General features: G+C 34.4%; 4 protein-coding genes and 1 long non-coding RNA gene across 5 annotated transcripts in view; 4 read left to right on the top strand and 1 right to left on the bottom strand.

Moving 5' to 3' along the window:
• The window catches only part of LOC107809132 (UDP-glycosyltransferase 91D1-like), a 1,999-nt gene extending 1,945 nt beyond the window's left edge, over positions 1-54 (top strand). Inside the window, 1 exon segment of the mRNA XM_016633731.2 lies at positions 1-54. This exon segment is cut by the window's left edge and continues 879 nt beyond it. The gene's annotated coding sequence lies outside the window, so the exon portion shown is untranslated.
• Positions 55-29,440: 29,386 nt separating this feature from the next.
• LOC107768188 (uncharacterized) lies at positions 29,441-29,968 on the top strand. The gene has a single exon (XM_016587293.1). It carries the CDS (start codon positions 29,441-29,443, stop codon positions 29,966-29,968), a length of 528 nt encoding a protein of 175 aa, XP_016442779.1.
• An 11,123-nt stretch (positions 29,969-41,091) lies between these two features.
• Positions 41,092-47,576, top strand: LOC107768185 (receptor-like cytosolic serine/threonine-protein kinase RBK1). The gene is made up of 8 exons (XM_016587290.2): positions 41,092-41,366; positions 41,673-42,260; positions 45,204-45,461; positions 45,995-46,149; positions 46,239-46,318; positions 46,409-46,544; positions 46,774-46,923; positions 47,287-47,576. The coding sequence occupies exons 1-8, from the start codon at positions 41,360-41,362 to the stop codon at positions 47,443-47,445; spliced, it is 1,533 nt and encodes a 510-aa protein (XP_016442776.1). The 5' UTR covers positions 41,092-41,359; the 3' UTR covers positions 47,446-47,576.
• On the bottom strand, positions 46,266-49,252 carry LOC107768186 (uncharacterized). The gene is made up of 4 exons (XR_001644110.2): positions 48,636-49,252; positions 47,256-47,686; positions 46,680-46,944; positions 46,266-46,581 (listed from the first exon to the last, which is right to left on the bottom strand). It is a non-coding gene; the product is annotated as an uncharacterized LOC107768186 (long non-coding RNA).
• Positions 49,253-63,592: 14,340 nt separating this feature from the next.
• LOC107768190 (uncharacterized) lies at positions 63,593-64,650 on the top strand. The gene is made up of 3 exons (XM_016587295.1): positions 63,593-63,716; positions 63,807-63,925; positions 64,048-64,650. The coding sequence occupies exons 1-3, from the start codon at positions 63,593-63,595 to the stop codon at positions 64,648-64,650; spliced, it is 846 nt and encodes a 281-aa protein (XP_016442781.1).
• The last annotated feature ends 7,439 nt before the right edge of the window (positions 64,651-72,089 follow it).

Here is a 72,089-nt window from a genome sequence, read left to right as displayed (position 1 = left end):
TTTCGCCTTCTTAAAGGGAGAGGTAAGGTATGCGTACGCTCTACTTTCCCCAGACTTAACTTGTGTATTATACTAGATTGTCGTTGTTGTTATTGTTATTGTAATTGTTTTTCATTGCCTTTGGTTCACGTCGCTATAACCTTTTCATTTTGACAACAAATTTACGAAGTATTTTTTAAATTTTTTTATATTATTATATTATGGAAAGCGAGAGGGAAAAGATGCTATGTTAAAGATGAAATTTATAATTTTTAAATACAGTCAAACTTCTCTATAACATTATTTTTATATAATAGTCATTCATTATAAATGCTAACTTTTTTTTGGAATCGATTTTTATGTTATGTTACAATGTACGTCCTCTATAATAACACTTCACTAAATCAACAAAAACAAATATCGAAACAAACGAGATTGTTATATAGAGGTTTGATTGTACTAAAACTTCAATCCTTTTTCAAGTAAAATATACGTTCAAACACAATTTTAATTTTCAAAAATTATTTTTTATTTTATCTTTTAAAGTTTCAACTAAATTTATGTCCATTCGCTAGGGTTGTACATAGCACGTGCCTAAATCTATGTCCATTAGCTGGCGTTCAGATTTTAAAAATTATGAGTTTAAATTTGGCATACTATTAATAGATCATTTAATTTATTGAATTTGAAATAATATGTAGATTCACCACTGACTCTACAGTACTCTTTACTTTTCTATTGTGCGCGCAGAGCAAGTGGCCACATCGATATAGGTCAGAATCTCTTTATTATTTATTTTAGTTTTCTAATAATACAAAGAAGCTTATAAATTCCATTTTGAAGAGAGTACTTTAAATAGAAAGAGAAATCTCCATATGTGGAAATTATTTCATATTTGTTCATTTATTTTTTTGTTTCAAGAATTTCTTTGAAAGAAGATTTTGTAATTTCCCATTATTTCATGTCTCCTAAAAACAAATTGTTTATGTTAGCAATAGCCGCAAGAGTTTAGCCGAGTGTTCAATGAAAATAATTTGAGAAAATGACCCTCTATGACCTCAAAATTTTAATAGCCCATATTTTTTTTCGTTGACACGAAATGTTCCTCCGACCCAAACATATTACATCTAATAGCCTGAATTTGTATATTTTTTGTATAGTATCAGTCTATTTTGTATATTTTTTGTATAGTGATAGTCTATTTTGTATATGTTTTGCATAGTGACAGTCTATATAGTATATGTTTTGTATAGTGACAGTATATTGTATATATAAATTATACAGTGACTGTATATTTTTTGTATAGCAACAGTCTTTTTTGTATATATTTTGTATAGTGACATCTATTTTGTATATTGAATGACTACGATGTGTAAACAATATATATACATTTTGTACTAGTGTGCACATGAACTGTAGTATAGTAAAATATTTGAAAGATTCTAGCTTTGTTGTATCAAAATTGTATATTTTTTGTATAAATAATATTATATGTTGTATATCTTTTGTATAGTGAGATTTGTAGTTGTATATTCTTTTTTGCATAGTGATCGTATATAGTTTGGATATAATTTAAATCACTTTAGTTTCGGAAAAGCGGAGAAGTAATGATTATACAAGTGCTCCCAATTGTAGTGTTCTCTAAAATTTTAATTATTCATTAATCACTGCACATCTTGGACTCCTATAGGAAAAGGCACAAATCAATTTATTGCCATTATCTTTTTCAAAGTTTGAATTTAAATGCTATACCAATGTGTATAAAAAGAATGTTATGTCTCAAATATGTATAACTATTGTGTACACGACACCTGTCCCTTTTGTCCCTTCTTTGAGTTGACAAAAATAAATATTTATAATAATTTTTTTTTAATATCTCTCATAAATATGTATAAAATATCAATATCTAAATAGCATAAAAGCCAAAAAAGAATCAAATGATGAATGATTCCCTCTGAAGAAATTAAAAGTCAATCTCAATAGTTTACCTTGCAATTCTCCTGCCTTCATCTCCCGTTATTTTTTCATGCCAGTTGGGTTTGTTAATTTTAGTGGCTAGTCATTAGAATTGGTTCTGGGCTATAAAGTGCATATTATAATTTATGGCCAGCGGATGATATTAGTTTCTAGTGAATGGCTAGTAATGAATTTTGCTCAAATAATTTTAAGTTATAACTTATAAGGCTGCTATATTTTAATAATTCAGGTCCATATATGTTTACACTTAATCTACTGGCACTAGGATCTTTGTCAACCTCCACTATGGTAAAAATCGACAAGGAGTATACGAATTAGTCTCCGAGTAGGGCAAATACTTATTCACATTGGTAGGGTGTTTACATCAAATTAAATAATTTAATCATAATAATTAAAATTAAAATAAGAATACATCATATCTAGTATAGTTTTTGGTGTTGCATCCTCTAGAATCTGACGGGTATTTTCTGGCGTTTCTAGTTAAAATTTTCCTTTCTTCTTAAATCTGAAAGTCAGGTGTTGTTAAATAGATGACTAGACCAAAAATGCATACTTTTATCAAACTAAAAGGACCAACAGTGCTACAAAAATATTCAAAGGGACAATTTTATATTTACCTTAAACATAAGGGACCATTTTGGTCATTTCCTCCATTTGGTTTAAACATTGAATTGAGGACCTAATCAGATTTTGGCAAAAAGTCTGGATCATATTTGTGATTTACTCTGGAAAAGTTGCCCGACGAATGAGCTTTGATTTGATTGGATTGAAACTTCAGCCCATAAAAGATAAATTGGACTGACTCATATATATATTACCGTGGGCTTATTTGGGCCAGTCTCAGTTGAGATCTCCTGAAGACTGTAAAAATAGTACGGGCTGCCAGTTTTCGGACTGGTATATGAAAAATAGCCAGCATTTACAAAATCATTGAAAAATAATCACTATTTTGCTACAACAAAGAAAGTTCCAGCATAATATACTGGAGATTGGTGCACCTGTGTATGAACTTCCAACATATTATGCTGAAACTCCATCACACAGAAAGTTTCAGCATAATATACTGGAGATTGGAGCACATATGTATGAACTTCCAGCATATTATATTGGGACCAGTATATTATACTAGAATTTTAGTATATTATGATGGAAGTTCACATGTAAAAAATTCAAACTCCAATATATTATACTGGAATATTTTTCGAATTTTGAATAGTGTTTTCGTCCAGATTTATCTTTACATGAAAAATGCCTAAATTTCCATTACTTTTGAAATTGTGACTATTTTTCAATTACCACTTGTAAATCTGGCTATTTTTGAATTACACAGTCTTCTCGGGCCCATAGACCACTAAATTGTAAAAATTAGCCCCGAAGGACAGTTTATGGACCGCTTGTGTTAGTATTTAGCAACCGTTTAAAATACCATTTATAAATAGCCACTTTTAAAGGCAAAAATAACATTTAGACAAAGAAAACCCCTAACTATGCCCTGTCTCATCTCATTGGGGAAAGTGCACAGATAGTTATTCTTAGGGATGCTATTTAAAAATTAGCCAGTAGTTATATTTTAAATTAAAAATCTTAACTTCAGGACAATTCATGACATTTTTGTCCTGAAAAACTAAAATTCAGGACGCACTGGCTCTAAATATCATCCCCTTAGAGTGGCTAGCTGGTATAATTTCTACCATCTCGTCTTGCCCTGCCTAGGGGTGTTCATAAAAACCAGAAACACCGAACCAAACCGACCAAAAAAACCGATACTTTTTAGGTTTGGTTTGGTTTTGATTTTGAATTTTAAAAACCGATCAAATTTGATTTGGTTTTGGTTTTAATAAAAAAATAACCGAAAAAAATCAAACCAAACCAACTATAGAAGTAGGTATTTAAATTTATTATATACCATATATATATATATATATATATATATATATATATATATATATATATATATATATATATATATATATATTTATATATATATATATATATATTATAGTACATATTAGTCATTTGTATTTTTTTGTCTAATTCTTTGCTATTATAATAATCTAATTCTTTGCCTTTACATTCTAGTTTGATTGGTAGTTTTATTTTACTAAGTACAAGAATTTATTTCATGTTAAAAATAATCGATTTTTAATTGAGTACTTAAAGTATTCATCACTATTTAATTCAATTATCATCAATATATTTTGTTAAATGAAAGATTTCTCAAAGAGCAATTGATTTGATAGTATTACGTTGAAAATGTAGTCGCCGGAATATGTGTTTGGTAGTGTATGTCTCATATTTAAGAAAAAATCCGATAAATAACCGGAAAAACCGAAAACCCGACAAAAATCGAATCGAAAAAAAACCGACTTAATTGGTTTGGTTTGATTCCAATATTTGAAAAATCGACTTACTTGTAGTTTGATTTTTTTTTAGAAAAAAAAATCGATCCAAACCGAACCATAAACAACCCTAGCCCTGCCTCGTTTAGCATTCAGGCTCTACTTCTCAGCACCTTTCACTATCTTGATGCTTCTTTTGCTTCTTTTTTCTAATTTAATTGAAAAAGTTTCATTGAATCTACAAGCTTGTTTCAACCTTTTTCTCGAATGACTTTACTTCTTAATTTATTAATATTTAAATTTTCGCAATGAAGAAGAAAAATATCCTTGCTTATTTCAAGAATCTTATAACACGTGAGAAGTTCAAGTTGTCAAGAATCAACTCCTTCACACATAAAGAAAGTTTGTCTGTCTATTTTTGAAAACATAACTTCATAAAAGTCAAACTCAATACAAATTTGTGTTCAAACTTCAAACATGTTATTGTCCCTTTGAACAGATGATAATATTGTAAATTAATTCACAGTTTAAAATTTTGTTCCACTTGTATAAAATGTTTTTGCTTGTTACTTATCTCTGCCAAAAGCATTTATACCCAAAACTGAAAAACAAAAAACTTCGCAAACCATATAATTTTACGATATTTTTTCAGCTACTACACTAAAAAAGCGTGCAACATAACATTGGTTTTGTTTAGTACTTACACTACTAGAAATTCGCTAAAAATCAACCAAAAAAATCAACCAAAGTTGATCGGTTATGGCCAATTACCGACCAAAATGCGACCATTACAGTGTGGACGGTGTTTGATGGTCGAAATGGCTTACCGACCAACTTTGATCGGTAGCTTAAAACGACCATCTAACAAGTTTAATTACTTACCGACCAACTCTGGTCTGAAATATATTTTATTAATTTAATTTTACCGACCAAAGTTGGTCGGTTTAACTAAATTATATTTTTTTATTAATTATTAAAATTAAAAAAAACCGACCAACTTTGGTCGGTAATTGAAAATATATATTTTTTTTAAATAATTAAAATTAAACATTACCGACCAACTATGGTCGTTAATCTCAACAGTGCAGGTAAAATACCGACCAAAGTTGGTCGGTAATGTTGAATTTAGGGAATTCAATGTTCATTAACCGACCAACTTTGGTCGGTATTTTGGAATAATTTATTTATTTTATTAAAAACCGACCAACTTTGATCGATTTTTCTGAGTTTAATTTTGGCATAAAATGCCTGTTTTGGCAGCTACACCACCTGCCAGCATACCAATACACCTAATAACAACAACAACATAACAACAACAACAACAACAACAACAACAACAACAACAACAACAACAACAACAACAATAACAACAACACAACAACAACAACAACAACAACAACAACAACAACAACAACAACAACAACAACAACACAACAACAACAACAACAACAACACAACAACAACCAAAACATTCAATAAATACTTTAAAACTAACAAATTAAAGTTCAATTGAACATAAAAATTCAAAACCAAGTTAAAACTAATTATAACTAGTTCAAAACTGGTTCTATTTGTCTAGTTCAAAGTATATAAAAGTCAAGGGGTATTTTCTACAACATCATCATCAACGTCTGATGAACTTTCATTTACAAGACGATATAGAGAACGGTCTTGTGGAGGACGGGAAGTACGATCACGAGCAGGACGGGAGGAACGATCACGTGGAGGTCGACCCTCTGGAGATGACTCACGAGATCGGGGCAACAGAAAAGCTTCACTAGATAGGAGAGTTCTGATCTGAGCTTGCATGCCAAGGAATTGAGCATCTCTAAGCCTTTCTCTTTCCTTGGCCGCTTCTAGCTCTGATGTGAGTTTTGTCATTGTCTCCCGCATAGCGGAGAGGCTCTCCCTATTAAGTTGCTCGCCTTGCGAGGAAGTCCCTATTCCTCGCATTCCACACTTATAGCGATGAAAGTTTTTAGTAGGAAGCCCGTATACCTTCTCCCATTTTGGACCGCCAACAGACTCCAACCATATTCTTTCAGCATCCTCGTCTGAAGGTTGGGTTGGCTCACCCGATTCACCAGCTGGATGACTATGGATGAATTCCTCCACATTACTTTGGTAGCGACCCTATATTATTTTAAATTAAATCAGTATTTCAAAATTTTTATAAAACTAAATTATAATACTTAAAGAAAATTGACAGCTTACATATGCAGTCGAGGCCCGGTCCTCGACCTACCTATCTTGATCCCCCTCTTTCTTCTTCTTCACAATATGTGTCTCCTTGAATAGCTCATCATGACTCATTGGACGCCCATACTTCTTTTCCTGAAAATAAATTAATTTAGTTAATAAACAGAATAGATATACTTAGAAAAGTAAAATAATTTAAGTAATTACGTACCAATCTTCTTTTTATTATCCCTAGGCTGATCGCACCTCCAGTGTGCAAGGAGCATCCCTTCTCGGATGCGCGAGCTTTCTTTCCTTTTTCGCTTCTCTCTAAAAACTCTGATGTAAGCCATTGCCTTTGTAAATCATTCCACAAATTCTCAAGTAACCAGCCAGGCCTCTTGTTCTTCTTTCTAGCATCTGAGAAAGCATCCGCCAATCTCTTGCGAGCTTTATGATAAAAATTTATAGCCACTTCCGCGCTATAACGGTCTTCCCATACACACTTGCTCTGTATTTCAAAAGTTAAATATTAGATGGAAACATCATAAATATAAATTATTAAACTGTTTAAAAGAACATTTTATACCTTAAATTGATTGAAAATTTGCTCCTTCAATGAGAATGGACAATCAGTCCAAGTCACATAAGGGCTATCATAAAGCTTTCTGATGGCATTGGTGATTATCCTCGTAGTCTTATTACCCGGCCTGAACCTATAATTTAACAATAAAAATACATTAATATCTTAGTAAAAATGTTACAAATTAATAGACGCAAAAATAATGAATAACACTTATCCATCACCCTCAGGGACTATGATGATCCTTCCATATCGATCATAATGCACTATCTCGTCATCACCATCCGAAGCATATGTTTTAGAGGCATGTGAAGACGGTGTAGGCGGGTCAGAGCTACTGCCTCGCAGGCGAAGGCCTGCAATAGATGGAGTCGATGATGAAGATGGTTGCAATCCCTGTGACTGCGACATAGCTGGATGCGACCCAAGTGGATGTGATACCGATGGCTGTGACCCGAGTGGCTGTGACCCGAGTAGCTGTGACATGGATGGATGCGATCCATGTGGCTGTGATATATAGGAGTGAGATCCATGTGGATGTGATGCAGATGGCTGTGAGGCAGCTGGACTGTATATCGGACGTATAGTCCTATGGCCCTGTGATGGAAGACTTGGTGTCTGAATGAAGGTGTACGGCTCGTGATGCTGTGGCAGCTCAGTATAGCCGTGTGGTGGAGGATAAGACATAGGCATCTCTGAAAAGGGTGGACAAGAGGGAGTATTATTTTCTACCCTCCTCTTTCCCTTCCTACCCTTTTCTCGACCCCGAGAACTAGTAGGGTCATTGTTACCTTGACCCTTGCCTGCCATCTGCATAATATAATACACATTTAGATTGAAACATATAAGAAACTAGCTATAAAACGAGAGTGCTTTAAAAAACCAACTTTTTAATCCTCATCGACGTATTGTTCCTCGTCCGAGAATTCTTCGTCCTCACTTGTTTGAGCTTCATCAGTTTATTTTTCGTCCTCATTTTCTATAATTGTTACTTCATTTATATCAACTTCTTCCAATATGCGTTCAGGATGTTCCAAATCATTTTCTAACTGATCGTCCACTATTTGGTGAACATTGGAGATATCGTTTTGATATGCAATATCTAACACATTCTCGACTTCCACCCTACCTACATGCTTAGTTTTTATTACAACCCACCAATCGGACTTATTCCACCGCAATGGATAAGGAGCATAATACACTTGTCTAACGTTATGTGCAATTATGAAAGGATCATAGCGATCATACTCCCTCGTATGATTAACCTCAATTATGTTATATTGGTTGTGTACTCTTGTACCTCTTGTTGGATTTGGGTCAAACCACTTGCATCTAAAGAGTATCAATTTCTTATATGGCCAACCTGTATATTCTAGTTATAATATTTTTTTGACCACACCATAATAATCAATATCTCCAACTTGGTTGCTATCACCATCTTGAACCCACATCCCGCTGTTGTTGCTATTTTTATTTTTAGAGCAATCTTCTGTATGAAACTTATAACCATTCACTACGTACTTAGACATTGTTGTGACCTGAAGCCCAGGTCCCCAAGATATATCTTTCAAAAATTGATTTACACAATTATTTGGATTATTTACCTACATAGAGTTTAAAAAAATTCATAAGTTAGCACAACTTATTACACCATTATTTGGATTATTTACCTACATAGAGTTAAAAAATTCATAAGTTAGCACAACTTATGAATCAATTTTTATACATTCACTACATATATATATACACACTTACAAACTGTTTGAACCACGTATCAAATCTCGTATATACAGCATCATGGCCAAATTGACCCACGAAGTGACTGTGACATATCAAATATTTTTAGTAGTTGCATCAATATGTAGTCACAGTAAATTTTACATTTTGATAACTAATAAATCAATACTTACTTGAGAAATGGTACAACTTCGGGACAATTTAGTAACACATGAAGTGTAGCTGACTTGTACTCCATATCACTCAAACTTCTCTTTCTAACATCCTTAGAACATCGGCCTGGTTGATTGAATATGGACATTGGTGGATATAATGGATTATTCACACATTCGACTGTGTGCCTATTGGGCATATTCCTAGAACATGGCACGTTACTCTCAAAATAATAAGAACAAAAATGTGCAGTTTCCTTTGCAAGATAGGCTTCGCATATAGATCCTTCAATCTTATTACTCTGCTTAACAAATTGTTTGCATTTGCCAATTGTCCTACATAATCTCATGTTAGCCAAGAACATTCAAATAAAATAGAATATTACATCAAACTTATAATATTACCTCTCAAAGGGATACATCCATCTGTATTGAACAGGCCCTCCAAGTCGTGCCTTATGTACAAGGTGTATTGGAAGGTGTTCCATCACATCAAAGAAATCACATGGGAATATTTTTTCCATATTACTAGAAATTACAGGGGTTTTTTGGTCCATCCGAAGTAGGTTTTCTTCCCTTAATGTGGTAGAACACAAGTCTTTGAAAAACAAACTAATCTCTGTGATGGGTTTCCAGATTCTTTCAAGCAAACCATAAAATGCAATAGGCACTAAGGTCTCCATGAAAACATGGCAGTCATGACTTTTCAAATGGCTCAACTTCCCTACCTCCATATCTACTTTTTTTCCAAGATTCGACGCATAACCCTCAGGCATCTTCAATTTCGTAACCCAATCACAAATTTGTCGTCTTTCCTCCAAAGTGAATGTGTAACTTGCTTTGGGCTTGAATACCTTACCATTATTTTCTGTCTGCAAGTATAATTCAGGCCGCCTGCAATATTCTTGTAAGTCCATTCTAGCCTTCGGGTTATCTTTTGTCTTACCTTTAACATCCATCATTGTGTTGAACAAATTATCAAAATAATTTTTCTCAATATGCATGACATCAAGGTTGTGTCGGAGAAGATTATCCTTCCAATAAGGCAACTCCCAAAATATACTTTGTTTCGTCCAATTATGATTAACACCATATCCGGGGAATCTATAAGGTGGAGCCTCAGTAACTTTACTGAAGTTCTGGACCCTCTCCCAAATTTCCTCACCTGAAAGTATCGGAGGTGGAGAATCATATTCCACTTTATTCTTTTTGAATGCATTTTTCATCCTTCTAAACTCATGATCATCATGCAAGAATTGATGGTGACAATCAAACCATGATTGCTTTCGGCCATATTTTAAAGTGAACGCTTTACTATTTTCCATGCAGTAAGGACAAGCTAGATTCCCAACAGTCATCCACCCAGACAACATTCCATACGCAGAAAAATCATTAATAGTCCACATTAAATTAGCATGCAAATTAAAATTCTGCTTGGTTGATATGTCATATGTTTCAACACCATCATACCACAATTGTTTTAGCTCATCAATCAAAGGTTGCAAATATACATCAATCAAACTTTTCGGATTACGTGGACCGGGGATAATATAATTTAAGAATATATATGGACTAGTCATACACAACTCAGGTGGTAGATTATAAGGTGTAAGAAAGACAGGCCAACATGAATATGGTGTCGCAGATATAGAAAAAGGCGTGAAGCCATCCGCACACAGACCTAACCGAATGTTCCTTGGTTCACTAGCAAAATCTGGATATGTCCTATCAAAGTGCTTCCAAGCTTCTCCATCTGAAGGATGACACATAACACCAGGTGGTCTTCTATTTTCAAAGTGCCATCTCATATGAGGAGCAGAACTCATCGACGCATATAACCTCTTTAACCTAGGTATAAGAGGTAAATAATGCATCGCCTTGACAGCGACCATATTCCCGCTGGAAAGCCTCTTGAAACGAGGCTTTTCGCAAAATTTACAACTGTCTAAAGTTGCATCATCTTTATAATATAACATGCAACCATCTTCACAACAATCAATTCTCATTGACGAAAGTCCTAACTTAGAAACCAATCTCTTTGCCTTATAGAAATCACCAGGTAAGTTGATATTAGGGTCAACTAGTTCACTCATAAGGTCAATGAAAGAGTCCATGGGTGCTTGAGAAATATTCCAATTAGATTTGATACTTAGTAATCTAACTGCAACAGACAACTCAGAGTGCGGACTTCCTTCACGTAGTGGACGACTAGCTTCCTCTAACTGTTCATAAAAATATTTTGCGTCATCATTAGGAGTTTGTTCAACATTTTCATTGGGCTCACCCCCGAAGTGCATCCCAAAAGCATCCGCAACCATATCCTGAATTCTAGAATCAAGATTTGTATTCTCCACCGACCTACTACTTTCACCAACAACCATGTTATGAAATATCCCACGGCTACCATCGATCTCTCCATGATTAGTCCATACAAGGTAATTCTCTATAAACCCCTTCCTATAAAGATGAAGCTTAACTTCCTCCGATTTTTTAAACTTCATACAATCGCACCTGACACAAGGGCACCTAATTACTCCTTCACTTTGGTATGGTGAAAGTGACATTGCATGTCTAATAAAGTCATCAACCCCTTCTACAAAATTCTCCCGCAATCCCCGCTGATTAGGATAATTTCTATTGTACATCCAAGTACGATGTTCCATCTATACAAATAAAACAAGAACAAATTAATTTATTCTACAATTATAAATTAATTATATCTTTTTTTAGTTAATTCAAGATAATAATTGGCTCCTAATTACACTAATTTATATCCTAAAAGTTCAATTCATATCCAAAAGGTCCAATTCATATCTTAAAAGTTCAATTCATATCCTAAAAGTTCAATTCACAAGAACAAATCCTAAAAATTAAAATTTCAATTCATATCCTACGAGTTTAAATATAAACTAACTAAAATAAAGAAATTTAACCCATACCCTAAAAGTTCGATTCACAAGAATAAATTAATTTATTCTACAATTATAAATTAATTATATCTTTTTTAGTTAATTCAAGATAATTATTTTTTCCTAATTACACCAATTTATATCCTAAAAGTTCAATTCATATCCAAAAGGTCCAATTCATATCTTAAAAGTTCAATTCATATCCTAAAAGTTCAATTCACAAGAACAAATCCTAAAAACTAAAATTTCAATTCATATCCTACGAGTTTAAACATAAACTAACTAAACTAAAGAAATTCAACCCATACCCTAAAAGTTCGATTCACAAGAATAAATTAATTTATTCTACAATTATAAATTAATTATATCTTTTTTAGTTAATTCAAGATAATTATTTTTTCCTAATTACACCAATTTATATCCTAAAAGTTCAATTCATATCCAAAAGGTCAAATTCATATCTTAAAAGTTCAATTGATATCCTAAAAGTTTAATTCACAAGAACAAATCCTAAAAACTAAAATTTCAATTCATATCCTACGAGTTTAAACATAAACTAACTAAACTAAAGAAATTCAACCCATACCCTAAAAGTTCGATTCACAAGAACAAATCGTAAACCCTAGATTCTAACTAAACTATTCATGACAATACAAAGTTAATAATTCAATTCTAACTAAACTATTCAAGATAATACAAACTCAAAATTGAAAAACTCATCAATTAAAACTAATTCATAACTAATTGACTAATTAACAAAACTAATTAGTTAATAAAACTAATTAACAAAACTAATTAAAATAAGACCTAAACCCTAATCCTCAATAAAATACAATGTTCAAATAATTGAAACACTAATCAATTGAAACTAATTCATAACTAATTAACAAAACCTAAAAATAATAAATAAATGGGTTGTAATTCAAACCTAGAATTTTTAGGAGATGGAGAAGGAGAGGGGCGGCAGTGGCAGTGGCAGCGGCGACGGCGAGGGCTGGGCGGTGGCGACGCGGGGTGGGGAATGGGATTTATGTGAGGAAAATAGAGAAGGAGAGGGGAAGGTTTTGAGTGAGGGAAATAGAGAAGAGAGGGGAAAATAAGAGAGAAATGAGGGTTTTTCCCGTTTTTCAATTCTCTGATTTCAGAATTACCGACCAAAGTTAGTCGGTAATTTTGGTCGGTACATTAGTGTTGACCGTTTGACCAAAAACCGAACAACTTTGGTCGGTTTTTTTTTAAAAAAAAATTAAATTCTTTTTTTTGTGTGTGTATTTTTTTTCTTAAAATATTATAAACTATAAAAAAATATTATAAACTACAAGCATTTATTTTATTTAACTATGTAATTATTATAAATAATTATAAACTATAAGCATAATCTTTATAAATAATTATATTAACTATTTAATTTTAATAAATTATAATAGCATCTATCTAAGTAAATTTTCTAAGTTATAATTAAGTATGTGAGTAATTTCTCTCACACACACATACACTATATTGTAATTGATGCTAATAACTTCTTTTTTCATTCGTTCATCACTAATAATGCATGACATAGATTAATCGATATATAGGTCGAGACGTTTTGATGAATCATCGATTAATATTCATCGATACATCTAAGTAAGTTATAAGTCGATGAATCAATTTACAAATAGATATATTTGATGATAAAGTATATATACTAATTAGTATCTTCCCAAGTCTATCCCTAAAAGAACCCGACCTTGTGGTCCTAGCGCTTCGTGTTCTTATATATATATACGACTATTGTCACTTTCCCTAACAATTCACAATATATATATATATATATATATATATATATATATATATATATATATATATATATATATATATATACACACACACACACACACACACACACAAACACACTTCACTGTAATACTTTAACTATATATATAGCTTGTTATAGTATATGTTAGTGTGTATATATATAGCTTGTTAAAGTTTGACCATGTTTGACCTATTAATTTAACTCGTTTACTTAATACTAATAGCTTCTTTCGTTTATTTAACTCGTTTACTTAATACTAATATATATATATATATATATGTCAAAGATGTTTAGTATTAATTCTTTTATTTTTCATTCATTCATCACTAATAATGCATGGCATAGCTAGATTAATCGATATAGGTCGAGACGTTTTGTTTTTACTATTAGTCGATATAGGTCAAACGTTTTGTTTTTAATATTCATCGATGCATCTAAGTAAGTTATAAGTCGATGAATCAATTTACAAATAGCATGTTATATATAGTATATGTTAGTGTATTCATTATTTGTATTACAAAAGTCTCTAAGACTAGGTAAGCCTATCAATGCGGAATAATAATAAATATCTGAAATAAATAAACTACAATTCAAACAATTTCAACTCCCAAAACCCGGTAGAAATAAGTCACAAGCTTCTAAGAATTTATTCTTAATGTCTCTATATGTCAAGGTCTAGATAAAATATAAGGAAGCAACATAAAATGATAGAAGGAGACTCCGGAGTCTGCGGACGCTGGCAGATATACCTCGAAGTCTCCGTGCGCAGGTAACTCAATGACGTCTAGGCTGGTAAAATGTACCTGGATCTGCACAAAAAGATGTGCAGAAGCGTAGTATGAGTACACCACAGCGGTACCCAGTAAGTACCAAGCCTAACCTCGGTAGAGTAGTGACGAGGTCAGGTGAGACCCTACTGAAATATAATAATGTCATGGTAAAATATTTATCAATGTAGTAAAATAAAATGACATCGAAAATGAATCAAATAGTATGTCATATTTAATGACACCAAATAATTGCAAATAATATCTCGTGGAAATCAAAACAGAATTTCCTTCAACTTTATAAAAATCACAATAATAATCAAAGGCAACTACGGCCATAAATCAATATCAACAAGGGCACTCCCGAGGTACCGCCTCGTAGTCCCAAATCATAAATAAATTCACAATATCTCATTTTCTTATATCACCGCGGGAGACTTCATAATTTATTTAAAGAAAACATTTTTTCCCGAAATAGCATCCCGCGTTTTAGCCACCCTTATCACACCGCATGACTTCTAGTAGTTCCTCTACTAGCCACGCGTATCAAGCCACCCTTATCTCACCGCATGCGTTTCAACACCCAGACCTTATACCACCGCATGCGTATCAATATCACAATATATCACAATTTGCACCTCAAGTGCTCAAATAATTTAACTTGCCAAAATAATTCAACAACAATATTTTTTCACAATAAAGAGCTCACGGCTCATGCCAAAATAAATCATCAATAATAGTTTTCCACAATAAAGAGCTCACAGCTCATGTCAAAATAATTCATCAATAATATTCTTCCACAATAAAGAGCTCACGGCTCATGTCAAAATAATTCATCAATAATATTCTTCCACAATAAAGAGCTCACGACTCCCTCACAATGAGTATAAAAATATTCAGGAGTAAATAATATAGGAAAATAATATTTCAAAATCTTTACTACGTTGCTTCAATATCAAGTTTAAAAATGTCAAATACTTCATATTAATAATATTTAATTTAAATAAAATCAACCTTCAAATAATGCACAGAATAAAAGAAACCAAGTTTCAACTAAACAGGTAAAACAATTAGTAAGAAAAGATCAAACAAATTTGAAGTATATATCTCACATCAATGATGAAGAATATAACAAGATAAAAATAATTTAATAAATGCGCAACAATGATCTACACAATTTAAAAATATAATCTTTCGCAAATTAACCCGTATACACACTCGTCACCTCGTGCACATGACTTTCAACACATTTCAATAATCACATCAATACCAATCCTAGGGAAAATTTCCCCCACACAAGGTTAGACAAGTCACTTACCTCGACTTGCTCCAATTTAACCAAGTATTATGCTTTTTTCTCGAATTTCCGACTCCGATCGACTCGTATCTAGTCATAATTAATTAGATACAGTCAACAAAAAATATAGTAATCACTTTCATAAGAAAATATTACATTTTTATTAAAATCCGAAATTAGCTCAAAATTTGCCCGTGGGGTCCACATCTCGAAATCCGGCGAAACTTATAAAATCCGATAACACATTCAATTACGAGTCCACCCATACCAATTTTACCAAAATCCGATAACAACTCGACCTCCAAATCTTAAATTTTCATTTTTGGAAGATTTTGCAAAAATCTTGATTTTTCTTCCATAAATTCACGGATTCATGATGTAAATGAGTATGGAATCATGAAATATAATCAATATAGGATAAGGAACACTTACCCCAATGTTTTCCCGTGAAAATCGCCCAAAAATCGCCTAAGAACCGTGCTCCAAAAATCCAAAACGAAATGAATGAAATGAGCATTTTTGGTCCTTAAGTTTCTGCCAATCCGTCACTAAAAGTCCATTTTTCGTTACTAAAAGTCTACCAGAAATAGCTCTACCAGTCTTACTTCAATTGATCATAACTTTATGTACAAATGTCCAAATGATAAATGGTTTAACTTTCTGGAAACTAGAATCCACCGACTACAATTTTTATGTTTTGTAATTATTCCGATTCCTTGTGCATTGCGAGATATAAGCTCCCAAAGTCGGCTGTATGCATCAGAATTTCTGGCGAAATTTCTGGCGAAACTACTCTACCAGCCTTCATTCAATCCGTCATAACTTTCTGTACAAATGTCCAAATAATGCATAGTTTAACTTTCTGGAACCTATAATCATGCGACTACAACTTTCATGTTTTGCATATTTTCTGATTCCTTATAAATTGCGAGATATAAGCTTCCAAAGTTGGCTCCACGCACGGAATTTCTGCAACAGAAATTTCCAGCACTCTTTGTCCGAAATCCATTCCGTTTACCTTCCGAAATCCACCCGAGACCCTCGGGACCTTAACCAATTATTCCAACATGTCCCAAAATACCATACGAACTTAGTCGAGCCTTCAAACTACATCAAACAACATCAAAACGACGAATCGCACCTCAAATCAAAATCAATGAATTTTGAACTTTTAAATTCTATATCTTGTGTCGAAACACATCAAATCAATTCGGAATGACTTCAAATTTTGCACACAAGTCATAAATGACATAACTGAGTTATAAAAATTTTCAGAATCGGATTTCGACCCCGATATCAAAAAGTCAACCCCTCAGTCAAACTTCCCAAAAATTCAACTTTCGGCATTTCAAGCCTAATTCTACTACGGACTTCCAAATAAAATTTCGATCACGCTCCTAAGTCCAAAATCACCATACGGAACTGTTGGAATTATCAAAATTCTATTCCAGGATCGTTTGCACATAATTTGACATCCGATCACTATTTAAACTTAAACTTTTAATTTTTCATCAAAATTCCATATCTCGGGCTAGGGACCTCGGAATTTGATTCCGGGCATACGCCTAAGTCCCAAATCACGATACAGACCTACCAAAATTGTCAAAACACTGATCCGGGTCTGTTTGCTAAAAATGATGACCAAAGTCAACTCAATTGAGTTTTAAAGCTCTAATTCACATTTTAATTCATTTTTCACCTGAAAACTTTTCGAAAAATTTTTACGGACTGAACACTCAAGTCGAGTAATGGTAAATAGTGCTTAGATCACATAATTAATCATTAAATTTAAAGATGACATTTTGGGTCATCACATTCTCCACCTCTAAAACAAACGTTCGTCCTCGAACGGAGTTAGAAAAAGTACCTAAGTTGGTGAATAAGTGTGGATAACATATGCGCATATCATGCTCGGTCTCCCAAGTCGCCTCCTCGACCGGATGACCCCTCCACAGAACCTTCCCGGAAGCAATGTTCTTTGACCTCAGCTTTCGAACATACCTATCCAAAATAGCCATTGGTTCCTCAACATAAGATAGATTCTTGTCCAACTGAACCGAATTGAAGTCTAGCACATGAGACGGATCCTCGTGATATTTTCAAAGTATAGAAACATGGAATACCGGATGACCGGTAAAGAGACTAGGTGGTAGTGTAAGTTTGTAAGCCACCTCTCCAACTCTCTCAAGAATCTCAAAAGGCCCAATATACCTAGGGCTCAAATTGTCCTTCTTCCCAAACCTTATCACACCCTTCATAGACGAAACCCGGAGCAATACCCGCTCACCAACCATGAATGCAACATCATGAACCTTCCGATTCGCATAACTTTTCTGTCTAGATTGGGCTGTACGAAGTCAATCCTGAATCAACTTAACCTTTTCCAAGGCATCCTGAACCAAGTCTGTACCCAAAAGTCTAGCCTCGCCTGGTTCGAACCAACCCACTGGAGACCGGCATCGCCTACCATACAAGGCCTCATACGGAGCCATCTGGATGCTTCACTGGTAACTGTTGTTGTAAGCAAAGTCCGCAAGTGGTAAGAACTGATCCCAAGCACCCCCAAAATCTATCACACACGCACGAAGCATATCCTCCAGTATCTGAATAGTGCGTTCGTACTGCCCGTCCATCTGAGGGTGAAATGCTGTACTCAACTCTACCCGGGTACCCAACTCATGCTGTACTGCCCTCCAAAACCGTGAGGTAAACTGTGTACCCCGGTCAGAGATGATAGATACTGGTACACCGTGAAGTCTGACAATCTCGCGAATATATACCTGAGCCAGCTGCTCTGAAGAGTAAGTAGTAATCACAGGAATGAAATGAGCTGATTTGGTCAGCCTATCCACAATCACCCAAACTGCGTCCAACTTCCGCTGAGTCCGTGGGAGCCCAACAACGAAATCCATAGTGATCCTCTCCCATTTCCATTCTGGAATCACTAACTTCTGAAGGAATCCACTAGGTCGTTGATGCTCATATCTCACTTGTTGATAATTTAGACACCGAGCTACATACTCCACTATGTCTTTCTTCATCTTCCTCCATCAATAATATTGCCTCAAGTCCTGCTACATCTTCGTAGCACCCGGATGTATGGAGTACCGCGAATTATCAGCCTCCTAGAGAATCAATTCACGAAAACCATCTACATTAGGCACACATAGCCCACCCTGCATCTGTAATACATCTTCATCTCCAATAGTGACTTCCTTGGTATCGCCGTGCTGAACTGTGTAATTAAGGACAAGCAGATGGGGGTCATCATACTGACGTTCCCTGATACAATCATAAAGTGAAGACTGAAAAACCACGCAAGCCAAAATCCGACTCGGCTCGGAAACATCCAATCTAACAAACTGGTTGGCCAAGGCCTGAACATCCATGGCTAAAGGCCTCTCTACTACCGGTAAATATGTTAAGCTACCCAAACTCTCCGCCTTACGACTCAAGGCATCGGCCACCACATTGGCCTTCCCCGGATGATAGAGAATGGTGATATCATAATCCTTAAGCAACTATGACCATCTCCGCTGCCGCAAATTAAGATTCTTCTGTTTAAACAGATGTTGTAGACTCCGGTGATCGGTGTAGATTTCACAATGGACACCATACAAATAATGCCGCCAAATTTTTAAGGCATGAACAATAGCTGCTAACTCCAGGTCATGTACAGGATAATTCTTTTCATGCACCTTTAACTGTCTGGACGCGTAAGCAATCACCCTACCATTTCGCATCAACACTGTGCCAAGACCAATACATGACGCGTCACAATACACAGTATAAGATGCTGTACCTATAGGTAATAGCAATACTGGGGCTGTAGTCAAAGCTGTCTTGAGCTTTTGGAAGCTTTCCTCACATTCCTCGGTCCATCTGAATGAAGCACCCTTCTGGGTCAATCTGGTCTTAATAGTTGTTCATAATCAATTACCGAATCATCAATTAACTTCATGTTAACGAAAATCTCATTTCAAACTTTCACAATACTGATAACGAGACACGAGGCATGAAGACCTCAAACTTATTTACCCAAATTAACGAGTCACATTTAACGCCACCTAGGCGGGCACCTACCTCGTAGGTTAAAAATTAATAATTACCACACGAATTTGACAACTATGCACAGAGAATTTCATATAAGAATTTTCAAATAAGCCTAACAGGCATGACTCCCTATTAGTACTATAGTACAAATTTAATTTCACAAGGGAGAACTTAAACACAAGAATTTTCCTCACAAGGATCTCGTCCTTTTATAACTTCCACCGCAGCTCGTAGCCCGGTTTAAACATATCAATTTATATAAAAATGTGAGGATCTCGTCCTCAGTTCTGAATCACAAGTAATATGCACATCGTGCCAATTGCAAATTTCTATTTTCTCCTTTTAAATAATTTCGGTTACACCAAATCACAACACATAATGAACCCCACACCGGTAGGGCATATAATTCATAATTTGCAATTAATTATTCGGAATTTACATCAAAATTTACCGAAATGAGTAACAAAAAGCCACATTTAGCCTCACAGCTCTTATTAGTGACCAACACGAAATGATAGGCGTAGTTATCTCCATAAAATCTCCCAACAGGGGTAAACACATAAGTAAATTATAGAATTATGAAGCTCACTCATAATTGGAGCACAATAGGAAGACTCATTTCGATATTGAGAACTGAATCAACTTAAGGAAACTACTCCTTTATATTAAATCGAGGTCGTACCTGTAACGACACCATCTGATGTAGCGACCTCCGCCATACCGTAAAATAAATATATCAACGGCCGGGTCTCCACCTCTAGGATGCCTTTTACCCGTATGTCCTCCACCCTTAACTGGTCGTGTGGGTGGTGTAGTAACTGCAATAGGGCACGTAGCCTGAGTGCTTTGATGAAATATGCCTCTCCTAAGTTTGAAATAATTTTCTCATGATGTGCCTAGTATCACCGTATTCATAACAACCCTTTTGCGGGTTAGGCTGCTCATATTGAGTCTGTGCAGATAACTGGAATAACCATTGTAGGAACTCATGTTGGTGGTGCATTAAAAGAACTTACTGGAGCACCCCGAGTAATCCGATGTGCGGACTCGGCTGGCCGACTGCCCGAGCCCCCTCCATAATGATTTATACTTGCAGAGTAGAATCCACCGAATCCCCCAGAACCTTGAGACGTCTTGGTCTCCTTAGTTTCCCTTCTTTTTTTTTTCTTTTTTTTTTTCACTTCACCCCGAACACATTCTAATATCTTGGCAATTTGTACAACTAACAGAAATGAAGTATCAGCTTGTAGCTCCCGAGTCGTACAAAATTTTATGATCATAATTGAGTTCTTTAATGAGTCTATGGACTCGCCCTCCGGGTGTAGGAAGCAAAGTAGGAGTATGACGGGCTAACTTATTGAACTTGATGGCATATTTTGAAATCGTCAATAGTGACATGACGCAACCGTTCAAACCCTATGCGCCACGTATTACGGAGAGTCCAGAAAACAAACTCTTTCAAAAGCGTTTCTGAGAACTGAGCCAAGTGGGCGGTGTTGCATTGGCTAGTCTGCCCTCTTCATAGGCTTGTACGAACACTGGTGGAGAATTATTTCTCCCAATGCAAATTTCTTCTTTTGTTATACTGACTCTACAGTGTTGAGCTGACCCATTTCTTAACATACTCTTTGATTCTTCTTTGGGGTAACCCTTACCCCTATTTATACACAACGATCACAAAAGTAGAGCTCCATACAGACAAATCTTGGCACGAACTACATAGTCCAGAATCTCGTCAACAACTATACTTACTCCGAAGCACTCCAAAATCCGCAACAGTCACGTCCACACTGAGTAGACCTTCTATAAATTTAGAGTTCTTTCTATAATGGTATTGAAGTATAGGATTATTAAGGAGGCGGACATGCCGCAAGTCCCAACCTTATCCTCTACAAAATCTCAGGTCTTAAACATGTGTAAATTTTAGGGAACCTTTCAGTACCACATATATATATTTCAGGCCAAAACTGATATAATACATGACCCGCAATCCACCCATTGGTAGTGGACTCCCCCTACTCAGCACGAAGTCATAGGTCACAACGTCCAATGATCCTCAATAATAACCTTTACAGCTTGTATAAATCAACCAGACGCCAACATCCGTTACACCCCCACATAATTCACTAGGTGATCTCTCAATACGTCCGCATCTTCAGTCGGAACCACACGTTGAGGCAATGTTTGAGCATCTCTGGCTCCCTCATAGTCCATATACGACATTACAACCGTCGACGCACAACTGATACCGAGTGCGCAATGTCATACACGAGTGGATACAAAGGAATATAAGATATATGTTTCAAGCTAAATCAATGCCGCACGATAAGGAGTCAAAGAAGTGAATATTTCTAGGTAAGCCTATTAATGAGGAATAATAATAAATATCTGAAATAAATAAACTACAATTCAAACAATTTCAACTCCCAAAACTCGGTAGAAATAAGTCACTAGCTTCTAAGAATTTATTCTTAATGTCTATATATGTCAAGGTCTAGATAAAATATAAGGAAGCAACATAAAATGATAGAAGGGGACTCCGGAGTCTGCGGACGCTGGCAGATATACCTCGAAGTCTCCGTGCGCAGGTAACTCAATGACGTCTAGGCTGGTAAAATGTACCTGGATCTGCACAAAAAGATGTGCAGAAACGTAGTATGAGTACACCACAGCGGTACCCAGTAAGTGCCAAGCCTAACCTCGGTAGAGTAGTGACGAGGTCAGGTGAGGCCCTACTGAAATATAATAATGTCATGGTAAAATATTTATCAATGTAGTAAAATAAAATGACATCAAAAATGAATCAAATAGTATGTCACATTTAATGACACCAAATAATTGCAAATAATATCTCGTGGAAATCAAAACAGAATTTCCTTCAACTTTATAAAAATCACAATAATAATCAAAGGCAACTACGGCCATAAATCAATATCAACAAGGGCACTCCCGAGGTACCGCCTCGTAGTCCCAAATCATAAATAAATTCACAATATCTCATTTTCTTATATCACCGCGAGAGCCTTCACAATTTATTTAAAGAAAATATTTTTTTCCGAAATAGCATCCCGCGTTTTAGCCACCCTTATCACACCGCATGACTTCTAGTAGTTCCCCTACTAGCCACGCGTATCAAGCCACCCTTATCTCACCGCATGCGTTTCAATACCCAGACCTTATACCACCGCATGCGTATCAATATCACAATATATCACAATTTGCACCTCAAGTGCTCAAATAATTTAACTTGCCAAAATAATTCAACAACAATATTTTTCCACAATAAAGAGCTCACGGCTCATGCCAAAATAAATCATCAATAATAGTTTTCCACAATAAAGAGCTCACAGCTCATGTCAAAATAATTCATCAATAATATTCTTCCACAATAAAGAGCTCACGGCTCATGTCAAAATAATTCATCAATAATATTCTTCCACAATAAAGAGCTCACGACTCCCTCACAATGAGTATAAAAATATTTAGGAGTAAATAATATAGAAAAATAATATTTCAAAATTTTTACTACGTTGCTTCAATATCAAGTTTAAAAATGTCAAATACTTCATATTAATAATATTTAATTTAAATAAAATCAACCTTCAAATAATGCACAGAATAAAAGAAACCAAGTTTCAACTAAACAGGTAAAATAATTAGTAAGAAAAGATCAAACAAATTTGAAGTATATATCTCACATCAATGATGAAGAATATAACAAGATAAAAATAATTTAATAAATGCGCAATAATGATCTACACAATTTAAAAATATAATCTTTCGCAAATTAACCCGTGTACACACTCGTCACCTCGTGCACATGAATTTCAACACATTTCAATAATCACATCAATAACAATCCTAGGGAAAATTTCCCCCACACAAGGTTAAACAAGTCACTTACCTCGACTTGCTCCAATTTAACCAAGTATTATGCTTTTTTCTCGAATTTCCGACTCCGATCGACTCATATCTAGTCATAATTAATTAGATACAGTCAACAAAAATTTTAGTAATCGCTTTCATAAGAAAATATTACATTTTTATTAAAATCCGATAACAACTCGACCTCCAAATCTTAAATTTTCGTTTTTGGAAGATTTTGCAAAAATCTTGATTTTTCTTCCATAGATTCACGGATTCATGATGTAAATGAGTATGGAATCATGAAATATAATCAATATAGGATAAGAAACACTTACCCCAATGTTTTTCCGTGAAAATCGCCCAAAAATCGCCCAAGAACCGTGCTCCAAAAATCCAAAACGAAATGAATGAAATGAGCATTTTTTGGTCCTTAAGTTTCTGCCAATCCATCACTAAAAGTCAATTTTTCGTCACTAAAAGTCTACCAGAAACAGCTCTACCAGTCTTACTTCAATTGATCATAACTTTATGTACAAATGTCCAAATGATAAATGGTTTAACTTTCTGGAAACTAGAATCCACCGACTACAACTTTTATGTTTTGTAATTATTCCGATTCCTTGTATACTGTGAGATATAAGCTCCCAAAGTCGGCTGCATGCATCAGAATTTCTGGCGAAACTGCTCTACCAGCCTTCATTCAATCCGTCATAACTTTCTGTACAAATGTCCAAATAATGCATAGTTTAACTTTCTGGAACCTATAATCATACGACTACAACTTTCATGTTTTGCACATTTTCTGATTCCTTATGAATTGCGAGATATAAGCTTCCAAAGTTGGCTCCACGCACGGAATTTCTGCAACAGAAATTTCCAGCACTCTTTGTCCGAAATCCATTCCGTTTACCTTCCGAAATCCACCCGAGACCCTCGGGACCTTAACCAATTATTCCAACATATCCCAAAATACCATACGAACTTAGTCGAGCCTTCAAACTATATCAAACAACATCAAAACGACGAATCGCACCTCAAATCAAAATCAATGAACTTTGAACTTTTAAATTCTATATCTTGTGTCGAAACACATCAAATCAATTCGGAATGACTTCAAATTTTGCACACAAGTCATAAATGACATAACTGAGTTATAAAAATTTTCAGAATCGGATTTCGACCCCGATATCAAAAAGTCAACCCCTCGGTCAAACTTCCCAAAAATTTAACTTTCGGCATTTCAAGCCTAATTCTACTACGGACTTCCAAATAAAATTTCGATCACGCTCCTAAGTCCAAAATTACCATACGGAGCTGTTGGAATCATCAAAATTCTATTCCAGGATCGTTTGCACATAATTTGACATCCGATCACTATTTAAACTTAAACTTTTAATTTTTCATCAAAATTCCATATCTCGGGCTAGGGACCTCGGAATTTGATTCCGGGCATACGCCTAAGTCCCAAATCACGATACAGACCTACCAAAATTATCAAAACACTGATCCGGGTCTGTTTGCTAAAAATGTTGACCAAAGTCAACTCAATTGAGTTTTAAAGCTCTAATTCACATTTTAATTCATTTTTCACCTGAAAACTTTTCGAAAATTTTTTACGGACTGCACACTCAAGTCGAGTAATGGTAAATAGTGCTTAGATTATAAATCGATGAATCAATTTACAAATAGCATGTTATATATAGTATATGTTAGTGTATTCATTATTTGTATTACAAAAGTGTTAACGAATTACATTTATATTATTTAGATAGTAAATATAAAAGTAATTCGAAAGTTTGACCAATGTTGACGTAATAACCGACCAACTTTGGTCGGTTATTTTGCAGAAAATAACAATTACCGACCAAAGTTGGTCGGTAAATGCTTCCCCTACATTAACCGACCAACGTTGGTCGGTAATTTTAAATATAAATTCTTAAATATTATAAAATATTTTAAATAATAAAATAATTATTAAAATTTAAAAAATTGGATCCAGATTACCGACCAACGTTGGTCGGTAATCCAAAATTTTCTTGTTTGACCAGCTGGGTCAATTCGTTGACTAATTTACCGACCAACGTTGGTCGGTATTTAGTTTTAAAAAAATGTAAATTTTTTTTTTCTCAGTTTACGTCCAACCTGGACGGTTTTTGGTCGCTTTTTTTGACCGACCAACGTTGGTCGGAAATATCACCATAATATACAGTACAAATTTAATTTCATTTAAAGCACCATATAAATAGATGCGGAACTAGAATTTAAAGTATATGAGTTTTGAACTTGTCACTGAATCTATAGCACGTCTTAGTTACTGCTATTTGTATTTATATATATTTAATGAATTTTCTAATACAAATACAAAGTCTAAGTAAAATCTACTGACTTTGTCCGGACCCGTAAATAATACTTTGCCTCCGCCCCTCCCTATAAATCTCTTGGATGTGCAAAGAAAGATTGCATCACACTTTCAACTAATCTTCAAATAAGTACTAATACTATTTTTTTTTACTAATATCCAATTTGTTTATTACCCCTGAGCTCAAAAGGGAGGTCATCAATTGAAATAACTTAACAATTAGATTTATTGTACAAAATCATAACCAATCCAAAAACATAGTTTTTGTCATCAGCTTTAATCATGTAATTGTAGCTTTCATATGGATATATACTATAGTGATAGCAGCAGCTCCAAGTTTGGTGTCCCACCTTGAAATTGGACTACCAAATTCAACTAAGGAACTTGTATTAGCTGAGGATGTCATGCCACTAAAAGTGTGTAATAGTTGAAATTTAAGGGACCCCTTAAAAAGAAGCAAATGTTGCCTAAGCAGTTGATCAGTCAAAGGGATATCAAACCAATCTACTTTCTCTTGAATATTTTTTATTTAAGAATTTGACACATGAAACACTAAGAAAATGTAGTACAATAACAACGATAACTCAATTCTAAACAGGTCGACTATATAAATCATTTCTTACCATATGGTGTTAAATGCTGTACTCTATTCAGTTTTTTTTTATATAAAAAAAAATTAGTTCGTTCAATCACAAAAATTCTTATTTAAAAAAGGCATAAGGAAAATCATGCAAGTCTTTTTATGGGTTCATACATCAAAATAGCATCGCACAACAGCAATAACAATATATCCATTACCTAGTATATTTTCACATACGAGATCTGGGCAGGGTAGTGTGCAGTGGCAGATACAGGATTTCTGCTAAGGTTGTTCAAAAAAGGAAAAAAATAAAAAATTAAAACAAAAAGTGACTAATGGGAATTGAACCAACAACCTAACAAAATTTTTGAACTCTCTTGACTAATGACATATGTTTTTGGGTTGTGTCAAGGGAATTCAAACTGAATTTTACGTTATATGTACAGTATAATTTTTCGGTGAAGGAGCTTCGGGTGAACCCCTTTCCGCCCTCTAAATCCGTCATGTTAGTATGTACACAAACCTTACCCTTATTTTATGCAGGCAGGGGGCGAGCAGAGTCACAACCATAAAGTTGAAATGAAATATCAATAAAAGAAATCTTCTTTTTTCTTAATTTTTTTAATGCTTTTGACTTTAAAGGACTTATAGTTTGTGGGGAAGAATTCAGTTAAACGCACTTCCCTAACTGAAGTGACATTGGTGAGGTTGGTGGAGTTGGGGTATTTGATAAAATAGCAGATTTGCAAGTTTAGTTCACCAACTAAACGATAAAATCTATTTTCAGCCAATAGGTCTTGGTTTGCGCCTTGAGATTAGTTTAGATTTTCTGCTTACGGTACATAACTAATTCATTAACAACAGTAACCCGACCGTTGTACATACACAGAATTAAAGTTATATACACTTACAAGGTAAAAAATATTAAACTATCAAAGCAATTTAATCGATTATTACTCTATTTAGAAAGTATGATATATATGTTGAGGGTCTATCGAAAAACAGTCTCTCTGTCTTAGAGTAAAGTCTGCATACACACTATCATTCCCAGACCTCACCTGTAAGATTACATTGAATTTGTTTTTGTTGTTGTTATTAGAAAGTATGATATATGATGCTTGACATGAAAAATTATCTTTTATTATAAATCAATTTAACTGATAGAAAATTCTACCCTCTCAATACATATAATATAAAGTTAATTAGATATGTTGTTGGGCAAAACATGGCCTAAATTCTTTTTATTTTTGTTTTTCGATTTTCTAGGAGGGGATTAATAAACTATGGCCTCCATCCATTTCTTTATGCAGAAAGCAATATGGCGAAAAAATGGTCATGTGGTTAACCAAGTCAAACTTTAACAATAACCTAGAATAGTTGCCGCACTCAACTGAACCATTTGAGTTAAGAATTATCTACAATATTCATCAAATAGTTTAATATAAAGATCAATTACTGCAAGTAACTATTAATAAATATGTTGTTTATACCAAAAGAAATAACAAAACTTAGATTATTGAATTTTCCTGCATCCAATTTCATACACTATAGCATGTTTAGCCAATTTCTGGAAAGTTGTATTTTTTTTATTTTTTTGAAAAAATGGTTTCTTTAGATTCTAGAGTTTCAAAATAAGCAAATTTAGGAAGCTTGGCTGCAAAGCATTCGACGTGTGGGAGAACAAGATTGAACTTAACAAGATATACCATACATATATACAAGATATATGCATAATTTTGCGACGAATAAATGTGAAAATGATGGTTTACTTATATATAGTTCAAAAATCAAACAATTAATGGGGTGGCTGAGGTCGGGGAGAAGCAGTGTGACTTTAGTATTACATTAATAGCGTAAAAATATTTTACAATATTAATGCAATTTTACTGATTATAGCATATCATTGATTTATTTATCAGGTAATATGTCAGGTTTAGTAGGCAGAACTATCTATTGTTATAAGTCAAATTTTATAATCTTATAATATAAGAAGATTTTTACTACTAGTGCATGTGAAAATTTGAAAGACAAGCCAAATGATTAGGGTCTCAATCGATGACTCAATATAAGAAGTTAAAACAAATTAAATAACGAACAAGAGAGTGTTCATAATTAGCGGACATAATTGAACATCAACTTCACATTTTCCAAAATTCTTATGGGCAAACATCCTTTTCATCTACCAAGCTAAGAAAATAAAAATTCTTTGGAACTGCTATAGATATCACTAATTTTCAGTTTAAAAAAGTCTTTTCTCAAAATGTCAATCCAAGATCTCAAAAATTCTTAGAAAAATATTTATTTTTAGATTGGAAGTCGAATAACAAGAGAATAGTCAGCATACATCTTATAGTCGAATAAAGCGAAAATATTTATAATTGGACTAGTTCGTTCGTACATATGGGAGAGGATGGTGGAGAAGAGAGTGAGGACAGGTGTATCTATATCTGAGAATCAGTTCGGATTTATGCGGGGATGATCAATCACAGAAGTCATTCACCTTGTGAGATGATTGGTGGAGCAATATAGGGAGAGGAAAAAGGACTTACACATGGTGTTCATTGACCTTGAGAAGGTTTATGATAAAGTCCCGAGGGAGGTGCTATGGAGGTGTTTGGAGGTTAGTGGAGTCCCGGTAGCGTATATTAGGGTGATTAAGGACATGTATAAAGGCGCTAAGACTTGGGTGAGGACTACGGGAGGAGACTAGGAACATTTTCCAGTGGAGATGGGGTTACATCAGGGATCAGCCCTTAGCCCGTTTTTATTTACACTAGTGTTGGATGTCTTGACACGTCACATATAAGGGAGGGTGCCATGGTGTATGTTATTTGCTGATGACATAGAACTGATTGACGAGACGCGATGGGTGTTAACGCTATGTGGGAAGTTTGGAGAAAGACGCTGGAATCCAAAGATTTCAAGTTGAGTAGGTTAAAAATTAAATACTTGGAGTACAAGTTCAGTGAGGAGAGACATGAAGAGGAAGTAGAAGTTAAGATTGATACTCAAGTCATTCCCATAAGAGATAGTTTCAAGTATCTTGGGTCTATAATCCAAAGCAACGGAAAAATTGACGAGGATGTTACTCACCGCATTGGAGCGGGTTGGATTAGATGGAGGCCAGCTTCGAGGGTTTTATGTGATAAGAATGCACCGCCTAGACTTAAGGGCAAATTTTACAGGGTGGTGGTTAGACCAGCTATGTTGTATGGAGCTGAGTGTTGGCCCATCAAGAAGTCTCATGTCCAAAAGATGAGCGTAGCAGAAATGAGGACGTTGAGATGGATGTGTGGTCATACCAGGAAAGACAAGATCATGAATGAAGTTATTAAGGACAAGGTGGGAGTGGCACCCGTGGAAGCCAAGTTACGGGAATCGAGGCTGCGATAGTTTGGGCATGTGAAGAAGAGAGATATAGATGCCCCGGTTAGGAGGTGTGAGAGGTTTACCATGGCGGGCTTGAGGAAGGGCAGGGGTAGGCCTAAGAAGTATTGGGGAGAGGTGATTAGGCAGGACATGTCGGTGTTTCACCTAACCGAGGACATGACTAGCGATAGGAAGGCGTAGAGGTCGATGATTAAGGTGGTGGGTTGACAAGTAGTTGCGAGTTTTTCATAGGTTCACCAGTAGAATTAGTAATATTCTTGATGTGGGTTGAAAGTTACTTCCCTATAGTTTTTTATTGTATCTGGTACTTTGCAACCACTTCCTTTGTTTTTGTAAATTGCTAGTGGAATTGTTGCTCTCTGATTGTTACTATTTGATATTACTTTTTCTTTTCTTTTACTGGATATTGTTGCTCCATGATGACTACTATTTGATGTTACTTTTTCTCCTCTTTGCTTATCGCCTTTCTCCCCTCTTCTCTCCTCTTCTTCTCCCCTATTCTTCCTTTCCACCTTTTCTTGAGCCGAAGGTTTATCGGAAACAGCATCTCTACCTCTCCAGGTAGGGGTAATGTCTGCGTACTTACTATCCTCCCCAAACCTCACTCGTTAAATTATACTGGGTATGTTGTTGTTGTTGCTGCTGTTGTTCGTTCGTGCATCAGAAAAGTTAACATACGCCTCATTTGAGTTATTATTGTACGGTATATATTTTCACAAAACTCAAAAATTTAAATATTGGGAATTTCTAATTTAGACCTCTTTTGAGAAAGGGCCTCATCACACACGGGGACACCAGTTAATCCAGCTAGATACTAGTTTATCCGGCGGATATACGAGTATTTAATACGAAGAAAAGACTCGTATAAAAGGTCGGAATGAAAACTTTCACCTTAATTCAGATGAATTGATGCATATCTATTTGAACAGGAGTGGACAATGAGAAGACGTAAATGAGCAAATGATGCAAAATTAATTTAATGTAATGTCTCTTCATTGACTTGCTTTTTAAAGAAATTTTAATTTCCTCTCAGGTGATACTAACATCTTAAATTTTATGTTGGAATGAATTTATGTTATATAAAATGAAGCGGGGGGAATACAATTCATTTAGAGTTACTTTCAATAATTATATGGTAATTATCTAATTTGTTGGATACATAAAACAATTCACTAGTTTTGCTTTCACGATTCACACACATTTCTAATTATTGTTGTGTCGTCTTTATTTTATTTTTATTCTTTTTTGTAGATTTTCCAAGTAAATAAAGGGTTGACTCTGGTTTCTAAAGGAAGCAAAAGATAAAGAACCAGCTAAGCATGCGGGTATTATGCGCCATTATCATCGGTTAATGCACATGTTTTAAATTTGATTTATCAAAGTGAAACAAAATCATGATTTTGAATTCTAAAACACTCAATTTGTTTTTCACTTTAATTAATGCTTCAATGTTTTCCAATAAATGCCTCGTTTTCATACGTTATGCTAAAAAATAATCCTTTGCTTCGGCTTAATGCCTAAATTCCATTTTCGAGTGTTAAATTTGCCGGGAATACTTACTAAATATACTCTCATCGGCCTTATTCTTTGTTAATGGTAGGGGTGTACAAAGAAAATCGATAATCCGAGCCAAATCGAGAAAAAACATTCGATTGTGGTTTGGTGTTTGAAAAAAAATCCGACCATAATTGGTTTGGTTTGGTTTGGTTTAACTAAAAAAAGTCAAACCGAAACCAAATCAACTCGACATTACATTTATACAATTTAAAAAATTTATGCATATAATTATATATTGTAATATAATTTATAAATATTTCATAAACTTGTTCACAGTTTTATCTTTAAAAGTATTATTTAAAGTTTGGACTTAACATTCTTGAATGGTCCAATAAATTTTATGGCCCATAAAGGTAGTAAGTCAAATAAAGTTCAATTCAATACATCTCTAGGAATGACAATAGTGTTGTATATCTATTCTTTAGTTTTGTATTGATTTATAATGAAAATGTATAACCTAGTTTATCTTCTTTTTTTTTTTTATACGTAGTTGTGTAATTAATAGTACTTATTAGTTGTACTTATTTTAGCACGACATATATAGTATTTTTAGATTATGTTAATTTTTATTATGGTGTATTAATTAGTAATATTTTTATTTGTGCGATTTCATTATCTATGTTATTGAATATTTTAATACAATGTTATGACTCATCTCATATTATTATTTTATTTTCTTGAAAAATACATTATATAGTTGCATCCTACTAGTACTAAACTAAATATTTGGAGCACAAGTTACATGTTTTCTGCTATTAAGACTTTACCGGAAAAAAACCGAAAAATTCGAGATTGAAAAACTCAACTTTATTGGTTTGGTTTATTTTATAAATTTAAAAATCCGACACCATTAGTTTGATAATTAAAAAATTCGAACCAACCCGTCCTATGTACACCCCTAGTCAATTGTCATATTTGCCAAAAAAATGATTGTTCCAAAATGTTTTTCGTTTGAGAAAACAGCTTTTTTTTTTTTACCCTTAGTATTAATAGAGTGAGCATTTATTGAAGGAAAACATTAATAGCCCATTTGGCCAAGCTTCTTAAGAAGTCAAAAGTATTTTTTTTTTCTTTCTCAAAAGTACTTTTTTTCCTAACTTGAGGTGTTTGACCAAGTTGTTTTGGGGAAAAAAATTATTTTTGAGAAGAAGCAGAAGCGCAGTTTTTGAGAAGCAGAAAAAAGTAGCTTATTCCCAAAGGCAAAAGTAGTTTTGACTTTTCTTCTTACCAAAAATACCCTGAATAAAATATAGTATATACCAAAATAACCGTTAAACATAATACTTAGGATATTAATGTATAAATATTTCTTATTATTTTTAGGATAGCTTTCTAATATATAGTGACTTCAGGGGTGAATGTTTTTATATTTGTTGAATGAGTTTTAATATATTTAACTTATATTAAAAGAATTAAGTACTTTTAAATTTTATTTTCATATTTTACTTAAATAAAATAAAAAAAATAATTATTGCATGTAATAATAAATTTTTAAGATTATTTATTTACTTATAATATTAACTATTAAGTAAATCTATTCATGTCCTTATTCAGAATTTGATAATTAAAAATACTTTCTAAAAAGCTTGTCCAAACACAAATTATTGTTCAAACGTGCTTTTCAGAGTAATTAGTCAAACATAAACTGTTTCTCTCCAAAAATACTTTTTTCGAAATCACTTTTTAAAAAAGTACTTCTCAAAATAAGTTGATTTCTTAAGATTGGCCATACAGGATATAACGTGGTGAAAGAACAAACAGTAAATAGGGATTAAAATCATCCAATAACTTTATTAATGTTTTTAATGTGACAAGTAAATAGGACTAGAGGGAGGATAAGACAAAATATATCCAATTTGTTTTTCTTTTTGCGAGACACATCAGTAAAATGTGAATTTTTTTCTTTCTTTTAAATGGTCTTCCCTCTTAAAGACTAAATGGGCATATTAGTGCCACATTTTTATTTCTATACTTGCACGGGGAATTGGGTTGCTGCATTTCCACATCAAAAAGGGATTTTCTTTCCACAAAATCTAGATGATAGTTACTTTTGTTTTCTTTTGACTTAAACCAAACAGTGTAGGAATAGGAATAGTTGAACGGAAAGACACTTACGGATAAGTAAAACTAGTATTTTATACAAATTTATTACTGTCTTATCTTTTGTTTAATTACTAATTTTAAAAAAAGTTATCCCATAACTAAAAATAAAATTGCGATAACTTATAACTACATAATTAACTTCATGATAAGTTATCCGAGGATAAAACGGTAAATTTACAATCGCATGATTAATACTGTCACGACCTAAAATCCAACTAGTCGTGATGTCACTTAACCCAATCCGCTAGGTAAGCCAGTTAACAACAAATCAGTTCAAATGATATTTATTAAGAGAAGAAATGATAATACAACTCAAATGTTATATAAGAATTCTTAAGGACCGGTAGTACAAATCATGAGCTTATAAGATTTAGAGTTTACAAAGCTAGTATGAAATAAATACATCATCTGTCCAAATGTACATAAACAGATTTTCATAAGTCTAGGACTACCATGAACAAGAGGCGCATGTAACTGGAACACAGGTACGTCTTCAATGCTAGCTTCCGTCATACACAACAATATCAGCGTCCAAAATCTGCATGCAAGGTGCAGAAGTGTAATATGAGAGTACAACCGACCTCATGTACTCAATAAGTAACAAATCTAACCTTAGGTTGAAAATAGTAACGAGTTAGGACAAATGTCACAGTCCAACTCCAATAACCAACAATAATTCATAACAATAAAATAAAGATGGTACAAGAAATAACTCAATAAATAAATGCTCACCTTGTATACAATTCCGGAAAATAAATATTTTCTTTTCAAGTATAATAGTAAAACTCAAATCTTTTGCCGAAATCACCGAAAGTATGAGTAAGTGTGAAATCTCTGATTTTTCTCAAAACTTTAGCGACGAATAAGAATTTCCATTATGAGATGGCATGAGAAAAAATACTTCTCTACGCCTACGTATCAAGTATACATGTCTAATGCAATGCAGGACAGTGATGACCTCATATACTTACACTCTCAGAGTACTTAATTTCACTATCTCACATTTCTACTCATCACGCTCAATATTCGGCACACTCAGTCACTCGGCACTGTACAGGGCAGATCTAACCCAAATATAAATGATAACTCGTGCAAAGTCACTCAGTACTATATATGGCCAATCCAACCTAGAGAAGATCCATCCCAAATATATATAAATATATATAGGCCAAATACATAGACAACCCCTTAAACATGGCTCCAGTTTCTATTTTGACACTTATTCTTTGCCTAGCACCTATTGAACACTTTATGTTATTTAAAACTATGCCTATTGAACACATTAGGTGACATGGAACAGTACGTGTTTCTCACTTTACATTAGGCGCGTAAAAATGACTTAAAGATACTTGATGTCTTATAAGTTTGATAAAAGTAAGTGGGCCCCTCTTGCTTCTCTAACTTGGGCACCTCGAGATTGTTCTTCCAATCCCCAGCATTTTCTTTGAGCGATGGATAGTTCAGATCCCCTAGGCAACTCCCCAAACTAGCTGTAACTCATAAATAGTGATATTCTAATGGGGTTATAACTAATGGTGCATAGGAAATTCACCCAATCCTTCATGTTCGATATCATATAAACTAGATTCAGATGAAGTGCTTTGTTCGGATCCACGTGCCAGACTCACGAGAACAGACTAAATTCTTTCCCTTCGCAAGATCTGTAAAAGGTTTATCGGAGTTATCAACGTTGTAAGCTGTTGTCACGAGGGACGATTTGATATCGCAGATATAATGTCAGATTCCACTCTTCTTTGGTTAATTTCCAAATCGGTTGGCACAAATGGATCCAGTCCATCCGACTCCAATAACTTCGTGTTTAAGGATCTCCGACATCACAATTATGTTTTTGAGACAGACATATACAAAGCTGTCAGAAAACTCTAAAAGGCAATTTGTTTGGTTGCAGAAAACTTGCCGGGATTTTTTTGATCGGAAACAATGGGGTTGTCGGGATTTTTTTTTATCGATTAATATTTGTCATTTGGATCTTTTTCCAGCCAGCACTTTCTTTTCTGATCTAGATTAATTTATTTAGTAAAAAAAGCGAAGAAAATAACAGATGTGAGATCAGGGGTTGAAAAAGGGTTCAGTAAGTTCCGGCGAAGCAACATGGAGTTCAGCAAGCTAAATTTCATAATAGATAAGTAGAAAGGAAAAAAAAAAGAGAAGAAAAAATGAATAAGGTTGTGGTTTAGAGAGCCACGTGTCTTCCCATAATTTGTTCCCTTGTCCATGTCATAGGCGATTAACAACACACTCCTTGAAATGTTTAGAGATGCTGAGAATGTGTTTAATAGATACAGTTTTGAGTAACATGAAGTGTTCAGTAGGTACCAGGCAAAGAATAAGTGTCAAAATAGAAATTGGAGCCAAATTTAAGGGGCCGTCTATATATTTGGCCATATATATATATCTATATGATAACTGACATGCAGTCACTTGGTACTGTATATGGTCAATCTAACTTAGGGAAGATCCATCTCCCAATATAAAAATGCCCCTACCGTTATTTTTTTGGCTCAACATTACCCTTATTACTAACAGAAAATATTGGGGGGAGGGAGAAATATTTAATTAATATCCACGTGTCACTGTTCCATTGGCCTAACTTAAACTTCAAATATAATATAACTAAACTCACCCTTAACCCATCTGAATATTGACCCGCTCCGATTTTTAAACTCTCTCTCTCTCTTTCTCTCTCTCTCTCGCCTTGTTGCTACTTGGGCGGAATTCACCGGCGGATCCGCCGGAAATAGCAACGTACACAGTAGTAGCCTATCTCATTTGCAAATTATGAGTAGAAAATCCTTTTTTTACTAGACTTAACATAATAATCTAATCGAGAAAATTGAATCCATGATAACAATCAAAATAAGAAAATAAATACTGAAGAAATTATCTCAAAAATATTGTTAACTATTATTAGTACATCATATGAACCCAATATGTATGAAATGTGACAATTGCACAATACACGTTACATGGAATAGAAAAGCTTGCATATTAATTGAATAAATAGTGAAATAAATAAAAAATAGAAATACACATCACATGAAAATTTTTAAAAATTAAAAAATAAATCCTCAAATTTTCACGGAGGAATGATAAAAAATAGTGAAGAACCCCCTCCCCCCCCCCCCAACAAATTTTAAATAAAGAAAATTATATAATAAAGAATACACATTGCATAAACAAAAGAATCTAAACTTTTTGCATTAAGAAAAATATGACAATTCCTTCCATATTCCATAAAAATAATTCTAATAGAGAACTCATTTTTGAGTTTGCCTCATGAATAATAGTAGGCATACACTCGTAAGTAAATGCTCAATTAAATGAAATAACAAAGAAAGGGAGAGAGTTATGTTTTAAAATTAGGGCGGGTCAATATCTGGGCGGGTTACGAGTTGGGATTTATGTTAGACTAATGGGACGATGACATGTGGATATTAATTAATTTTTCCTTTTTTTTAATGAATTTTTTTGTTAGTAATAAGGGTAATGTTGAGCCAAAAAAATAACGGTATGGGCATTTTTATTCAAATAGGATGACGTAGGGCAAATTTGTACCAATTTCAATACTTCAGGGGCAGTTCTGACCCTTTTCCGTATAAATAATTAGGCAAGATCCATCCCTCAATAATATCAATTGTGCTCACTATAGGAGTGCACACTCCGGAGGGGCTCCTTTAGCCCAAGCGCTATAATAAGCCACATCGAGGCATAAATTAATAAAAATATGTTGCGGTGTGCAGCCAAATCCCATAAATAACACTCACAATCAGACCCTCGACCTCACTCAGTAATCACTCTCACCAGTTTCTCGGGCTCACAATGTCATTAAACTAGCCCAAAATGGTGATATGATGTATCAATAAATAGCAATAGAGACTCAGATATGACATGCAATGAATGAACATGGCTGAGTACGAAATTATAATTTAAACATATAATTCGACAACAGAAATGACCTCAATGAGTCCCAATAATACCAGCATTTGCCTAAACATAATTTCTAACGTGAGTCACAATTCAATTTCTCTAACATATGAAAAATACAAGTCAATTGGCTACACAGCTCTACGGAATCGATGGAGTCTCAATTTTTACGGTGCACGCCTACACGCCCGTCATCTAGCATGTGCGCCACCTCCAAACAAATCACATAACACTTATAATCAGGGTTCATACCCTCAGCTCCCAGTTTAGAAGTGTTACTTACCTCGAACAAGCCAAATCCAATACCGACCAAGCTTAGCGATGCTCCAAAAATGTCATCCCGCGCTTGTGCTTACCTTGAACACTAAGCCGCTTTTGCGACAAACGTTTCGCATATGCGGAGAGGCACTGGAGAATTGTCCTCGCACCTAATGAAAAACATCCGCTCCTACGACATCGCATGTGCGACACAAGGACCCGCATCTACGCCAATTCCCACTCCTGCACTCAAAAATTTCGCATCTGCGCGCACGCAGGTGTGCTACAAAAAACCGCTTCTGCGGTCTTCCTCGCCCAACTCTCACCTCGCTTCTGCGATGGACCCGCATCTGCAAAGTCTCTTCCGCGGCCAAGACTCCGGAGATGCGGCTACACCAATACCAGCAACTCTTCAACAAGGCAACAAGAGGAAAAATGATCTGAATCACGTCTGTAACTCACCCGAGCCACTCGGGACCCCGACCAAATATACCACACAAGTCCCATAACATAATATGCACCTACTCGAGGCCTCAAATCACACATTACAACATTATAACGACGAACCGCACCTCAATTTGAACTTGAATGAAGTTTGAACTTTAACTTCCAAAACTCGCGTCGAAACATATCAAATCAACTCGGAATGAACCCAACTTTTGCACACAAGTCCCAAATGACATAACGAAACTATTCGAATTCCCAGAACCATAATCTGAAAACCGATATCATCAAAGTCAACTTTCGGTCAAACTTATGAACTCTCCAACTCTAGAATTATCCAAATGCAAATCCGGTATCATCCGGACCTAACGGAACCATCAAAACTCCGCTACGGGTCAAATTCATAAAAGTCAAACTTAATCAACTCTTTCACTTAAAGTTTCAAACATGAAATTCATTCTTCCGAATCACTTCCGGATCACCTAAAAAACCAAGACCGATGATTCACACAAGTCATAATACATTATACGAAACTACTCAAGACTTCAAATAGCATGAAGGAACGCCAACGCTCAAAACGACCGGTCGGGTCGTTACAAATACATTATACCAAACACTCAATAAGAAATAATACTGAAATAACTAATTTCAGCTAAATTAATCCTAGTATAACAAAATCACCATAACTAATCAACAAAAACTTAAAAACGTGAGTGTTCGAAGCAAAATTATACATACAAAAGTTGACGTGGTTACGTTTTGTTTTCGAGAATCCAAACAAGTGTATGTTCAAGATTAGGGTCTTAATTACCAAATAAGTACGCAGTCAAGAACATACAATTAGTTATGACTGTATTTTGTATATCATTGAGTCAATTCCATTAATGAGTAACGTTTAAATAAACTCCATATATGTTTAAGTTATATATATTGACGATGTAAAGATTTTTTGCACTATTAAAATATTTAAATTACACGTAATTACCTAATAATTGACATGATCGTGTAAATAATTTACGGTCATTCTACTTGCAAGCCACAGCAAGTCCAATGATAATGGTTAACCATTATGTAACTATTAACTTAATTAACACTCCTCCTCCCTTCACTTTGAGATTGTCTATGTGAAAAATGATTTATGCATAGTTGCTTTAAATCTTAGCTTGGAAGAGTTTGTTAATTAATACTTCACAATAAGATTGGTTTTATCATTAATGTGGCACAACTACCAGAATGAATTCGAAATCATTCTCCTTATATTGGATCTGTTTATAACATGAATTATTCTTCTTCTTTTTTTCTCCTTTTTACAGATAGTCTATTTAACTTTAAATTGCTTCTATATGTATGTCTGTATATAGAAGAGTCACATTTTTACCGAAAGAATTCAATATATAAAGAAATAAATACATAAAAAAATTAAGAAAATTTAACATTTACTATATATATGCATTTAAAATAACTTTAATCTTGCATATACAATGTAATTTTTTAAAGAAAAGTTCCCTTTGACTCCGCCCATGTATCTATATTATGTATAAACACCCTTGTTTCATGTTTAAATTGCTGAATTGTTATGTAGTTAAATTAGAAGCGTATCACATGTAGTTTCATATGAATGTGCATGGTCTTAATTAATCCTACGAGCTAAATACAATGTACACGAGATTTACAGTTCTAGAAATTCCATTAAGGAACGAAAACTTTTTATCTTAATTAATCTCGTTCATGTACCAATAATTTGTTTAATTTTATTACTAGAAAATTAGCAATTCATTGGAAATGTTCACAAGGAGACAAGATCTCTTTGATATCCCTATGATGTTGTCCCAAAATACCTGTGAAGATCCAAAAGTAAGATTACTACTACCGAAGATGTTGACTTATTTTGACAGGTCTCGAGATTTGTTTTCAAACTTATAAGACTTAATTTAAAAATTGGTCTAAATTTACCTATTCAAACAATATAAAATTTGTTACACTATCAATATAATTTAATTTGTTATATTTAATAATTTGTTTATTTTAAGTAATTAGATCGAATTTGTTATAAATATTTTAGTATGAGTGACCTATTGAGAATTTAAATTTCATGTGTGCGAATTCTAAATTCTACCACAACTCCTTTGATTTACCGTGTTTCGAAAGTCGACACCAACAATTTATACTTATTTGGTGAACTTTTTAATACACATAACCTAAATTAAACTACTAGATTCAGATGACATACACTGCACATCCACGCATGGGCGGAGTTAGAGTGTCGGAAACAGGTTCGGCTGAATCCATTAACTTTAGTTCGAAGTCTGTATTTGCCTTAAAAATATTATTATATATATATAAAAATTATTAATTTAGAAGTCAGTAGCATAAAGCGATTAGGATACCAAATCCATAAACTTGAAATACTAGTTCCGCCCCTACCTCCACCTTTGTTTAAGCAACTTAACCTCTGTTGATATAAATATGATTATATAGTCCACAAACACAGCTTTTAAAAATTTAACAAAGAATAATATACGTACTCCACCATTTAAAAAACAATTCTACTTAAAATACCCTTCAAACTCTCTAAAATTTACATCAAGTTAGTTGGGTTCGTTATTTGATTTTTTCCCCGACAGTACACATAGCGTTAGTTGCGCCAAAAATCAAGAATGTCCAACTCTAACGGCTGAGATTTCATCAACCAATAAATAGCCAAGAATATCGAAATCAAACGGATAAGATTTCATGCCCCCCACAAATTTTATAATTATTCATTAATTATAGTATTTGCATTCCATTAGCGTATAAATGTAAGCACACATAATATTATTCCAAGTACAACATAGCCGGTTTTCTCTCTTCTTTTTCTTCTTCTACCTCTCTTTTCTTCAAATAAGAAAAACAACTTCTCTAAGATATACCATTTTCTCTTCTTCTTCTTCTTCTTCTTAGGGGAGAAGAATTATGAATTATGATTGAACCTCAAATGTAAACCTTCATAGAATATGTTCTAATTCTTCTAAATTCCTTTTCATTTGCTTCATAGCAAATTCTTCAAATTTATTCATTTGTCTTTAACACAACATCTACAAATATACCATGGAAGGTTCTTTCCTTTGCCTTTTTCCCTTTTTCTTCCTTTTTATGTGTATTTATATTAAACCCTTTTCTAAATTTTGAACCTTTTTAGACATATTAGCATAGGCGACCGATTCAGAATTTTACTATGATTGAGTTCTGTCTTTCTGTTTTTATGTTTACGTCATTGAGCTCATTATACGTTTACAATTATGGGTTAAGAACTTAATATTCGTAAAATTTTTAGTAATTTTCACGTATACTGCATCCGTCATGTAGAGCAAAAAACTGGGAGGAAAATTGATTTTTTTTTCTCTAATATGAATTTTTGTAGGTGAAAGTGTTGTACAAGTTCAAGAAAATGGAGCAAAAGAAGATATGAAGAGAGAAGAAGCAGAAAAGGAACAAGAAGAAGTAGAAGTAAAAGTAGAAATAGAAATTTTGGAGGGTAAAGAAGAAAATGGAGAAAAGGACAAAAAAACCAAAGATGATCAGTCATCACCAAGGGCAGTTTTGGAAATTCATATCTCAGGTACATCAGATTCCGACAACAGCAGCATTAGCAGCGGGGAAAGGAGCTGCAGTTTCGGGTCATCTCCGTCTCCCGGCGGCGAAAAATCGGCAGTTTCCGGCGGCGGAGGTGGCGGAGGTGGAGGAGGAGAGGAAGCGGAGCAAGGATTGAGTTTTAAGAATTTTTTTGATCAAATGAAGAAAAAGTCTATAAGAAGATTATCGACTATACAATTATTTGGAGGATATGAAAATTTACTACCAAAGAAAAATATTAAGAGGAAATTACTGGCTAGAATTCGAAGTGCAGAAGAAGATAGAATTGATTGCCATGATTTTGTTGTGCCTAAGCCTTCTTGGAGGAATTTTAGCTTTGATGAACTTGCTCAAGCTACTGATAATTTCACTCCAGGTAAATCTACAATTTGATATCTATGTCAATTTGTACGCACTTTAACTATTCTATTAGATATTTACCGTCTCTCAACACAATTATTGAATAACTCGTCAGAATAAGATTTAGATAGATAAGAAAATACACATTACTTTTGTTATAAAGGTTAATCTGGCGAACAAATCATCTAGCGTATAGAGAACCTACCATAATATAACTATTATTGTCGTCTTTTACGGCTCTAACCCGCAACTGAAGTCAGGTGGATGGAGATAATTTTACCACTGATCCAATGTCCCCTTCAAATTACTTTATTTATATGTTCTATAATTTGGATCGTGATTTTTCATAGTTTTTCTTTTATTGACTTAGACCATACACTTTAGTGTTACATAATTTTAAGTTTTAAGTATATTTTGTAGTTTTTTTCAAAATTATTTATGCTTAAGGGCTCGTTTATTAAGAGGGATAAGAAATAATTAATCCCGAAATTAAATTTAAGAAGAGTTTATCCCATATTTGGTTGGTAGAAAATTACAGTATAATTAATCTCGAGATTAATTATTCCGGGGTTATAGAATTTTTTTATCCCCGTGTAATAACTAATCTCGAAATAATTTTCTTTCCAAACAAACGACCCCTAAGGTCAATTAGTACCTTTCTCTGAAAATGTGCTATATGTTCCCATTTGTCCTTGGGATGCTATAAAACAATATGGGAGTATAAAAATCTGGAGCCTTTTTCTACTTTTCCAAGAAAAAAAAGATTATTCTTTTTTACTAAAACATTTTTGTTTGAGTTATTGAAATTAGAAATTTGCAGATTTTTCTTTTTTCTTTTTTCTTTTTAGAATACTCCTTCATGTTCTTTCAAAGAAACACACCGGTTATTGCCCAAAATAAATACATAAATTGAAATTTGAAGAGATTCAGGTCTATTTTGGGAAGGAATGTAGAACTTTTGCAGTGTTAATGGTAATTGAGTCAAAGAAATTTAAATTAATAAGAAGTTTTAGTTGTGGGGTTACTAGAAACCTAAAACGTTCCCTGCTTTTTATAACATGGAACAGTTAGATTAGGGGCATGTCTCTTTCTTGACAGAGACAAGACTTTACTACCGCTCCACCCAAAACTTTAACTCATTAAAATCCTTATCCTTCTTCTAAACCATAAAATTTTCAATTATAAAAAGACTTAAATACACTAATAAGAAAATTTTACAATATCTCCCTTATTAAGAGATTGGTTCCAAGAATTGAACCTTGGTCTATTTGTCACAATTCATAATACGTATTGTTTATTTTGATCAACGCTCATAGATCTGTCTTTTAGTTTACGTCATATTGTATTCACCAGAAAAGCGAACTATGTGAATTTGTGCCTTATTTTATAGCACTTCACTTTCCTCCTCTTTTTTTTTTTGGTGTTGGATTTGCTTAATGTGTCATATTTACTGTTTTTGCGACACCTTATTGAAGCATATCAGTCTTTTTTTCTTGATCCGATTTCATGATCTCACTTTCTGTCACAGGCATCACATAAATCACGTGTAAAAGCGCATAACGTTTATCCCTTGTTCTGAGGCTCCGCTTTGTTAAGAAAACTTTAAAAAATACTGATTTATACATAAAAAGACAATATTGGCACTGTCGCCTTTTATATATAATGAATTTAGAAGCAGGAGCCTAGACAGGTATGGGACATATGCAGAGTACTTTTTGTGCATTTTAAGGCCGCATGCTATTGCCTGCTTTATAATAAGTTCACATTTAAGTTTTTAGTTTTTTAATGTTGGGTTCTTAGGGAATTCAACTACCCCACTTCTCAGTAGTCAAAGCAGCCTTGTACTTGATCTTCTACTTTTCTTTGGCCTTGGCAGAAAAGTAAACATGGACTGCTCAAGTTTTTTCTACAACAATGAAAGTGATGGTGACTGGTCGTATTTACACCATCTGACCTTTAATTTCACTACCTAGGTCTTTTCTTATTTTTGAGCGACATTGAGAAGTTTTCCCTTTAAAGATTACAGGTTCGAGCAACGGAATCAATCATTAATATTTATATTAGGATAGACCAACTATATCGAAATTTCTTGGAGTAGTCATTTCTCAAACCTCAGCGAAATATTTTGTGAACCCATGTCATTTTTTTTATACATCAGAAAGGTGGGGTAAACACTTGACTTATTTTATTATACATTAGGAAGGTGGAAAGCTGGTAATCTTGGTCGGAAATTCTGAATTTGAATCCTTGAGATCATAATACCCTTATGCCTAGAAGAGAGTGATGACACAGTCTATTAACCAACTTATTTAATTTTTCCATTACTGTCTATGGGCCTTGATGTTTCAATTTGTCCCCTCAAATTTGAAATATGCAGCTGCAGGTGTACTCATCTGCACATGCCTGCAGCTTCTTGCCATTAAATATTGACTCAAAAAAAAAGTAAAGAATAGTCCAATCATCCAAGAATTCTAGGTGGAGGAGAATATAGAAGACTAGAATAAGAAAAATCTCGGTGATTTTTTTTTCTGCATAAATTTACTGCAGGGGCAGAGGTGAACCTATGTGCTATAGTGTGGGGTCACCATACCCGTAAGTTTCGGCACAAATCTTATATTATATATGTATATGTATATACCTTGAAAATTGTTAATTTAAAACACTTGAGACCATAAACACTAAAAGCCTTTAGGGGCATTGATTGACTAGAATATTGTGTCCATCTTGGATAATAGTTACGCTCAAGTTGGGTCCCAATACCGCTATTAACAAAAGAAGGTTTGTCCAAGAATCCCTCAATTTTGCCTAAAATATGTTGCTTTCAAGGAAACGTATAACTCTTATAATTAGATTGCATAATGTGCACGCTTACTTGAAAATAGAAGAGCCAACATCAACTAAGTTTGCACGTAGTTTATGCTAAATATTCTACTGATTTTATACCTTGGAAACATGACAGATAACTTAATTGGCAAAGGAGGACATGCAGAAGTGTACAAAGGACATTTACCTGATGGACAAGTTGTAGCAGTCAAGAAAATAACAAAGAAAGAAAAGAATGACGAGGACAGAGTTGGAGACTTCTTATCTGAGCTAGGAATCATTGCTCATATCAATAATCCTCATGCTGTTAAGTTAATTGGTTTCAGTGTTGATGGTGGTCTGCACCTTGTTCTTCAATACCTGCAACATGGCAGCCTTGCCTCTGTACTACACGGTGCTGTATTTCTCTCTCGACTTGGTTACTGAATAATTCTCTTGGAATTGTTAGAAAATACACGAGTGCCTCATCAGATTTTCTAGAGGAGTTTATAATGTACGAGGCCACTTCACCCGTCTTAAAGTTTTGGATCGGATGATATCACTCTAAAAACTTAAACTTTTAGATGAGGTGGTCAAACAATTAAAGATGATATAAGAGCAGGGTAGAGTTCCTCAGTTCAGATCACTGCTACCAAAAAACAAAAAATATTTTCTAATAATTGGCTCATGAAAAAGAAACAAGGGCAGCGTGTCGAGACATAATATAATTAAGCAATTAAAAGTGTTTTCTTTCAAACATTTTTAGGTTTGATGATGAGGTGGTCACACGGTTCAGGGGAATAACAAACTATGCTTGTTTGATCTTGATCTCTAGTCTAATGCTTTATTACTTGGATATGTATCATTTAATGAAGTATAAAATGTAATGAGGTGAATTGGGATTTTGATGTTGTGTTTTGACTGATAATGAAGAACTCAGCATTTCAGGTAGAGAAGAGTGCCTTGAATGGAAAATAAGATATAAAGTGGCAGTTGGAGTAGCTGAAGGATTGCGTTATCTTCATTCTGATTGCCAAAGGCGCATAATCCATAGAGATATTACAGCATCAAACATTCTACTTACTGAAGATTATGAACCTCAGGTTTTCAATCTTGTTTTCCTTTGAAAACCTTACTTGTAATGATAATTTTACGTCACTCACTTGTAATGAATAATTTCATATTGTTGCAGATATCTGATTTTGGACTTGCAAAGTGGTTGCCAGAAAAATGGGCTCATCATATTGTTTCCCCAATTGAAGGAACTTTTGGGTAAGTAAAGTTCAGCTCTATTACATTTTAAATGAATTCATCCATCAAAACTGTGACTTTGATCAAAATATGACATAAATTTGTTCTCAGATATATGGCACCAGAGTACTTTATGCATGGAATTGTTCATGAGAAGACCGATGTTTTTGCCTTTGGAGTTCTGCTATTGGAGCTTATTACTGGTCGTCGTGCTGTTGATTCATCCCGACAGAGTCTTGTGATGTGGGTATGGTCTTGTTAAATAGACACTTTCTTTCGACAAACTTGTTTGATGCAGGGGTTCAACTAAACTCATTACTTTTGACTCGAAAAATATATTCATATGCCAAAAGTTTAAAGTGTATACAGATAAGAAGATTACCTCATTTTGAATTCATAGATTCTGAATCTTGGATTTGCCTCTAATTTTTGAATTTCTGGAAGAAATATTCATATCTGCTGCTACTTTTGCATAGGCAAAACCGATGCTGGAAAAGAACAACATCAAGGAATTAGCAGATCCTCGTCTGCTCGATACCTATGATGTTATTGAGATGAAACGAGCCATGTTTACAGCTTCTACATGCATTCACCACTTGCCAAACATGCGTCCCAACATGAAACGGGTACGTCTTTATCTTTTACCTCTGTTTGCAAGTTGAAAAAAACTTTAGCCCAGACACATTTGAAAAGAATCTGACCATCCAATCCAAAACCTCAAAGCAACCAGTTTGGAAATCCTTAGACAACGAACTAGAATAACTTATCCTATTGTCCGAACGTGAAATGGCAACTGAAATGACTAGAAATGCTATAAAGGATGTAAAACGAAACCTAAGCTGAATTGATTTCAACTTCATTTCTAGTAACTTTATCATTATGCAAACAATAGGATTTGGTACAAGATGTTACTGAATGCATGCAAAACAACCATCTATGAGTACAAGATGAGATTTACCCGAATGCTTGTAAATTCTTGGACTATGCAGGCTGTTCAGCTGTTGAAAGGCGAGAACGAACCCATAGACATGAAGCAGAAATCAACGGGAGGAAGATCATTGATGCTGGATGCTTGTGATTTAGACGATTACAGTAACACAACTTATCTCAAAGATCTCAATCGTCATATGCAGCTCGTTATGGAGTAATCTTTTGATCTTATGATCAAGTCGCATTGATCCTTGTTCTGCATCTGTTGCTGTTAGCTATTCGTACTTGTTCTCTGTTTGTACATAAATCTTGTAAAATCAAGAGCTCAATCAAGTCACATATTCCACTAGCTGTTTTTTGGAGTGAAAGGTTTTGATATGCTGTCCATCTTAACACTGAGAAGCAGCATCGCAAACATCTAAGTTTATCTTCTAATGTGTCTCCATATTTAGATGTCAACTGTTGATTTGCCAAGAACGAAAAAAGACATTAGCAGCACAAAATTGATGCAGCAAAAAGCAAGTGATTATACTGCATTGTCACTTACTCATCAAAATGATTGAAAGAGCTTATTTCATTTTGGTTTTGTATTATTATTGGATTTGGTTGCACTGATCCAACTTATAATGTAAATTATGCAGTTGTAAGTAAATTCATAATAGCAATTATTAAGGGTATGCAAAAGATGTTTCCCAAAGGCGCGCGCGCACTCTCAAATTAAATGGTAGGAAACTATTTAAAGGAGCTTTTAGCTTTCTATTGGAACAAACACCAGAAAACAGAGTAAGTTATTTTTTATAAGGTAAGAAACCGATAAGTTATAATTCGTTTTGAAAGTGCTAATCATATGAAAATTATTACGTAAGGATACCCTTTTTTTTTTTTTTAGTTTTGCATTTCTAATTAGTGACAGTATACTCAATAATCAATATAAGACGTTACTTCTCCAAAATTGAGCATCAGCGAGCTGCATTATTCACTAAAATTATACTTCTACACGTCCCTTGCCTTTAAAACATAATAACAATAATATCCTTGTCAAATAATAATCACGAAGTGAGAAGAATTATTATATAAAAATACTACAAATCATAAAAATTTTAGATTAAAAAATAATTGCAAAATAAAGTTAAAACTCAAACAAAATAAAAATAAAATCGCGGTATAATTAATCCCAAAATTAATTATCTCGAAATTATAATATTTTTTATTCCTGTGAAAGGGAGAAATAACTAATCTTAGTAGGATAACTTGGTTTCCAACCAAACAACCTCTTATCGTAAGACAAGAGTCACAGAAATTGTTATCAATAGTCACAAAATGGGCCTCCCATATTGGGCTTTCAAATGCTTGGGCCTTCAAGAAATAATGATCCAAAACGAAGAAAACTCGAAAAAGGGACAATTACCATTGAATACACAGTCCTCCGTCAGCACATTGTACAAAGGTTGGTGGAGCTCGAACCTTAGTCTCCGTTTGGCTAACACACCAAAAAAATGGAGACAGACATACTGATTCAACTAATTATCCTCCTTTTCACACTCGGAATTTTCTATGCCATGTACAATTTCCCCAAACAAGCTCTAACCCCACTCCGATCAAAAAACCGATCCACTAACCAAGCCCATATCCACTTCATCAAAGGAGCCCAACTCCTCTCCCGAGCAAAATCCAATCGGAATAAATCAACTTCCTTCAATCTCGCAAAATCCGCCGCCGGCGAAGCTGACAAAGCTTTAGCTCTCGAACCCAAAGATCCAGCGGCCCATATTCTCAAAGCCTTATCTCTAGATCTCATGGGCCGTAAAATTGCTGCTTTGAAGTATTTGGATTTGGCCTTATCGCCGCCGGCGGTGAAGGCGTTGTCCGACGGAGAGAGAGGCGATGCTTTATTGAAACGGGCCGAGTTGCAAGTGGCGTTGAATCGGAAGAGACGAGTTGACTCGGCTATGTTGGACCTTTTAGAGACTGAAATTGGGCTGCTCGGATCAAGCTAAGGCCTTTTGTTTGTTGGGTCAGTGTTATGAAATGAAGGGGTTGAAAATTGAGGCCCAAAATGCTTTTGAAGAAGCTTTAAAGATTGAGCCTGATTTAGTTGCGGCCCGTGAGGGTTTGGGCCGCTTAAGTTAGTGAACCATTTTATTGTTGATTGGGCCTTGTTGTTGATCGGCCCGATGTTGTATAGTTTTGTTTTCATATGAACTCCTTCTTTGTTCCTTTCACAATTGACCATAGTAATTAGAGGGATTTGACAATTTTAAACTTTAATTACATGGTCATTTATATTAGGAATTGTATAAGGAATATCAGTTTTTTCCTTATCCCTTTATACTTGCCCACTCTCTCTCAGTCTCTGTCTCTCTCTCTCTTCGTCTCTCTACTCTTCTTCTATATTTTTTCCCCCAATTTTTCTTCATTTGATGTTCTCTGTTTTTTTATGTTTTCTTGTTGTATAAAATTTTAATGAAATTCATGAATTTCAATTGTTTTAACTTAGCAAATTCTTTTCAAATTGAAATTGTCAATTAATAAATTTTAAAGGTATTTGACTCTCCACTACTGACAACCATTAAAAAGTTTTGAAGTTTTGAAATCGAATTTGGATTTTCAAAAACCATTATTTATTTGGATCGGGTGTTGTTGCAAACAATTGAGAATATTGTTTGGAGTTTATATCTCAATTTTGAGGGTGTTTTTATGAAGATTAGACTTGATTTTGGCTGAATTTAAATTGAAACTCGATGGGAAGAAGAAGAATACATGACATACAATATACCTACGAAATTGTAGTAATGTTGTATTATAATTGTATGTAAAATTGTATTATGTTGTAGTTATATATATATTTTTATTTGAATGTTGTATGAAAGTTGAAAAATAGTTGTATAATGTATGAATCGTTGTATAAAATTTGTATTTAAGTTATCAATACTATCTTTTTACATAAAGTTGTTGATATGTATCAAAATTGTATTAAGAGAGTAAGTTTTGATTGGAATTTTAGAGAGGAAAAAGCACACACCACAAACAAAATATATACGAATCAGATACAAAATATATACAAAAGATATATTGTATAAAAATTGTATTTAAGTTGTATGATATTGTAGTTGTATTTAATTAGGTAGAAATAATGTATGAAAGTTGTAGATAAGTTATAAATAAGTTGTATAATATATAATTAGTTGTACGAAATTTATTTTTACTATATATAAATTAGATACAAAATAGCAAAAGACATATTGTATAAAATTTGTATAATAATTATATTTAAGTTGTATGATATTGTAGTTGTATTTAACTGGGTAGAATTAATATATGAAAGTTATAGATAAGTTGTAAATAAGTTGTATAAAATATAATTAGTTGTATTAAATTTATTTTTACTATGTATGTTTTTGTAGATATTCAAATTTGTATTAAATTTGTATGAAATTTATTTTTAATTTGTATGTTGATGTACCATATATTATTCTTAGAGATAGAGATTTTATGTGTTTTGTTTGAATATAAATATGCAATGAAGTTTAGATTTAGTAGAAGTTCTATTTTAGATCTTGCTAAAATCCGTTCTAAATCCTCCTTAACTTTCTATATAAAACAGTTCACACTATGCAATATGCAGTTCAAAAACTATAACCAAAATGTGCAATTTTTTTTAATAAAAAAATTTAAAATAAATAAATAAACTTGCAAGTTTTATTAGTTTGCGTGTGATTCTTCTTCAACAATATCTATGAAATAATAAGTAAAATTTATTTCGATAGTAATGTAAGATACTATATGTGATGTCAACAGTGAGCTCTTTTCTTTGGGATAAGTCACAATTATGATTGTAAATATAAACCTCCCACTACTCATCACTATTATGATTGTAACTCTCACACCTCCTGTCACGACCCAAACCGATGGGTCGTGACGGGCACCCGATGCCTTACTCAACCGAGTACCAACGTACTCTATCTTTCATATCGTACTATCATTGGTTAAATGGGCCAAACGGGCCATTATGGGCTAACCAGAATAAACATAGAACGACCAAACCTGATATAGAAACTTACATACGTGACATACGGGCCTATAAGGCCAACATGATCATTTGTAAATTCAAAACATAGGCCAACAAGACCGTACAATCTTTCACGTATACGACATATGTCTACAAGCATCTAAGAGTACATAAATGTCATAAAGATTTGGAGATGGTCCCGCCATACTAATCAGTACATGTCCTAATCATACTGACTACAAAGCAACTTCGGAACAAATGGAGTGTACCAACATCTTCCGCTGAGCTGATCGCCTACTTGGAGGACTCTCGACCTGTCTATCGAGACCTGCGGGCATGAAATGCAGCGTCCCCGGGTAAAAGGGACGTCAGTACAAATAATGTACCGAGTATGTAAGGAATAAAAATCAGTAAATAATAGACATGAGAGAAACATGGAGTAAAAAACTCGACATGTACGTCTGTATAGCTCTGTGAATCATTTTATTTTTATAACGTCACTCATATGCGTATAAATGTCATACCATGCATAGGTATATGTGTTCATAATATCATCAAGCCTCTGAGGGCATCCCATCCTATTATTTCGGCCTCTGTGGGCAAATCATCAACGTATACCAGCTGATCAGGTGATGGTGCGTATATAATGCCATAACCTTTTTCCATATCCCATATACATATAATATACATATATATGCGTATATAACGCCATCTGGTCATAGGTCAATGTATATGTATAAATGCATGATATGCATAAGAAATACGTTAATAATATTTTCTCGGAATGTCATAAAAATAATATGCCTTAAGAAATACGTTAATAAGATTTTCTCGGAATGTCATAAAAATAATATGTTTGTCAGATAAATTTTATCAAATACGTATTTTTTTGAGACACATGAACAGAAGATATAATAATAAGTCACATGGGGAATCAAGAATATAGACACCCCTGATATTTCTATGAATAGATTCGTTTATAGAAACTGTGCGTTTGCTCGTTTCTTTGAGTATCATTTGGGTCATGCCAAAAAGAAAGAAGGGATAGCCTTAACGTACATGGAATAGGAAAAATCCATATAATATCCTTGGAAAAGATTGCACCGTACTTCTTTAGAACCGCAAAATTTTACGTTGCTATGATTCTAACAATTCTTGTTGGAATTGTTTTGGTTGCAAGTGTTTTGTTGAAAGCTTACTAGATGGAGTTTGAACCGTAATGTCTATGAAACCAATTCTAGTTTGAAAGTGTCTTGCATAAGAATTTAGGAAGAAAACCAAACTTTGTAATGTTATGACACCAAGCTTATAATATCTTACTCTTACTTACACGTAAGTGCCTTATAACTTTAGATGGCCACTAAGCTAATATGACTAAGAGTCATAGGTCATAGTAGTGGCTTGCTGTCATGGGGGTGGGGGTGGGAATTATTAATCTTTATCCACTTATTAGGCAATTAGATAATATCCCTTTATCCGGTAATTAACTAATTATCCGCATAATTAAGAATTATCTCGAATTATTTAAAAAACTACTCAATTTTAACATACTTTATACACCTTACTATCATGGTCATGTAGTACCTTGTATGGTACTAGTTCATAAATACGGGGTATTATAACTTGGACCATATTTTATCCCAAATTGTCAAACTTTGACGAAACTCATTTTCTTCGATTTGCTTACCCTCGCACCTTCACGAATTTACTCGTCACTTGTTTGAAATAGCATAATGCTTATAATCGCAAAATAATTCCATTCCCGAATTTACGTCGATTAACTTACGACGAAACTTTAACGTACGAAAATGCGGGATGTAATATTTTATTTTCGAGCTTTCATTAATTTATTTATGGCGTACTTTCACATACGAAAATATGGGGTGTAACATCATTTCCCCTTATGGAACATTCGTCCTCGAATGTTGACTGATGCACTTATCATTTTTGTAACTTATGTCTTTTGAATACTTTAGTACTCTCCTTGCCATCTAGGCAATTGTTCTTTGAATAAATCCAAAGGCCAGGGCATTCCCCCCTTTAGGCCTCTTTCTCACACCATGACTTATGATCAGAATCCTTCTAATCTCGTAACTGTTGTTACCTTCTATCATGCAGCCTGTACGACTTTGACCTTGTAAGTGCGCCTATGCGACTCTTCTCCCCCTTTTCCCCCAACTTTTGGCCAATCTCTAGGCCTCACTTTGTAAATATATACAGAGCTTGACAAGATGTCCCTCTGGGCATCTATAGGTATACTGAAGTTCTTCGCTCGGTACTTTGTCGAACTTATGATTATTGTTATATCTTATTTCATAGACCTGATTATCCATCCGTATGACTTTACTGCATCAAGGTAGGTCATATTATACTATACTTTTACTTTGTTTTATCGTTACTGAGGTCTGCTACCAAACTCCAAACTACTTTCGTTACTTATCTCATATGTATAAATCTATGTTCTTTAATGTTTCCATATTACTGTTCATCTTAAGAATGACGGCCTAATCTCATCTCATACTTTATAACTTTTATCCATCCATTGTTGATTCACCCCAATATTGATCTATAATCTACCCCTGATAACTTAACCTTTTATGTAACACTGTCGCTAGGGTCCCCGTTTCATCGGGGAAATATCTGAAATGATTAGACTGATCCACCTAGGGCTATACCATGCTTTCATAACCGTATCTCATAACATCCCAATGTGATTCACCTTGCGCGGGTATTTTAATCATGTCCAATTTAGGAGATCCCTCTCTTTTCTTCGTCAGATCATTACTCAATCAAAGGCCCAAACGTCATCCTTTATCTATCACAATTACACCCTCATTCTATTACCAGGGCAGCATTCCATCTCTTCTAAATGCTATTAGTCTTAGACTCCTTTGAGTTCATTCAGGCTATAGTGAGCTTTGTATAACTTAGAGAAACCATCTTCTCTTCTTGTTTTCATGGGCTTAATTTTGATGACATATCTATTTTTGTTACCTTCTCACTCGCCCGTTCTTATCCTTACTCTTATCTTCTAGAACCTTGTCGCTTCACCATACAATAGCTTGCGACCTACATATATCTATTTATATTACTTGCAACCTTCCAACTTGCTTGCATCATAGATTTCCTTATGTTATTTTGGAACATCAAGCGCGACATTACATCGCCTCTAACTCTTCTTTACTCTCTTAGTCAGGCTTTTCGATACCTAGACCATAGGCTGGAAGATATGCTAATGATGATGCTGCTATCATTCCTGGATATTGAATCCTAGTGCTTCTAGCCTTCTATCCGAAGCATGGACTATTCACGATCTTCTGCCTTTGAGTATCTCGTACGTTGTTCACCTTCACCTTACTTACCTTAGAATCTCGCATCATATCTTCTATCTCTTTCATGACCTCCCTTCCACACATGTATAATTTATATCCACAACTTGAAACCTTATTATAATACTTGTACCTCTAGTGCATACACAATCCGATGGAAGTTTTGTACTGACTTCTTATGAGGCTGGTACTTTTCCAACTGCCTTTATCGTATGCCGTTATAGAACATGGTTGTTGTACTTTCTCTCTTGTACCTATGATATTAAGAGTGATCCTGCAATGTTCTCAATCACGATTTCTATAATTTTCTGGGTCCAATAATCAGACTCCTGATTTACTTCGTTGTTGTTGTAACTCTTTAGTTTCCTTTTCCTTCTGATCAGCCTTTATGTAGGCTTAAGCTATCTTCTGATCTGTGGCTCACAATATTAGTTATGACTTTAGCCTTTCATGGGTGCTATGGAATATTCATGATACAATCTGCTGATAATTCAATCCTTTATCTATTCCCTAGGCTCAATTCTTTCTTTTAACTTATACTGGAGTCTTCTACGGTTGTATGAATGTGAACATTTATGGTGCATGGATATCACTCTGAAGTCTTAAGTGCATAATCCCTTTTGTTTCCTTTAAGCTTCCTTTAAACGTAAGCTATTACTTTTCGTGCAACTCATATGATCTCAAATATTACTTTTGATTTTTTTTTTACTTCCCATCCATTAGCCACAGTAGGTGCCACTGTCTTATGAGTGCATACAATATTGTAGTGAGACTGTTATTACACGACCATTTCCTCTTTAGGGCACTGTGCTTAGGTTGAAGCTTTCTTCCTTATTTCCTCAACTAGTCTTTCATTGTAGTACTTAGGGAGGACCCTCTGACTCTCGTAAAGCTGTGAACTTACTACGTCGTATACTCGGCGGAATTTTTGATGTCCTTCCTCGCCTATAATTATCCGTAGTTACTTACCTCCATGCCCTTGTATTTGTAGGGTTGCTTCTGAACTGATATATCGACTATCTTTCCAGTGGCATTCTCTTTTATTTCAGTAATATTAATACTCATACGGTACCTTTTTAACTTCCCCAACTCTGATATGAATATATCTCAAGTATTACAATGTCATAACTGCGAGACTGAATTTCTTATGTTGGGGTTCCCTACGTTTATCTTGCATTGGTCTATTGATTTATCTTTTATCCTCTTGTCTATCCATAACTGGGCTCTTCCTGAATCAACTACTAACTACTCGTTGGCCCATTCTCATATCAATATTCCGAGTAATCTTTCTTGAGTTATTCCCTTTGTCTTAACTTACCTCTCGCACTGGCTCCTTGTTTATCAAAAATATCCCAGGTTGGAAGCCTTACTCTTTCCTTGAAGCTGTGCTTACATAATATTCTGGAATCATAGCATATCAGTAGGACTTGAATAAGTGCAATCTCATCCCTTTCTCATTTTATCGCATTCTTCCTTTACCATTTCAAAATTACTAGAACCACTTAATTCTGACTTAATGCCATATCATCAGTCCATGTTCCCTCCTTTAGGGGAGTATTAAGATTTAGCACTACGACGATCTACCTGTAGATGTTTTACCTTTTCATCTTTGGCGTCTGTTCACATCATCGATGACCCTTACTCGCCTTGAGGTAATCCTTTTGTACCAAGGACAACAAAATTCCTTACTAGTGAGGATGACACTTAGTATAACTGGCACATACAATCCCTTAAGCTTAACTTTGCTCACATTGCTTGCTTTAGGGAAGCTCCTTCCTGAATGACCTTTCTCTAAATTTCTTATTAATCTTCTTCTGTTGTCCATTTTATTATTGCTGGAATACGATCTTTGAAATTCTCTTTGATATTGACGATTATCACATCATTCGATCCCTAATTGATATTCAGTTTATCTTGTTCACTAGCCCATGCTGATTTCTCTTACTCCGGGGGTCTAAATTTTTGTTCTGGTAATCATATTGGGCTCACCAACTCATTTTTCGAAATGAGGATATGACTTTTGGTCTATACTCTTTTATTGTCTAAAGGCCTGTCACCTCTTGTCTTTTCCTTCACTTGGCTATCGACTCTGTAATACTGTCATCTTTTGATCTACCATTGTCATCCATGTATCACATCTTACTCATAATACTTCATTAACTCTCTTTTTATTTTCCTGCTAACATTTATGTCTATCACTTTATTCTGAAAACTCCAACAAGACATTCTTTTGCTTTTAGCTCCCCTTGCTCCATCCCCTGGCTCTTCGGGTTGCCTAACATTCCCGTTTTACTAGGGACGGGAGCCATAGTAAGGTAATATTTACCCATTCAAGGCTTCCAGTGCCTATCTTTGTAGTACTCATATCTAGCTGTACTATTTTAGAGTGCACCATATGGGTGTCTCACAAGGATATTTATTAGCATATTTGCTATCCCCTTGGAAATGTTAACTAACGCAAATAATCCATCTGCCATTTTGGGTCACTCTAATCCCAGCCGGATTCTGATATCCGTCCTTCTCTTATACTACTTTTGTTAGCCCCCATAGGGCATAAATGAGATGGGTGGGGCCAATTGTACATATATTTGTTATTGTTGAAGGTAACTCAAAAGGCTCACATTTCTCTGCGATAATCTTCATTAGCTGGGTAGCTCGTACCCTTTTTCATCTTGCTGAAACTTGTATCTACCTTCTGAATCTCCCATTGCTTTTTACCATATGGATGGATAGATCTTCTTGCCTTAAGGCTCCTTATCAAGAAGCTTATAGGTCTTAAGTACCCACATGTTCTGCTGAAGACCTTACATTTACTCATCATAAGCATCATAAAAAAAATTGAGTTCCTCAGGCTCAACTCTTCCATAGTCACATTTAATCTCTTACCAACCATCCTTGTAGATGTAGGCATCGTCGTATTCCGAATAAGATAAAGTTTACGAAATTGAGTTCTTACAAATGAGCTCTACCACACGATCTAGAGCAAGAAGAAAGAGTGACTGTCCTAAATGCCCTGTAGCCTCCTGCTTATAAGTGTGGTGCACAACACACCCATAAACAAAACTCTACTAGACACGGCTTATAGACTCCCTAGGACAAAACTGCTCTGATACCACTTTTATCACGACCCAAACCGATGGACCGCGACGGGCACCCAGTGCCTTACTCAACCGAGTACCAACGTACCGTATCTTTTATATCATACTATCATTGGAAAAATGGGCCAAACGGGCCATTATGGGGTAACCAAAATAAATATAGAACCACCCAACCTGATATAGAAACTTATATACGTGACATACGGGCCTATAAGGCCAACACGGTCATTTGTAAATTCAAAACATAGGCCGACAAGGTCATACAATCTTTCACGTACACGACATATGTCTAGAAGCCTCTAAGAGTACATAAATGTCATAAAAGTCGGGACCGGGCCCCGCCATACTAATCAGTACATGTCCTAATCATACTGACCACAAAGCAACTTCGGAACAAATGGAGTGTACCAACATCTTTCGCTGAGCTGATCGCCTACTTGGAGGACTCTCGACCTGTCTATCGAGACTTGCGGGCATGAAATGCAGCGTCCCCGGGCAAAAGGGACGTCAGTACAAATAATGTACCGAGTATGTAAGAAATGAAAATCAGTAAATAATAGACATGAGAGAAACATGGAGTAAAAGACTCGACATGTACGTCTGTATAGCTCTGTGAATCATTTTATTTTTATAACGTCACGCATATGCGTATAAATGTCATACCATGCATAGGTATATGTGTTCATAACATCATCAAGCCTCTGAGGGCATCCCATCCTATCATTTCGGCCACTGTGGGCAAATCATCAACGTATACCAGCTGATCAGGTGATGGTGCGTATATAATGCCATAACCTTTTCCCATATCCTATATACATATAATATACATATATACGCGCATATAACGCCATCTGGTCATGGGTCAATGTATATGTATAAATGCATGAAATGCATAAGAAATACGTTAATAATATTTTCTCGGAATGTCATAAAAATTATATGCCTTAAGAAATACGTTAATAAGATTTTCTCGGAATGTCATAAAAATAATATGTTTGTCAGATAAATTTTATCAAATACGTATTTTTCTGAGACCCATGAACAGAAGATATAATAATAAGTCACATGGGGAATCAAGAATATAGACACCCCTGATATTTCTATGAATAGATACGTTTATAGAAACTGTGCGTTTGCTCATTTCTTTCAGTATCATTTGGGTCATGCCAAAAAGAAAGAAGGGATAGCCTTAACATACATGGAATAGGGAAAATCCATATAATATCCTTGAAAAAGATTGCACCATACTTCTTTAGAACCGCAAAATTTTACGTTGCTATGATTCTAACAATTCTTGTTGGAATTGTTTTGGTTGCAAGTGTTTTGTTGAAAGCTTACTAGATGGAGTTTGAACCGTAATGTCTATGAAACCAATTCTAGTTTGAAAGTGTCTTGCATAAGAATTTAGGAAGAAAACCAAACTTTGTAATGTTATGACACCAAGCTTATAATGTCTTACTCTTGCTTACACGTAAGTGCCTTATAACTTTAGATGGCCACTAAGCCAATATGACTAAGAGTCATAGGTCATAGTAGTGGCTTGCTGCCACGTGGGGTTGGGGGTGGGAATTATTAATCTTTATCCACTTACTAGGTAATTAGGTAATGTCCTGTTACCCGGTAATTAACCAATTATTCACATAATTAAGAATTATCTCGAATTACTTAAAATACTACTCACTTTTAACATACTTTATACACCTTACTATCATAGTCATGTAGTACCTTGTATGGTACTAGTCCATAAATATGGGGTATTATAGCTTGGACCGTATTTTATTCCAAATTGCCAAACTTTGACGAAACTCATTTTATTTGATTTGCTTAGCCTCTCGCCTTCATGAATTTACTCGTCACTTGTTTGAAATAGCATAATGCTTATCGCAAAATAATCTCATTCCCGAACTTTCGTCGATTAGCTTACGACGAAACTTTAATGTACGAAAATGCGGGATGTAATATTTTATTTTTGAGCTTTCATTAATTTATTTATGGCGTACTTTCACGTACACAAAATATGGGGTGTAACACCTCCATAACTCCTCACCATGATCTTCCCCCATGATTTCAATTGTTAATGTCATGTTTAAGACAATCATTTTGTAACCTTCCTATGTAATAGTATAAATAGAGGCATGAAATGTTAAATGGGATACACTTGAACACTTGATGAAATAAGAAAGTTATCTCTTCTTCTCTTATTCTACTTATCTTCTTATATTATATTGTTACTTTGAACTACATTTCTTAATATGTTATCAGCACGAAGTTAAGCTCTTTTCGTTGTTCAGGTATATTTGTTCATTCTTAATATGCAGTTTTATAATTTCTCACATCTTTGGACATGTGTAAAAATAAAGAATTCTATGTTTCTTTATTTAAATTATTTGCATGTTAGTCACGTGAAAGTTGCTAATTTTCATGTTAATAGAATTAATTGAGAGAAGAATACTTGTTTTATGTTGTTCGACATTTGAAATTGTGTTAAAGTTAGAAGACATTTTTGTTCTAGTTAATATCAAAGATATACTAATAATTTTTTTAAAAAAATAGTATTCTTTTCTATGGAATTATCACTTTAGTATATATAGATCACAAATTTGATATTATGTCAATTTTTAAGATTCTTTACGCTATTATCCTAATGATTTCTAATTATTTATTGTAACGACCCGACAGGTCGTTTTGAGTCCTAGCGTGTCGTTTAGTAATTTGAGGCCACGAGTAGCTTCACTTCAGGTATTATGGCTTGCATGCGTGGTCGAAATTAAAAATTTGAAAGTTCAGAGTTGATCTGGAAAGAAAATTCTCATTTCAGAAGCTTTAAGTTGGAAGAATTGACTAAAGTTAGATTTTTGAGTAAACGATATCAGAATCGGGATTTGAAGGTTCTAACAGGTTCATATGATGATTTCGGACTTAGGCGTATGTCCGTATCGGGTTTTGGATAACCCGTGAGTGTTTCGACACCTATTGTGGAAGTTAGCATTTTGGAAGAATTCCATAAATTTGGGTTGAAGTGCATTTCAAGGTTATCGATGTCCGTTTGGGATTCCGAATATGGGTATAGCTCCGTATGGTGAATCTGGAATTGGGAGTGCATCCGAAAGTAGATTCGGAGGTCCGTAGGTCATTTTGGAGTCATTTGGCTAAAGCTAGAAATTTGAAGGTTTTTTAGAAGTTTGACCGGAGGTGGACTTTTTGATATCGGGGTTAGATTTCGATTCCGAAAGTTGGAGTAGGTCCGTAATGTAGAATGTGACTTGTTTGCAAAATTTGAGGTCAATCGGACGTGATTTGATAGGTTCCGGAATCGAATGTAGAAGTTTGAAGTTCTAAATTACATTAAGCTTGCATTGGGATGCGATTCATGATTTTGATGTTGTTTGATGTGATTTGAGGCCTCGAGCAAGTTTGTGTTATGTTATGGGACTGGTTAGTATGATTGGACGGGGTCCCGGGGGCCTCGGATATGTTTCGAGGTGGTTTCGGATTATTTCGGGCTGTTTTGCAATAGCTGATGCAGGTGTCTGGTGTTGTTCTTCGCGTTCGCGAGGATCCTCTTGCGTTCGCGAAGAAGGATTTGGCTTCGGGATTTTGTTCTTCGCGTTCGCGAAGAAGAAATTTTTTGTTCCGCAGGTTTGACTTCGGAGGCTCATATCTCACAATATATAAAGAATTTAAAGATAATCCAAAAATGAAAACTGTATCCCTTTGTGTCTAGTTTCCAGAAAGGTAAACCATTGAGAATTTAGATTTGTGTACAAAAAGTTATGGCTGGTACACTACAGGCTATCTAGGAAGATGAAGAAATTTGTATTTTACAGGGCTGATTTTGACAGCTTATATATCAAAATCTATAAGGAATTGAGAGATGATCAACATATGAAAGTTATAGCCCTTGATGTCTAGTTTCCAGAAAGTCAAACCATTTATAATTTGAAGTTTGGTACAAAAGGTTATGACCATTATACTAGAGGCTGTCTGAGAAGAATTTAAAAATGGTTTCTGAGAATTTTGTTCATCGCGAACGCGATGAAGGGTCGCCTGGGCAGTGTATAAGTTTGAAAAAATGGGTTTGGCTCATTTCATCTCATTTCCTCCATGGGAGCCGACTTAGGATCGATTTTGGAGCTCAATTTTCATCATTTATGTCAAGGTAAGTGATTCCTACCTATTGCAAGTTAAATACTTGGTTTATATACGAATTTAGGCATGAAAATTCATGAAAATTAGTAAAAATTTGGGGTTTTGAAGAAAAACCTAGAAATTAGTATTTTTGGATTTTAACCACGAAAATTACTATGGGATTGGATGGAAATGGTATATTTGAGTTCTTGAGATTATGCGTAACGGTTCCCTCCAAAAATTTCTGAAATCCGGGCATGTGGGCCCGGGGTGAATTTTAGGAATTTTACCATTTTGGATAGGGTAATTTATTTAATAGATAAATTTCGAATTATTTAACATGTATTAATTATTTCATATAACTTTTGGATAGTTTCGGATTTTCGGCACCGAATTGGGATTTTTACACGATATAGTGATCAGAAGTGGGCATTGAGACAAGGTAAGTCTCTTGTCTAATCTTGTGAGGGAAAAATTACCACATAGGTAATTAAATTAATAATTGTTGCTAATTATGGGGGCTACGTACGCACGAGGTGACGAGAGTCCGTGCGTAGCAACTATTAATGCTAAAGTCCGGGTAGTTTAGGACTTAAAGCATGAATTACTTGTGTAAATTATATCCGTTATTTAATTACATTATTTGATATATATCGTAAATTGTTAGTGAAAGATAGTAAAAGATAAAAATCTCATATGCTTATTTCTGTTTAAATTAATTAATTATTAAAGGAAAATTGTTCATCCTCTCGAATTTATCTTATAATAAACATACTCTCATTCTGAAGATACATAAGAAAATGTCCTCCTTTCTTGTGGAGCGGGCCGAACGCCTCGGCAGGATAAATGCATCTATGAATCGTGCCACACATCCCTCGGTAGTGTACACGATACTCTGGATCGGGTCGTACGTCCTTGGCAGAAATCGTGCCTAATAATAATAATTACACGATACTTTGATAATTTATTGTATCTTGTGAAGCTAATTGATAAATTAAAAATTATTGGGATCTAAAGAATTTATTTATCTCTGTTTGTTAAGAAATTAATTGTTATTCCTGTAAATGAGATTAATTGATAAATTAAAAATTATTTGAATTGAAGAAATTTAATTAATATATTGAGAATTGTTACATTTGAAGGAATTTAATTATTTTTGCTGGTTCAATAAAAATTATTGTTAACTCTGTGAATCATGTTGATAAAAATATTTATGCTTTTATGTTACTTATTATTATTAACCCTTAGTGAGTGTCAAGGTAGACCATCTTGTCTCTACCACTTCGAGATTAGGCTTGATACTTACTGGGTACACGTTATTTTCGTACTCATACTGCACTTACTGCACATTTTATTGGGTATGTACATATATGTATAGCGGCCTTGTGGGCGCAGAGGTGTGGTTAATAATTGTGGGGATATAGGTGAGCTGCATTCTATATTACGATCTGCAGCTAACAGAGTCTCCTTCAGAGTTATTATATTTTCCTGTCTAATTTGTATTCTGGACAGATGCTGTATTTTATTTTAAATTTTCTAGTAAATGCTCATGCACTTGTGACACCGGGTTTTGGGAATGGTTGTGAATTGTTTAGAAATTTAGTTGCTAAAAATATTTATCATTTACTCTATGAGTTTTATCTTTACTATTTCATTAAAGAAATTTTTATTTCAAAAATACTAAAAATGGGTAATTAAATTATTCGAATTATGGTTGGCTTGCCTGATAGTGGTGTCCGGCACCATCACGGCCTTAATGGATTTTGGGTCGTGACATTTATTTTCTTTGATAATTTTCACTATGTCGAATTTGTCAAAACATGAGTTTGTAGCCCTTGACATTTCTAGAAAGAATTACCTATCATGGGTTCTCGATGCTGATATTCACTTAGCCGCTAAAGGCCTTGGTGACACCATTGCTCAGGGTAATGAGGCATCAAGCCAGGACAAAGCGAAGGCCATGATTTTCCTTCGTCATCATTTGGATGAAGGTTTGAAGGTTGAATAATTAACAGTGAAAGATCCACTTGAATTGTGGAGTGGCCTGAAGGAACGGTATGATCACCTTAAGGCTACAATATTGCCAAAGGTTCGATATGAGTGGATGCACTTACGGTTGCAAGATTTTAAGACCGTAAGTGTGTATAACTCTGTTGTACTTCCCAATTAAAATTATGTGGGGATGTTATGAGTGATGAGGATTTGTTGGAAAAGACTTTTATGACTTTTCATGCCACAAATATGGTATTACAACAGCAATACCGTGAAAAGGGTTTTAAAAAGTATTCTGAATTGATCCCATGCCTTCTGGGGGCTGAGCAACATAATACCCTTTTGCTGAAAAATCATGAAACACGTCCCACAGTGTCAGCTTCGCTTCCTGAAGCGAATATGGTTGAAAGATGTAAAAAGTCTGAAAAAAGACAGAATAATTATCATAGACATATAAATGTACGTGGGCATGGCAATGGCAAGAGACGATATAATAATCGTCATCGTGGTGGTCATGGCAAACGAGAGAACAATATCGATTCTCAAAACAATCCTTCAAGAGGCAAAAACAGTAACTATCATCGCTGTGACATGAAAGTTCATTGGAAAATTGAATGTCGTGCACCTGAGTATTTTGCCAGGCTTTATCAAACCTCCATCAAAAGAAAGGCAAATAATATTGGAGCATTTTCTCCTAATGCCCCAGTAGAGTATCACTTGACCTTTAAAAATTATTTTGAGGCAGGGCCTTCAAACAAAAATGATGGCAATGCCGAGGGAAATCTTGCTTTGAATGATAATAATTTTGAAGGCCTCGATGATCTTACTCATTTGGAAGTTGAACATTTCTTTGGAGATCAAAACTAAAGTTTGATCATTTTACTCGGGAATGCAATTATGTTGTTATTTTTATTTTCAGTATTTTTTTTCTCGTTCTTAAGTTGTTTTTATTTTCAAGTAGTACTTAAGTTGTCTAATTTTGTTGTTGGTGTTGTTAGTTTTTCCGTATTTCTCATGGTGTAGTTTTATTTTTTATGAAGAAAATAAAATTTTTCAGTCTTCAATTGGATCCAAGATGAGTAATGAACATTTATGCCTTTTGGATAGTGTTACAACTCACACAATATTAAGAAAAATGAAAATTTTCTCTTATTTGGTTATGAAAAAGGCCTATGTTAATACAATATATGGTAGTACAAAGTTAATTGAGGGCTCCAGAAGAGCGGTCTTATTACTACCTGGAGGAACGATATTAACTATTAATAATGCATTATATTGTAGTAAATCTCAAAGAAACTTGTTGAGTTTCAAAGTTATTCGCCAAAATGGCTACCATGTTGAGACCTCTAACGAAGGAAAGGTTGAATACCTTTATATTACTACAATAAAAGCGAGAAAACCAATGTGTGCACGAAAAATTACCCGCATTTGTTTCTGGGTTGTACCACACAAATATTGGTGTGGTTGAATTACATGCCATAGTAAACAAAAGGTTTACTACTTCTAATAATTTTATCATTTGGCATGACCAGTTGGGCCATCCAGGTTCTAACATGATGCGCAGAATAATAGAGAATTTAAATGAGCACACATTGAAGAACAAGAAGATTCTTCTATTTAAGGAATTCTCTTGTGTTGCTTTTTCTCAAGGAAAATTTGTTATTAAACCATCAGCAACTAAAGTTGGGATTGAATCTCCTACATTTTTGGAACGTATACAAGGTGATATATGTGGACCTATACACCCTCCATGTGGACTATTCAAGTATTTTATGGTCTTGATAGACGCATCTACAAGATGGTCACATGTGTGCTTATTGTCAACTCGCAATATGGTATTAGCGAGATTGTTGACCCAAATAATAAGGTTAAGAGCACAATTTCCAGATTATGCAATTAAGACAATTCGTTTTGATAATGCTGGTGAATTTATATCTCAGGCCTTTACTGATTGTTGTATGGACACTGGAATAAAAGTTGAGCATCCGGTTGCTCATGATCATACTCAAAATGGTCTAGCAGAATCGTTGATTAAACGCCTCCAATTAATAACTAGACCATTGCTAATGAGGACAAAACTTTCCCTTTCAGTGTGGGGACATACTATTTTGCATGCAGCAGCACTTGTGTGCATAAGGCCAACCAATTATCATGAAGTCTCGCCATTACAGTTGGCTTTTGATCAGGAGCCAAATATTTTCTATCTAAGAATATTTGGATGTGCGGTATATGTGCAATTGCTCCACCACAACGCACAAAGATGGGCTCCCAAAGAAGGTTGGGAGTATATGTTGATTATGAATCTCCTTCTATTATTAAATATCTGGAGTTTATGACAAAAGATTTATTTACAGCCAGATTTGCTGATTGTCATTTTGATAAATTAGTTTTTCCAATATTAGGGGGAGAAAATAAACAACTGAAAAAAGAGATAGATTGGAATATATTATCTCTATATCATTTGGATCTTCGTACAAATCAATGTGAACAAGAAGTTCAAAAGATCATTTATATGTAAAATGTTGTAAATCAATTGCCATATGCATTTACTAACATTCCACGGGTTACTAAATCGCATATTCCAGCTGTAAATGCTCCACTTTGAGTTGATGTCCCATTTGGACAGTATGATAATGCAAATGAGTCTAGGACACGCCTTAAACGTGGTAGATCAATCGGTTCCACGTGGTTGATCATAACGTGGAGGTAATTGCTTAAGAGGAGAATAAAGACATAATAATTGATAAGACCTCACAGGAGGTTCTAGTACCTGGAAATGATGAAAATCAAGAGATCTCAATAAGTTATGTCTCTATGGGGAAAAGGTGGAACCGAAATAACATTGTTGTTGACAAAGATTTTGCATATAATGTTGCAATTGAAGTAATGCAACAAGATGAGGATCTTGAGCCAAAATCTGTAGATGAATGTAGACAGAGAAATAATTGGCCAAAATGGAAAAACGCAATTCAAGCGGAATTGGCTTCACTAGAAAAACGTGAAGTTTTCAGACCAATAATCCGAACGCCTGAAGGTGTCAAGACAGTGGGGTACAAATGGGTTTTTGTGCGAAAAAGAAATGAGAAAGGTGAAGTCGTAAGATATATAGCACGACTTGTGGCACAAGGGTTTTCGCAAAGGCCTGACATAGGTTATATGGAGACATATTCTCCTGTGGTAGATGCAATTACCTTCAGGTATCTAATAAATCTGGCAGTCCATGGAAAGCTTGATATGCGGTTGATGAATATTGTCACAGCCTACTTATATGGCTCATTGGACAATGAAAATTTTATGAAAATCCCTCAAGGATTTAAAGTTCCTGAAGCACATAAAAGTTCAAGGGAAACTTGTTTAATAAAGCTTAAGAAATCCTTATAGGGATTGAAGCAATCAGGGAGAATGTGGTACAATTGCCTAAGCGAGTATTTGTTAAAGAAAGGGTACAAAAATGACCATATTTGCCCTTGTGTCTTTATTAAGAGGTCTGGATCTGAATTTGTCATCATAGATGTGTATGTTGATGACTTGAATATCATTGGCACTTCTAAAGAACTTCCAAATGTTGTAGATTGTTTGAAGATAGAGTTTGAAATGAAAGATCTTGGTAAGACAAAATTTTGTCTTGGCCTACAAATTGAGCATGTAATAAATAAAATTTTTGTCCATCAATCAACATACACCGAAAAGGTTTTATAGCAATTTTACATATATAATACACATCCATTGAGTACCCCAATGGTTGTGAGATCGCTTGGTATAAATAAAGATCTATTTCGGTCTCAAGAAAATATCGAAGAGCTCGTTGGTGATGAAACTCCATATCTTAGTGCAATTGGGGCACTAATGTATCTTGCTAACAATACTTAACCAGATATTGCTTTTGTAGTAAGTTTATTAGCAAGATTTAGTTCCTCCCCAATAAGAAGATATTGGAATGGTGTTAAGCATATATTTAGATATCTTCGGGGAACTCTAGATATGAGATTGTTATATTCTAATGAATTCAAGTCAGAAGTGATTGCTATGCCGATGCAGGTTATTTTGTCTGATCCCCATAAAGCCCGATCTCAAACAATTTAATTATTTACATATGGAGGTACAGCTATATCATGGTGTTCAATAAAACAAACAATAGCTTCCACATCTTCAAATCATGCTGAGATAATAGTCATTCATGAAGCTAGTCGGGAATGTGTTTGGTTGAGATCAATGACTCAACATATTCAGGAAATGTGTGGTTTTCTAATGAAAAAAGATAATCTAACTATACTATATGAAGACAATGCTGCTTGCATTGCTCAACTGAAAGGAGGATACATCAAAGGAGACATAACAAAGCACATTTCACCAAAGTTCTTTTTTACGCATGATCTTCAACAAAATAGTGAAATTAATGTTCAACAGATTCGCTCGTGTGAAAATTTGGATGATCTGTTTACTAAGGCATTACTAACTTCAACATTTGAGAAGTTGAGACAGAAGATTGGAATGCGCCGTCTTCGAGAAATAAAGTGATGTTTTCATGAGGGGGAGTAAGATACGCGTTGTACTATTTTTTCCTTATCCTAGATTTTGTCCCACTGGATTTTTCTGGTAAGGTTTTTTAACGAGACAGCAAATAAAGCGTATTATAGATATGTGTACTCTTTTTCCTTCACTAAGATTTTTTTCATAGGGTTTTTCTTAGTAAGGTTTTAACGAGGCATATTATCTATTTTTGGATATCCAAGGGGGAGTGTTGTAAAACCTATAGTAATTGTGGATGTCCACTACTCCCACTACTTTCATCCATGATGTAAATAACCTCCCACTACTCATCACTATTATGATTGTAACTCTCACACCTCCATAACCCCTCCCCATGATCTTCCCCATGAATTTTAATTGTTAATGTCATGTTTAAGACAATCATTTTGTAACCTTCATATGTAATAGTAGAAATGGAGGAATGAAATGTGAGATGGGATACACTTGATAAAATAAGAAAGTTATGTTTTCTTCTCTTATTCTATTTATCTTCTTATTTTATATTGTTACTTTGAGCTACATTTCTTAATAGAAGGCATTTTGTTCTTATTTTTATTTAATTCTTCTTACTTTGTGGGGTGTTTATTGTTAGAAGTGTGTGAACAAAGTCCCACATGGAAAGCAGAAAAAAACATATGCTACTTATAAAGAGTTGGATACTCTCAATGGTGTGAGGCCTTTTGGGGAACACCGTGCAGGCTTGGCCTAAAGCGGACAATATCACACAATATCAAGAGTATTTTTGAGGCGTTTTATCCTAACAACTGGTTTCAGAGCCAATGGTTTGACGAGACGAGTATGGAGATGGCGAAATGATGGTGTAGGGCCCGACTTAGTGACTTGGCCCGTCTATAGGCCGGTTCACTACCTTTACTCATAGTTTCAAAGACGCATACACACCATCTCCTTGGACTTCGGCGACCGTAAATATTCGGGTCATATAGGTGACACCTAATTAATCTCAAAATTAGCCCATAAACGGTGATGTGTCATGTGGAACTTAGTTCAAGCGGGAGATTATTGGAAGTATGTGAACAAAGTGCCACATGGAAAGTAAAAAAGAAAAATAAGATACTTATAAGGAGTTGGATACTCTTAATGGTGTGAAGGCTTTTTGCAAAAAACATTGTGAGTTTGGCCCAAAGCGGATAATATTATACCATATTAAGAGTATCTTTAGGCCGTTTTAGCCCTACACTTATTATAATCTTGCAAGCACAGCACCACTTGTTACAACTAATGAAAACACTTAAAATTGGTTTTCAAAAAATACATTATATATAACATGACTCCTAACAAAATGTTGGTTACGATGCTCTACCTTTATGTGCACAATTTTCAAATAGGCCAAATACCTATACGTCCCCTTAAACTTGACTCCAATTTTTATTTTGATACTTTAACTATGGCTAGTACCTATTGAACACTCAAATTTAATTTTAAGTGTACCTATTAAATACATCTTCTTTACCCTGTGTAAATAATTAAGTGCGTATTGTTCACTTTCGAATGATGTGGCAATAGATCGAATGAAAAAGTGACATGTGCCATTTTGACTTTCGATTTTCTTTTTTTAAGGCTAAATATTCCAATCAATCTATTTTCACCCCTTTTAGTTTTATCTCCACCTCCCCCCTCCCCCTCCTCCCCCCCTTTCCCCTCCCCTCTTTCTAAAGCTATCTCTTCTTTGTAGCTCCATTCATGTCTTTCCTCCTCTTATCTATCGATCCCTCTCTTTAGCTATGTCCAAACAAAAAGCATATTATTGTTTTTTGATTGAAAATTTGTCATGTTTGTAACTTCGCTATTTGGCGTTAAATTCTAACATCTAACGGAAAAGTCGATGCCGGCAAAATCGTTGGGTTAATCTCCATGTATGTAGCTACAAAATAAAGTCAATTTTTCATGTTTAATCTGTGAAATTGCTGAATTTCTCTCAACAAAATCGAATTTGCTTGGTTGATGTCTGAAATTGCTACTTTGTCTTGTTGGGTTTGCTTGGCTGATATTTGACATTGTTGCGCTTTTCTTGTTGGATTCTCTTTGCAAATTAAGCTAGTCGATTTTGCTTGGTTATTGTCTGAAATTGCTGGATTTTTCTTGATGGATTTCTATTTGTTGATTTCTGAAAGTGTTGGGTTTCTCTCGTGGTATCTATCCGAAATTGCTGGATTTTTATTCTTTTCTGGATTTCAAGATTTTTTTGGGTCTCTCTTGATAAATCATTTTTAGGTTTACACTTCTTCTTTGGCATGTAAGTTTATCGAATTTGAAGTGAAATAACAAGTTAATCAATGTTCAAAGTGGGATGAATCTGTAAGTAGATCCAGAGAAGAAATTAGGAAAAGGAAAATCTGGAGGGATATTAGTGATAGAGACAATGAAGGAGAAGACAAAGAATAAAAAAAATGTTTGAAAAAAAAACAAATGTTATATTTCTTATTCACGCGCCCAACTTTGAGTGAAAATCACACATTATGCCATGTCACATGAAATGTTTAATAGGTACACTTGAAATTAAGTTGGAGTGTTCAATAGGTACTAGCCATAGTTAAAATACCAAAATAGAAATTGGAGTAAGTTTAAGGGACCGTATAGGCATTTGACCTTTCAAATATGATATTGTGGTAGTTTCATTATTTGCAGAACCATACGAAAAACGGGAAAAGGTATGGTTTCAAACTGACAAAATATCAAACCTCATGATTTAACTAGTATATCTTCCAAACGGTCATTTTCCAATCTTAATCTGATTCTGTTATAACTTTTTAGCCTGTTGGAGTTGATAACATCCATCATTTTCATGCTAAGAAATTCAAAATGCAATATCAATAAAATGTCAACTTGCTGCCTATCTTTTCTTCACTATCTGCCATTTCACTACCTTTCCCTTTCTTTTTTTTCGCACCCGGCGTTTTGGGACTACTTCGTCTTTACGCACGTAAAGCTTATTAAACGGAAATCGTTTAAAAAAGTAGCCCGATACATAAAGTATTTCGTATTTACGGAGGATTCGAAAACAAAATACACACCTAAACGGTATAATGTAGACAACCAACAGTGCTACTTCCGCAGCTCGTATTTATAGGTCACACTTAAACTCGTTCTCTATCAGAATTCTTAACTCTTGTTGATGCCATTTCACTACTATCTTTTTACCCTTCTCATCTAACAAAGGCATTTTAGATTTTTAAAAAAAGGTTCCTAAATTTACTAAAATGGCTAAGATATTAGGGTGTTTGAATTGACTTTTAAAAAGTAACTTATAAGATAAAAGCTAAAAATCATAAGTTGGTAATACCCAACTTTCGACTTTTGACTTATTTTTATATTTTTTCATGCCTAAAAATATTTTTTTATTTTTGCCAAACACCACAATTATTTTTACTACATAATCTTGAATCACGTTGGAACTTTCGACACTACAAATAACTCATCATCACAGAAATAATTTTTTGTAGATTTCTCCTTTAGTAGAAAAATTTTCGTAACTTAAAAATAAGGCGGAATGACTTTCTAACCACTTAAAATTGACTGGATTTTAAAAGGCGATACATAAACTTTTAACTTTTTTATTTGAACACTCGAACTCATTTTCTCCGTAACTAATAAAAATATTTGACCATTGACCATGGTCATGTGGCGTTAGTCGGTCCTAATCAGCATGTCGCGTGAGGAACACGACGCACAGGAGCGTGAAAGCCCCATTTTCAACGTCCAACAGTACAAAATGGGTTGTATTTAAGTGTCTTTTTATTCATTCCTTCTAAAATACC

This window comes from Nicotiana tabacum, chromosome 13 (assembly GCF_000715075.1).
Source record: "Nicotiana tabacum cultivar K326 chromosome 13, ASM71507v2, whole genome shotgun sequence".
NCBI lineage: Eukaryota > Viridiplantae > Streptophyta > Magnoliopsida > Solanales > Solanaceae > Nicotiana > Nicotiana tabacum.
This window is presented reverse-complemented; position numbering and strand designations above follow the sequence as displayed.

Coding starts and splice junctions, on each gene's coding strand:
- LOC107768188 (XM_016587293.1), top strand. CDS start 29,441: ATGGGTGTTAACGCTATGTGGGAAGTTTGGAGAAAGACGCTGGAATCC.
- LOC107768185 (XM_016587290.2), top strand. Junction 45,462..45,994: donor CCTTGCCTCTGTACTACACG/GTGCTGTATTTC, acceptor TCAGCATTTCAG/GTAGAGAAGAGTGCCTTGAA. Junction 46,924..47,286: donor TGCGTCCCAACATGAAACGG/GTACGTCTTTAT, acceptor TGGACTATGCAG/GCTGTTCAGCTGTTGAAAGG.
- LOC107768190 (XM_016587295.1), top strand. CDS start 63,593: ATGTCGAATTTGTCAAAACATGAGTTTGTAGCCCTTGACATTTCTAGA. Junction 63,717..63,806: donor TGGTGACACCATTGCTCAGG/GTAATGAGGCAT, acceptor AATAATTAACAG/TGAAAGATCCACTTGAATTG. Junction 63,926..64,047: donor GGTTGCAAGATTTTAAGACC/GTAAGTGTGTAT, acceptor GTATTACAACAG/CAATACCGTGAAAAGGGTTT.